This window comes from Leucopleurus acutus (genome assembly GCF_964270905.1).
Source record: "Leucopleurus acutus genome assembly, chromosome: 20".
In the NCBI taxonomy this organism is placed as follows: Eukaryota; Metazoa; Chordata; class Mammalia; order Artiodactyla; family Delphinidae; genus Leucopleurus; species Leucopleurus acutus.
This window is the reverse complement of record NC_139162.1, coordinates 38,925,909-38,997,014: the sequence shown is the minus strand read 5'-3', so window position 1 is coordinate 38,997,014 and position 71,106 is coordinate 38,925,909. Positions and strand designations below refer to the sequence as shown.

General features: G+C 49.5%; 2 protein-coding genes across 5 annotated transcripts; one reads left to right on the top strand and one right to left on the bottom strand.

Annotated features, from left to right (window-relative positions):
• Nucleotides 1-25,340: 25,340 nt before the first annotated feature.
• On the top strand, nt 25,341-35,918 carry LOC309976536 (protein C19orf12 homolog; the record flags this gene model as incomplete). 4 transcript variants are annotated; one of them, XM_082862169.1, is made up of 3 exons in its annotated part: nt 25,341-25,411; nt 29,508-29,677; nt 34,546-35,918. In XM_082862169.1, 2 exons carry the CDS (start codon nt 29,518-29,520, stop codon nt 34,809-34,811), a joined length of 426 nt encoding a protein of 141 aa, XP_082718295.1. In that variant the 3' UTR covers nt 34,812-35,918. The 4 variants fall into 4 exon arrangements, with proteins under 4 accessions (XP_082718295.1, XP_082718296.1, XP_082718294.1 ...); XM_082862170.1 differs by lacking the exon at nt 25,341-25,411 and adding an exon at nt 25,571-25,638; XM_082862168.1 differs by lacking the exon at nt 25,341-25,411 and adding an exon at nt 29,269-29,394.
• A 19,099-nt stretch (nt 35,919-55,017) lies between these two features.
• Nucleotides 55,018-63,020, bottom strand: PLEKHF1 (pleckstrin homology and FYVE domain containing 1). The gene is made up of 2 exons (XM_082862405.1): nt 62,917-63,020; nt 55,018-56,626 (listed from the first exon to the last, which is right to left on the bottom strand). The coding sequence occupies exon 2, from the start codon at nt 56,610-56,612 to the stop codon at nt 55,773-55,775; it is 840 nt and encodes a 279-aa protein (XP_082718531.1). The 5' UTR covers nt 56,613-56,626; nt 62,917-63,020; the 3' UTR covers nt 55,018-55,772.
• Between the last annotated feature and the right edge of the window lie 8,086 nt (nt 63,021-71,106).

Below are 71,106 nucleotides of genomic sequence, written 5' to 3'. Positions count from 1 at the left end.
GGAGGGAGGGAGGGACGGAGGAAGGAAGGAAGGAAGGAAGGAAGGAAGGAAGGAGGGAGGGAAGAAAGGAAGGAAGAGAAAGAGAAAAAGAAAGAGTGAGCATGTCTCAGTAATAAGATCCCCAAAATGTTTTGGCAAATTGAAGATAAAATAGAATCTGCTAATCAGGCCCATGTAAACTTGTTCACTTTTGTAAATCTTGTTTGTAGCTCCTGATGGTGTTGGAGTGAAAGCAGACAGGCCCAGCTGGTGGAGGCGAGGGAGAGAAATGCTGAATTTTTAGTAGTTCAGGTTATTTTTAGGCATTTAAGAGTATCTTTAGCTTCCCAGTAAATGAGTCCATCAGAAGGCTGTACATGAAATAATCAGGATGTAAAAATACAGAACAGAAATCAGAGGGTCCCCGACCAAAGTGTGCAAGGCAGGCCCTTCCGCCCACACAGGCCAGAGGAGCTCACTGCCCCTTCCTGACCCAGGCTGCCCAAACCCGCCAGGAGGAGGCCACAGGGGCAGACACACTCCAGGCACAGGCTCACTGCCTTCACTGCTCTTTCTCTGTCCTTGCTTGAGGGGCAGTGAGCTGGGACTAGAGGCCGGAGATCAGTGACCTTCTAGGAAATGGGAACTCTGTCCATGGGGACGGGGCTAAGAGCTACGTGGATGACTGTGGCCTGGAGCTTACCTGGGAGGGAGTGGGCAAGGCTGGGCCGTCACCATCCAGAACGAGCCTTTCTACATAGGAAAGGGCAGGTGAGTCTTGGAGTATCTTTGGACTCCAGAAAGACCTGTGAGGTCCTGAGGTCCTCTTCTCCCGAGGCCCTGCTCAGCAGAGGCCCGAGGCCCTCCCGAGGCCCTGCACCAGCAGAGGCTGGTGACCAGAGATGACCTATTGGCTGGGCCCACATTTTGACCCAGCCCATCTGTTTATGAAGAACTGAGGGGCACATCAGAGCCTCAGTTTCTTCCTGAACCCCTGAGTCTCCCCTAGGAATGCAGGCCCTGCGCCTGCTCCTGACTCAGTCACATTCCAGAAACACTGACACATCCTTTATAAAAGAAAGAAATATTTAAGCATGTGATAGGCCCTGTGCTGGCTTAGAGGTGACACACCTTTTTCAAACTGTGCTCAGTCCCTGCCCCTAAAGTGGGGTCCATGCCCTGGGGGAGATGAACAGACCAACAGTGACAAGGTGGGAACATTGTGTCATAAGCCAGCCGCTATCAACCTCTTTGAAGCATTCATCCACCCATTTCTCCCATGACCTAGAGGCTGGTCATGTGGTAGGTGTTCCTTGTTGAATGTTGAGTGATGGACAGACCCAGTGAGGCAGGCAGGGCGCAGAGTGGCATGCCCGCTTCACAGATGTGCAAGCAAAGGCATGCTAAGAGCTGTGCAGGACCACCTACAAAGCGGCCCTGGCCCAGCTGCCCAGCCCTGCCCTGAGGGCCACAGATGCTGCTGCTTGGGGCCAGCCTCCACATCTCTTCCAGGTGGCCTGGGACAAGGCTCGGCAGCCTGCTGCGTCCCTGTACATCTTCTACCTTTATTGCCGCCATCTCGGCCGATGTTCCAGAGCCTTGGGGTCCTGTGCCTGGTGACTCCTTAGGGCAACAGAACAGCTGGCTTCCTGAGCAGGCGAGCACGCTGGGAGGGCCCTGAGAACACAGCCCAAGGCTTCACTGCAGTAGGAGTCAGGCTTGTCAGTGGGCATGACCTTCAGTGTTAAGACGGTGAGCAGAGGCCTGTAGGTTTTTGTCGGTAGCCTGGACAAGGCTCTGTGACCCCCAGGCCCTTCCCTGTCTGCCTGCCTATGTTTTAAAATCCACCCTCCAGCCTGTACCATCATGGTACCACCTGGTGGAGGCCTGGCCGTTTTCAGAAGACAGCTTCCAATTTCTCTCTCTCTCTCCCTTCCTCTCTCATCTCTCCAGTATTCCTCTCTCTCAGGAATCATGGTTGTTCTGTTCAGCAGCTTTTGTTCTAAGTGTGGGCATCAAAACACCAGGCGGGTTACAGCCACCACCAACAAAAAGGAGACATTGTTATGGTCCCACTCGCCCCCCCACCTGACCCTTGGTCTGACCAGAGGCCACTTTCAAGCCTGTTAGTGAGCCTGGGCTGGTCAGATTCTTTCCTAAAGTCAGAGGATTGACAAGACCCCCAGGGTCCTGCCCTGTCCTGCTGAGGATTTAAAGGGGATGTTCTGGGTAAGAAATGACGAGCTTTGCCAACTTGACAGCTCTGCGGTGGTTTACTGTCTGTCTGCCTTACATGTCTACTTTCTTGTTTGAGGAACAACAACAGAAGGGATTGTGTGTTCTCAGGACAGTACTGGGGGAGCCGGCCTAGCCTCTGTCTCTGGCTCCCCGTGTGTGGGTCCAGGTGCCCCCGTGTGCTCAGGGAGCCACCGTCAGGGACGGTCAGCCGAGGGCCAGAGAGCCCCTCAAGAGAGACCCAGCAGGGGCCTCCCCAGAAGGCCGCACCTTCCAGCCCAGTGCCTCTGTCCTCGGTACCATCGCTCTGACTGTTCCCTCTGCCTGGACGCTCTATCCAGATCCTTGCACAGCTCCTTGCTGTCATTTGGTGCTTAGTACAGGTATCACCTCCTCAGGGAGGCCCTCCTGGACATCTTGCCCCAAAGTGCCTTGCTCTCTCACCTTATTTTCTTTTCTTCCCTGCCTGTATCATCATCTGAATTATTCTTCTCTATTCCCGCCATCTCCTCTCTTGAGCAGAACCTGGGCTCTGTGACAGCAGGGACGTTTCCCTGTCGTTTCTGCTCAGAACATTAGTGAGCACAGGGCCCAGCACCCACAGCAGGAACCTGGTAGCCGTCTGTGGAATGAGCAGGATAAAGGAAACACTCGCTCCAGAGGCCAGCCATGCTGAGCCCACAGCTGAGCCAGGAAACCGGGGCTCCAGGCCGTGGGACCTGGACAGCTACACAGATGACTTCCCTCCCCTGGTCCTCCCCCCAAGAGATGCTTTTCCAAATTACACTGATAATTCCTCCCTGAAAAGAATCTAGTTAACTGAAGGATAAGGTTTCGGTGGAGGGTAGTTTTTAAGACTTGTTTTCATCGTGGTTGCCTTACTTCTCCAGTCCTCTGGTCTCTGAGCGCTCAGGCCTCTCTTACTCCATGTCTTTCTCCACGTGGCCGCCTGCGCCCGTCCTCTGACAGGTCGGCCAGCCCTGGTCTCCCAGCTGGTTGAACCGGCCGAAGCAGCCAGCCTTCTCTTCCTTCTCTTTCTTCTCCTCCCCTAACTGAACACAGTTCCTGCCCAGCCTCTGTTCCTCTCTTTCTGGTGAGCGCTCCCCAGCTTTCCTGGGGAAGGAAGCCCTCTTTCCACTCCCAAACCATGCCCTGGGGATCAGTTGTCATATTCCACACCCCGTCCCAGGCCACAGTGAAGGTTTTGAGGTGCCACAAACTGGGCCCATGAGAGGGAGGACCCCAGGATTTGAGCTGAAGCCACAGGAAGGGGCTCTGGCCTTGGCCGTCCTGGGTGTTGGCGGCAGAGTGGGGCTGTGGCACAGGGAGGAGGGTGCCCAGCAGAAGGCACGAGGCCCTCAGGCAGCCCAGCCTTGGGCTTCAGCTGCGACGGGCAGCGAGCTTCCTTCCACGCTCGAGCCGGCTCGAGTTTCACGTTCTGCCACGTGCTGCCAAAAGCCCCAGGTGGACATGTACCTCCCCTTGTCCCATGCCCTGTGCAGACGTGTCCTGTAGACACAGAGCTCCGTGGTCCTTCAGCCATTCCCCAGAGGGGAGAGACCTCCCCCCACCTCCACAGATGTGCGGAGTGATTGTACCCAAGAACTTCGGTGACCTCGGCCGCCCATTTTAGGCAGCAGCCATGATCTCACACACACAGAGCCTTGCCAGACCCTGGACATGGCTGTGAGGATGTCCTGAACCCTATAGGTGCCCAAGGGAAAACAGTCCAGAGACCTCAGGACAGAGAAAAGGATGCGTGTGGGCATGAGGAGGAGTTGGGGGGCTAGAAATCACCCCACACCCGGGCCCACCAAGCCCTCTGGCCTATGAACCTTCCCCTACCTGCATCCTACTGTCTTCGTCAGCCAGGTTATCAACGTGGCCCCGGGGGAGGCAGTGTGACTGAGACACCACCAATCAGGCCCGCAGGTTCCCCACATCAAACTGCGCTGATGGCAGCGCGCACATCTTTGTCTGGGTAGAGGCTCATCTTCACACTCTGGAGTGTGGAGGTTAAGCATTTTAAGCTGCAAGTATTGTTATCCATAATAGTTGGCAAATATTTTCAGATTAAGCTAAGTGCCAAACTCTGGAATTATGTTAGTGAATCCTTCAGCTTTCCATGATCATTATTCTTGCTTTGTTCTTATGCTGGGAGGTCCCCAGAGCGGGGAGGCCTGTGCAGTCTGACCTCCCCCCATTGCAGGAATCTCCTCACTCCTTTCCCAGCCCTGGACAGTGTCCATGCATCCTCTGCTTGGACACCTCCAGGGATGGGCTGCTCACTACAGAAGGGCAGAAAGCATTGCACCGTGGGGCTGTTCTGACTGGCAAGTGATGTTTCGGGTGACTTAGCCCAGGCTGCCAATCTCGTGTGCTGATGGCATGCACTCACATAGTCATTCAGCAAACTTTCCTCACTCGTTTACCAGGTGCCTGACCCTTTGCTCAGAAGCAAAACCCTCTGTTCAGAGCATGGACCCTTGTTTGTGAGAAGCTCATGGCCTGGGGACACAGACAAGAACACGCTCAACTCTTGTGCCAGACAGAAGAGGGGCACGGAGGGGCTGGGGAGTGCAGAGTAAAGAACTGGGGACACTGAGGAAAGCCTCAAGGAGGCAGCATGGATCTGTGGAGTCGGGAGTGATGGTTCGAAACTAGGGAACCCTCCTCACAGATGGGGACAGCCAAGAGGGTCCCTTGGCCCAGAGCTTAGGCTGCTTGAGCAGCAACGTGGGTCGGGGGGAAGGTAGGGGGGTGAATGCACTGAACAAACAGGCTGAGAGGTAAGGCCTTACCATGGTGATTGACTGCTGCCTTCTCCTGGAGATCCTCTGCGTGCCAGCCTCAGTGACTCCCCACCCTCCCAACGGCCCCCCACCTCTCAGGTCCCTCCTTGCTCTAGAGCCAAACCCTACACGACAGATCCCACAGCCCCTGCTGTCCTCCCCAGAACGCAGCATGTCCACCTCCCCTACGGCTCCAGCCCAGACCCAGGAGTCACTCCTGATGCCCCTTTCCTCCCAGCCCCTCGTCCAAACCATCACCAGGTGGGTGCACCCTATAGCATGTGTCTTGTGCCGTGTCGGCTCTCCTCCCCACCCTGCGGCCACTGTGCCCTAAGCCTCCCTCATCTCTCACTCGACCAGACCCCTAGCCAGTCTCCTGTCTCTGTCAGCTCAGGCTACCACAACATACCACAGGCCAGGCAGCTTAAACAATAGAAGTGTATTTCTCACAGTTTCTGGAGGCTGGAAGTCTGAGATCAGGGTGCCAGCATGATTCATCAGCGTGTGCCTCAGCAGGATTCTGGCGAGGACTCTCTTCCTGACTTGCAGATGCCACCTACTTGCTGTGTCTTCACATGGCAAAGAAAGAAAGAAAGAAAGAAGGAAGGAAGGAAGGAAGGAAGGAAGGAAGGAAGGAAGGAAGGAAGGAAGAAAGAAAGAAAGAAAGAAAGAAAGAAAGAAAGAAAGAAAGAAGAAAGAAAGGAAGAAAGAAAGAAAGAAAGAAAGAAAGGAAGGAAGGAAGAAAGAAGAAAGAAAGAAAGAAAGAAGGAAGAAAGAAAGAAAGAAAGAAAGAAAGAAGAAAGGAAGAAAGGAAGAAGAAAGAAAGAAGAAAGAAAGAAAGGAAGAAAGAAAGAAGAAAGAAAGAAAGGAAGAAAGAAAGAAGGAAGAAAGAAAGAAAGAAAGAAGAAAGGAAGAAAGAAAGAAAGAAAGAAAGAAGAAAGAAAGAAAGGAAGGAAGGAAGGGAGGAAGGGGAGATCAGGGTGCCGGCAGGAAAAGGGGGCTGGCACCTCATTCCCACCGAGGTGTTTGCTGAGTTCAGGACCTGCAGGCCCAGCAGAGGAAGTGAGCTGAAGATGTGTTCCTGGGAGCCAGGAGCTTCTGTGGACCCAGAGATGGAGTACAATCTTTGTCTAAAGGTGGAAGACGCTGGAGTGTCCTGAGAAGTGGAGCAAGTCTGCGAAGAAAGATGCGGGCACACGCCCACCTTAGTTCCCTGAAGCCCTCTGAGAATGGGGACCTCAGCAGGTCCTCAGGCACCAGGGAAAGGGACATGGAGGACGAGGAGAGTCAGGGGGGCGTGCGATGCATGCGTAGGTAGAAGACAGCCCTTGTGGGGCAGAAGGGATCCCAGATTGCCCCTCAGAGGGAGGCTTTAGGTATAGAAGGGGCCAAGGTGATGTTGATATATTGTCCACTATAGAGACGCCCCAAGGGATTGAAAGGAGAAACTCAACATCAAATGGCTGAAGGCAGTACTTGGTAAAATAAAGTAATTTTACTTTGTACATTCATGAGATGAGATGCCATAGAGAAGTAATCACAGACACAAAGCTGCCAGCCCAGAGCTGGCAACACACAGTAAGTGGTGGCTCTCTTGATCATCTCCAATTTCAAGTACTGACATAACTTTTAAAAAATTCTTCCATTTTTATAGACAATTCTTTTAGAGCAGTTTTAGGCTCACAACAAAATTGATTGACGGTAGAGCTGTCTCCTTTACCCCCTGCCCCTGCATGTGCATAGCCTCCTCATCAGCAGCACTGAGGCCAGCGTGGCCCATTCGTTACAACTGATGAACCTACACTGACATCCTTATCACCCAAAGTCCATAGTTTACGTTAGGGTTCACTCTTGCTGTTGTACATTCTATGGGTTTTGATAAATGTATAGTGACATGTATCTACCATTAGAGTATCATACAGAGTATTTTCACTGTCCTCAAAATCCTCTGTGCTCTGCCTAGTCATCCCTCCCCTGCCCCCCTTTTAAAAACCACTTTTTAAAAAGCCCCAACCTTCATTTAACACTCCTTGTTTTGAGTGTTAAGAATTGAGGAACTCCCAGGAACCAAGTAGGAGGATTTTGACTACATAATTTGAACCGTTAGATGAGAGAAGCCACTTGCCTTTTATGAAAGTCTCCGCTTCTCTCTCCTATCACGCTCCAGCAGAAAACAGAGGCCATCAGACCTAAGGGTCCCTGATTCCAGTTAGAATTACAAGGAAACTGGGTGAATGCTAAACTTCCTACCAACTCCTCAGGAGAAAAGTCTCCTCCACTGTTCCACATCCCTGAGGCTCAATCTGCTTAGAGAGAGGAGCCCTCCTGACCAGAGAGGTCTGCAGCTACACAAGGGAACAGCACACACACACACACACCCACCACCAAAACAACTTTTTTTTCTTAACACCAGAGCCTCTCCCGGCCACATGCCAGCATCTTGGTCTAAATGTACACCAATAAAATGAACATGGAATGCAAATAATTTATGAGGGAAGGTTGAAAATCTTGACAATGATGAAGGATTTCATGAAGTTCATGAAAATGATGGTGGAGAGTTTCTGGAATCATACGAAAGCCTTTGAGCATATGACTAAGTTAGACCAGATAAGTACCAAAAGAAAGAAAATCGACAAGGACGTTGATGTGATAGGAATTCAAAAGAGAATTATTTGAATGTCAAATAGTCGAAGCCTCACATATTTTTAGAAAAATGATCTTTTTGCGATTGTCCTGTGGAAGTCAAAAGTAAAGGATGCGATATCATGTCATCATATACTTTTGCCAGAAAAGCATTCTACCCCTAAAAGTAAAACAGTTATAAATATAAAAGTTGTAAATAAAATGTAATAAAATAAATATATAATAAGATAAAACATAAAAGTTATAAATAAAAATAGTTGATTCATTCTTTGCCCTAAAATTTAGAGAGCATAGTGGAGGTATAATCTAGATCTTAGTTTAAGTAAAATATTGAAAATAAACTTATTTTCAATAGTTGATAGGTTCAATTTTGAAGATAATAACCAAATCATGTTTTGTATTTATTTTAAGTGGACTCTTTTTGGGCTTTTTGTCCACTTCTAGTTCCCAGCGAACAAAGATGTTCCATATCCGCTATATGGAAGAGATATCTATCTATATCCAAGAGATATCCATATCCAACTTATGGATATGGATGTCCAAGAGATATCCATATCCAAAAGAGAACATATTCTTCTCAAGGATATGTTGTTTGTTTTTTGCTTTTTACTATAATGAAACTAATTTATAAATGATTTGCTAATTAAAATTATTAATGCATTCATTACTAACTTTTATTTTGAAATTATCTCAAACTTACACAAAAGTTGAAAAGATAAAACAAAGAATTCCTATATATCCTTCACTCAGATTCTCCAAATGTTTTCATACTACCGCATTTGTTTTATCATTCTCTCTTGATAGATAGATAATTTCCTTCCTGAAACACTTGAGAATAAGTTGCAGATATAATTCCCTTTCTTCTTAAAAATTTCTGTGTGTATTTCCTAAAAACAAGGACATTATTTTATACAACCACAGTTCAATTATCAAAATCAGGAAATAACCACTGATTTGGTACTGTAATCCAATCTATGGATCTTATTCAAATTTCACCATAAGTCGCTGTATTTACCCTGTGGGAACCTACTTTACATGGGCAACTTGACTGGTGTTTTGGGAGAAGTTCCAAGGAGATGGAAAAAAATCCATTCCTATATTCATCTATCCATCCAACCAACATTTACTGACCCCTTGCCATGTGCCAGGGACTCTGTGTATGTGTGTGTGTGTGGCGGGGGTGGTGGCCAGAAAGGATTCCTACATAGACACTGTCCTTAAAATGACTTTTTAAACTAAGAATCAAAATATGAGTAAAATAATACCTCAGGGTTCTCCATCACAATGTAGCCTGAACAGCACAGGGGTACCCCATTATGACATTCTGCCAAGACGACCTGTCAAGCAGAGCAGCAAACACTGATGTCCTAGTGAGAAGTGACTTACATGCCAACGGTAGGAGGTAAACTTAGAAGTATTCAGGGCGCTGCCACATTGGCAAGGTTTTCAGAGGTCCCACTGGTCTGGGACGGGCCAGACATACCTTCTAAGGTAAAGCACACGTAGCAGAAATGTCGAGTCATCTACTACCAAGAAAGAAACACAGTGCTAGGTGCACCCACCTCCTGGGACTTTAGGAGCTGCCCACTTGGTAATATTTCTCCAACCCACTTATCAGAGTTCTGAGGGAGCCCAGAGCCAGAGAAGGCTCAATAACAATCTGCTTTTCCACTCAGGTTTACCATCTGGCAGAACTGATGGCAACAGACTCCGTACCCACTACGATGGATAAGGATGCCTCATCGCGGCTCTGGCAGGCCCCATGAGGAGAGTCACAGTGTAGACCTTTAGCATTCTGGAGTAAGGCCATTCCTTCTACTGCAGAGAACTACTCACAGCTTGAAAACCTGCTTGTGGTGTGCGTGCGACTGGGTCCTGGTAGAGACTTAGTGCCTACCCCTAGGAGAGTAATGACTGATATTGGAACTGACCATAGTGAGCTGGGCATTGTCAGGCCCATCGAGTCACAGACCAAGAAGGCACAACTGCAATCCATCATGCAAGATGATGCATTTGGGATCAGGCCCAAGGAAGTCCAAGGGGAACATACATACAAGTTACGTGAACAGGGGGCCTAGACCCCCCATAATCATTTATCTCTGATGCAGTGACACTTCCCCCTCAGCTCACGCTGTGGCCTGCTATGATCTGAATGTTTGTGTTCCCCCCAAATTCATACATTGAAATCCTACCCCCTAAAGGTGATGGTAATTTGCAGGTGGGGCCTTAGGCAGGTGATTAAATCATGAGGGTGGAGCCCTCTACCACGGGATTAGTGCTCTTTTTATAAAAGAGACACCCCTCCCAGCCCTTTCCACCATGTGACAACACAGGGAGAAGTTGGCAGTCTGCAACCCTGAAGAGGGCTGTCACCAGACACTGAATCCACTGGTGTCATGATCCTGGATGTCCCAACCTCCAGAACCATGAGAAATAAATGTTTGTTGTTTATAAGCCACGCAGTTCAGTTCAGCAGCCTGAAAGGACTAAAATATGGCCTTAAGGGCATATGACAGGGGAGCGGGAGAGGTGTCCCCATGCCCAGCGGAACTAAGAGTAACTGCTGCCCTCAGGGCTGGAACAAGGGTGGCACTCATCTTGGGTGAAAAATTCATCAGTAGTCAAGATAAATAATATGTTAATATAATATTTAAAAAGTCAAAAATAATGCAAAAAAATCCATGACGAGCAAAATATCAAAGTTTTAAGTAAAGACAGGATCAGTGACAGTGCTCTGCTGAGCCACACTGGAGCCTGAGGCAAAAGGAAAATCAGTGATACTGATCTGTGGAAATGGGCACGAGTGCACCAGTCTTTGGACTTATGCAAAGGCCCCCTAGAAAGCATCTTCTGCAGAGGAGGCATTCAGCAACTAGGTAGACAAGATAATGCGTCCTATGGATTCAGCATCAGCAACCTCATGCTTGGGCAATAAATAGTTCCATGAATGGTGTGGCCATGGTGGCAAAGATCGGGCTATGCATGGGCCTAACGTCATGAATTCTCTCTTATTAAGGATGATCTGGCTACTGCCACTGCTGAATGCCTTACCTGCCATCAACATAGACCAATATTGAGTCCTCAATATGACACCATTTCTTAAGGAGACCAGGCAGCCACTGGTGAGAAGTTAATGACATCAGATCCCTCTACCATAGAGGAGACAGTGATTAGTTCTCACCACCTACTCTAGATAAGGATTTCCTTCCCTACCATAGTGCATCCACCAGCATAACCACCCAAGGACTTACACACGCCTGGTTTATTGGCATGGGATTCAAGCAACATTGCCTCAAGCCAAGGGATCTGTTTTGTTTCACAGCAAAGGAAGTAGACAATGGGTTCATGACAAGTTTCATCCAGAAGCAGCTGGCCTAATAGAACATCAGAATGACCTATTTCAGGGCTGTGTGAAGGTGAAACCTTAGGAACAGTACCCTGTATAGTTGGGGTGCTATCCTCTAGACTGTAGCATGTATGCTCTACCACACATTGGTCCTATGTTTCCAACAGCTGAAACATATGGGTCTGGGAACCAAGGGATGGGAGTTAGATTGGTTCCCCTCCCCATCGCTCTCAGTGACCCACTGGAGAAATGTGTGCTTCATGTCCCCACCCTGGTTTGGGCCCTGGCAAATGAGCAGTCTTGGTTCTCGATGGGAGTGGAGGAGTGGAAGGTAGGTGGACTCTTCCACTAGGGGACATCACAAATTCCACTGAACTTAAAAACATAACTACTGCCTGGTCACCTTGAGCTTCTCATGTGAGTCAGAGCCGGGGAAAAATAGGAGTGATTCAGACAACTGGATTTCCACATGCAGAAGAGTGAGGACAGATCCTGTACCTTGCACAATATACAAAATTTGACTCAAAATGGATCAATGGCTTGAACATAAGGGTTAAAACCATAAAACTCTTAGAAGAAAACGTAAGGGTAAATCTTTATGACCTTGGATTTGGCAGTGAATTCTTAGATATAATGCCAAAAGCATGAGCAACAAAGGAAAAGATAAACTGGACTTCATCAAAATTTTAAAATTTGAGCATTAAAGGACATTATCAAGAACTTAAAAATATAACCTATGGAAGGAAGAAAAAATTTGCAACTCATACAGTTAATAAGAGTTTAATATCCAGAATATATAAGAACTCTTACAAATCAACAACAAAGACAAACAATTCAACTGAAAAATAGGCAAAGGACTTGAATGGACATGTCTTCGAATAAGATAAACAAATGTCCAAAGCACATGAAAAGATGCTCAACATCACTAATCATGAGGGAAATGCAAATCAAACCATAATGAGATACCACTTCTCACTTGTTAGAATGGCTACCATTAAAAAAAAAAAGAAGAACAAGTGTTGGCAAGGATATGGAGACACTGGAACCCTTGTGCACTGTTGGTGGTGATGCACAACTGTGGAACTGCTATTGGAAACGAAGTACAGTGGCTCCTCAGAAAGTTAAAAATAGAATTACAATCCAGCAGTTCCATTCCCAGGTATATACCCCAAAGGATTGAAAGCAGGGACTCAAACAGATACTCGTATGCCAATGTTCTTTGCAGAATTATTCACAATAGCCAAAAGGTGGGAAAAACCCAGTATCCATCAACAGACGAATGGATAAACAAAATGTAGTATAGACACACAGTGGACTATTCAGCCATAAAAGGAATGAAGTTCTAATACCCGCTACAATATGGGTGAACCTCACAAACATTACGCTGAGTAAAATAAGCCAGTCACAAAAGGACATATATTTTCTGATTATATTTATATGAAATATCTAGAATAGGCAAATTCATAGAGACAGGACATAGGTTAGCAGTTACCAGGGATTGTGGGGAAGGGGGAATGGGGAATTGTTGCTTAATGGGTACAGAGTTTCTGTTTGGGGTGATTAAAATCTTTTAGAAATAGTGATGATTGCACAACACTGTAAATGTAATTAATGCCCCTGAATTGTACACTTTAAAATGGCAAATTTTTTTGCGGTATATATTTTACCACAATAAAAATAAAGGCTGTGATTACAGTGTGATCCTGCTTATCATAAAGAGATAGAGTTGTTGCTCTACAGGGAGCGCAGACCGGGTACATCTGGTCTCAGGGGATCCACTGGGTGTCTCGGTGAGTCTGTGTCCTGCAATAAAGGTAAATGGGCAATCACAGCAGCCATGGGCCCCAAGACAGATCAGCTGAGGACTTAGAACTCTCAGTGGTGGAGGTGTGGTCACCTCACCAGGCACACAGTTTAGACAAGCTGAAGGCTGGCCAAGAGGGAGGGAAGTCTAGGATGTCTGCTATGGAGAGGAGATAATGACTATCTGTAACAGCTCTGGGACCATCCATTTACAGTAGAGATTTTGGTTGGCCCTCGCCTTGAAGACTTGGTGACAGATTGGATTTAATGCAGGGCATGAATGGATCTGACTGGTACAAGGGATGGACTGTATTAGACATATCTTGTGCTCTGCTCCACATCCTCATGGCTTCAACTCTGCTCCAGCTACGGCTGTGGTGGATGGTCTTGGGCAAGCTTCAGCTTACCTGGTCCTGACTGCACCTTGCCCCAATTGTGTTTTTGCTTTTGGCCCCGGGGTTTCCTTAATGCTGTGGCATGCAATGGCGGAAAGACCCCATTCAGCCTGTACCCCACATGTGCAGCCTGGAAGTACAGGAAATTAACATTCCCTGGGAGTTGTCAACCAATGTGGGGCAGGCAGAGATTTCTGAGAGGTCTTTTATATGTCCCCACAGGATCCAGTCCTGGTTGCCGACAGCAGTGACCAACTAGCCTTAATAATGCATCTCCCCCTTCCCTGTCATTTCCTCTGGTTCCTCATCCCTGTTCCTGGGATCCCCTCTCAAATAAGCTACCTTCCTCCAAGTCTTTTTTTTTTTCAGGTTCTGCTTTTGGGAAGGACCCAGGTAAAGACAGTGTCTCCAAATCTGACTTCCCCTGGAAAATAACTGAAGTCCATGAGTGGGATTTCTGTCTGTGTCAGGCTTAAAAGGATAAAAACATAAAGTACTTAAAATACTTGGTGTTTATCATAGAGACCAGGGTTCTGTAACTTTCAGCCAGTCTTGAAATTCCATGTGATCACCGGGTACACAAATTTATCAAATTGAGAACATATAGAAAAATTTCATCATAACATAAATAGTGAAGACATAGGTCATTTTCAATGTACAGTTCTAAGTGAAATGCTTAGTTTGTTAGATTAAAAGCGGCTGTGTTTGAGCTCTCCCAAGTGCCAATGGTTCCTGGATTGCCTGACCTCTAGCACCCCCTAGTGGTATCTTCAATTCATGTCCTGAGCTCAGCACCGAAGTTTGACTTCGGCAAAAGCTGTTAGTGGAAATTTGTTACAGGAGAGGCTACTTTTCATTGTTTTTCTCTAAGGAGAGATCATCAGGTGTTTGAATCTTTGGAGAATAAATGTGTTCCACCTCTTTGTTTAAAATAAAATTTCAGGCTTCCCTGGGGGCACAGTGGTTAAGAATCCTCCTGCCAATGCAGCAGACACGGGTTTGATCCCTGGCCCGGGAAGATCCCACGTGCCGCGGAGCAACTAAACCCGGGCGCCAAAACTACTGAGCCTGCGCTCTAGAGCCCGCGAACCACAACTGCTGAAGCCCGTGTGCCTAGAGCCCGTGCTCTGCTGCAACAAGAGAAGCCACCGCAATGAGAAGCCCGCGCACCGCAACGAAGAGTAGCCCCCGCTCACCGCAACTAGAGAAAGCCCCCGCACCGCAACGAAGACCCAACGCAGCCAAAAAAGAAAAAAAAGTCATGTTTTATGCTTTGTTTCTCCGGCAATTAATTGCTGAGTGTCCCTGTGGGCTGTAGAAGACACCATGCCAGATCATGAGGTTTCAAGTGAAAATGCAACACCTTCCCAGGATGAACATGAGGAAGGGTGTCAGACCAGTGTCCAAACAGGTGTTTGCAAGGAGACAGATGCCGCTGTCTGCCTTAATCCCTCATCAGAATTCAGCATCCTACCTGGCTCAGGAACAGATACAGGGAGCATATGCTCTCTTTATAGTTCCCCCCACAATCGATTTCAGTGCATCTGTACACGGTGATGTGAACTATCCTAAATGTCTTATAAAATAAAAAGACACCTTTGCCTTAATCAGGGCTTAGCAGCTTTCAAGGCAGTTGAGTTAAGGCTTTAGCACACTCCAGTGGGGTTGATTCTCATACACTTCGGGTAATTCATATGCATGAGAAGACATCATCATTTTGGGTGCAGTTCTGAAAGGAAGTATGAAGGGCGAGAATTTGATTTTAAGTGATGGGAAGGAAAAAAAAGGTGTGAATTTCACTCCAGACTCTGCAGAGGATGAAAGAAGATGTTATATTTCTGTTTGAGGAGTTGCAAATCACTCCAGAATGCCCTCTGAACTTCTTCCTCAGTCCTCCTGTCTACAGAATGGCTGGGATTTACTCAGTTGTGCCACCTCTCTGATAAATAGTCTTTGAGAACAGACAATCTTAGAAAGCCCCTAAAGTCACTGCATGGACAACAAATTGTTTTGCAAAGTGACAGTACACCAGAAGATCTCGAAAAAATGTAATCAGCAGTCTTGTGGGTATGTATGTATATCTAAGTATAACCAGAATGAAAAACTGCTATTAAAAAACCCAGAAATTTTGTGCCTTCTAAAGAGAAGGGGGAGTGTAATTCATTACGGGAACAGAGTAAACCTTTATACCCGTGGCTTCCCTCCATCTAGAAGAATGCTGGGTATGAAGCCTCAAATTTTGACGATGCTAAAGGTAAGGCCTTAGTTCAGAGCTTTGGACCCCTAACTACTGAGGCCTGGATGAGCATGTTACTGACATTGGCTATGGGAACGGGAGTCTAGGAAGAGTGTGGAAATGAGTTGAGGCTGGTCCATTGGGAAGAGAGTAGTAAGAGACCCAATAAGCTGAGGAGAGCCTGGCTGGGCCCCAGTAACTTTAAAGAATCCGGATGACTCAGTATTCCCTCTCAGGCCACTTGATGGACCATGCTGTTTCATGTAACTCTCTCTGGAGGCTGCAAGTCAAAGTCTGCAGCACAGAGCAACTTGCATTAGAGATGCTTTGGGGAAGTTGGTGGGAAGCTCTGGAATTCCCTGTTCATTCAGTCCAGGGAAGCTAAGCAGGAAGAGGGCTGCTGACGCAGGAGCTGGGAAGGGAGGCTAGGAGAGGGGCCAGGAAGAGCCAGGCCCCAGGGACTTCTGCTCAGGAGAAATGGAGTTTGTTTTCACCACACCTATCAGCAGTCTCTAGGATTCAGTGCTGCTGTTCTACTGTCCGTGGATTGAGAGTCACTTTTATTTATTAATGGGTAACTTCCATTAAGACTGAAAGACTTGGGGAACCAACAGGCTGATAACTATTAAATAATTATTACTAACAGTAGTCATTAGTGAATACCAATTACATACTAGTCATTCTTTAGGCACTAAAGACCCAGGAGTAAATAAAACATAGTTCCTCTCCTGTGGGTCTCACATTCTGGAAGGGAGAGTGTTGTATACATGAGGGGTGGTCCATGAGGGCTGTGATGATATCAAAAGTCCATTTTATCTAGGCTGTTATTCTACTAAAGGTTTGGCTTGCAGCCACCTTAATGCAATGCCTGCGTCATTGGAGATTTCCAATTTGGGGAGGACCAAGGTATACAGACCGCCAACCATGGCATTCAGGGCTTAGTGTCCTTCCTGAATCCCCCAGGTGACAGCACTGCCTATAGCATTATAGCCCTAATTGCCATGTGTTTGTCTCCTTATGTCTCCTCTCTCCAGAACGTCAGGGAGCCAAGAGCGGGATCTTGTCTCCCTTGACTACTGCTCTATTCCCCAATCTGGAGGTGAGGCCAGCACTGAGAGGACCCTGAGTCCATGTTTATTGCACAGATAAACTGGCTGTGCAATAAACACAATAAACTGGCTGGGCTGACATGGAAGACCATCAAAGGTGATGGACCATTTAAGTTTGCATTGACAAGAAAGACAAATAAGAAATGTTGGCTTTAGGCATATAGTATTCTCCTCCAGACCCTCAAAAAACCCCTGCCGAACAATATCAGTGATAATCACTTGTGGTAACCAGTCTCTAAGATGGTCCTCAATGATCCTCCAGTGCTTGTATGTGTACCTTTGTGTAATCCCCTCCCATATTGACAAATGCTGGACTGCTTAACCAATAGGATGTTGAGAAAGTGATGGTGTGTAACTTTCAAAGCTAGATCCTAAAGATATTGTGGCTTCTGCTTTGTTTCTTGGATCATTGGCTCTGAAGGAAGCCCACTGCTTAGTTATGAGAATGCTCAAGCTGCCCTGTGGATAGGCCCAGGTGTCAAGGAACTGAGGCCTTGGAAATGGACTCTCCTGCCCCAATCAAGCCTTCAAATGACTGCACCCTCATGAGAGACCGCAAGCTAGAACTGCCCAGATAAAGCACTCCAGAATTTTGTGAGAGATATTAGATGTTTATTGTTGTCTTAAGCCACTACGTTTTGAAGTAATTTGTTATGCAGCAATAATAACAAATACAGTGATGTTATGCTGCTCCTGAATCCAACTATTGACACTTCCTCAGTCTTATGAAAATTTTAGAAAAGGAATTTTAGAAAATATTCTCCTTTTTAAAAGTTGCAACATAAACCCTAGTAAACAGTGTGCTTAGTTTGCAAATACCACTTTAAGAGAAGCCCTTTAACCGTCCAGCTCTTTCTGACTACATTGCCTCTGAGCCCCTCCTACATGGAGATTCTGGAGCTTCCACCGCACGAAAGGGAGGCTTAAGAAAGGAGAGGGCTGATGTTCTAGTTTATTCCCACTGCTACGCGGGACAGCCAGAACAAACGAAGGGCGTCCTGGGAGTTTACTATCCGGCTCAGCAGACAGGAAGCTGGGATCTGGCCAGCGGGAGAGCTTCCCTTTGCCCACTGTGCACCCTGCTCAGGAAGAACTATCTCAATAATAAAGGAAAGGAAGCCATTATTTAATATAAATAAAACAAAAACTCGGCCATAATTCATTTGTTTTTTTTAAAATGGAATGCAAATTACTTGATGAAACTGAGCAAAAATCAGCCCGGTGAAAACAACGGGCATTGTTGGGAGCGCTTCCCATTGGTCTCAAATCCACACACGATATTCCAACCGAGCTGCACTGCTTCCCCACCGCGCACACCCGCGGGCCATGCCCTTTGTCTGCTTGCTCTGTTTGTTGCTCAAGCGGAGCCAGCACGGCCCTTCCCCCCGCTGCCCCGCAAAGACTGGGCCCGGGCCTTTGTTTTCGGGGAGGAGCAAGGCACTGGGTGAGCCGGCGTGCCGCCGACCTGGGCCCGCGCGAGTGCGGGCGCCGATCATCCCCGCGCGCTGAGCATCCCTGCCGCGACCCCGCGCCCCGCTGTCTGCCGCATTATCGGAAGCCGCTTTGCGCGCATTGTGTGGGCGGTGTAATCTCTGAGGGCTCAGGAGATACTTTGAGGAGCTTACTTGGGTGGAATCTCTTGTCTCGCTCTGATCACTCTCCACTAGCTGCTGGCACCGGCAGGGCCTTCACCAAGGCGTGGGCCTGTGATCCCAGCCAACGTGGCTGTCTCCCGCCTTGGGCCGCGACAGCAAAGCGTGATGGCAACTGAGGAAGGCAATCCTACGGCGGGGATTTCGACCAAGGAGAGGCGAGGGCCTAGGACCTGGCACCTGCCTGAGCCTCGGGCAGGGGAGGGGATCCCTGGTAGAAACGACTACTGGGTGCCCTCTCCGCATGCTTGAAATCCTAACTTACAGAAACTGCCAGAGATAATATATGTTTATCTCCCCAAACCATCGCCCCAAAGTCTGCCTTATCAGGGCCTGAACACTGAGGTGAATGAAGCATCATTTACCTGAGGTCCACAAGCGGATAAGCATTGATGGGAACACAGGACAAGTCTCTGCTTGCTTAACAGAAATGTGGCCCAGCAAAGGGGCCAAATGTGTGCAAAGCAGTTCCCTTTCCTCACCGGTTTCCATCCTGAAGTCAGGATTTTATTCCCACAAGGCAGTTGACATTTTGCAGTGGACAGCCACACTGTGGGATGGGAGTGGGGGGAGGAGAGGAGGTAAGACCCCAGAAACCCCATCTCCCAGTGCCTCTGAGCCTCAAAAGAATGCTTTGAATTCCAAAGTCCCTCTCTTCTGGGAGCTCCAAACTACCTGATTGTTTTCTACCTTGGAAGATTCCCTAACAGTCTCCTCCCTGATTTTCTCCACGTTTACTCTGTGTGTGTGTGTGTGTGTGTGTGTGTGTGTGTGTGTGTGTGTGTGTGTGTTTACCCACCTCCCAGGCTTCAAAGGCATTCAGCACCCAATGCTCAGCACCCCCACCCCCAGTACCCTCCAGGGTCTCCTCCCTTCCCTGTTGGAGCGTGTGCTGTGGGAAGAACAGAGGCTGGGAAACCAAGAGGTTTAGACCTTTGTTATGATTCTGTTACTAATGCCATAACCATGGCAAATCCCTTCCTCTCTCTTTCTTGGGGAGCCTAAAGAATCATCTAGAAACCCAGGAGCATGGATGAATTAAGGTCTTTCTAGTTAAAGACCATGACTGGAGATCCTCTGTTTTCCCCAGGGCCCAGGACTTGTCCCTCCATCAATAGTTCTGGACTCTAAGCCGGGGAGTGTGCTCTACCAGGGGCACGTGGAAATGATGGCTAAACTCAGAGGCAGGTCCTGATGGTGCTGGACCTGTGCACAGATATTTTGGGACTTTTCATAGTTCTTAAATCCTACAATGTGGACAGGTCCACTGGGTCTAGAGCTTGACCTGACGTCTGAGATTTCAGAATCACCTTGCACCTGAGGTGGAATCTTCCTATGGGCCAAAACCATCACGCTGGAGCCAACAAACATGCTTCCAGACCCCAGCTGGGGGTCTGAGGCCAGTAAATTTATCAAGAAAAACTCCAGCCCCCATTCTTCTCCCCCAGTGGGGCCACCATCTGAAATAGGCTATTACCAACTCTGTGCTTGAAGTCTCAACTTCTCTGTTGTCATTCTCACTAATATTATTTATTCCTTCTCAAATATAGTTTATTAACTTTATTTAATACAAGGGCTCTGGGAATTTCTTCTGCAATAATAATAAAAGTTATGCAGTGCTGTGGACTGAACTGTGTGTCCCCAGATTCATGTGTTGAAGTCCTAACCTCCAATGTGACTGTGTTTGGAGATGGGGCCCGTAAGGAGGTAATTAAGGTTAAATGAGGTCATAAGGGTGGGGCCCTGATCTGATAGGATTAGTGTCCTCATAAGAGGAGATAGTAGAGAGCTTGTTCTCTCTCCCTGAATGTACATAGAAGAGGTCATATGAGCACACAACAAGATGGCAGCTGCCTGCAAGCCAAGAAAAGAGGCCTCAGAATGAAACCTATCTTTGCCAGCACCTTGCTCTTGGACTTCTAGCCTCCAGACTGTGAGAAATAAATTTCTGTTGTTTGAGCCACTCAGTCTGTGGTATTTGCTACGGCAGCCTGAGCAGGCTAATGTATGCAGATATATATAGAACAATCTAGATGGCATTTAAAAAAAAATTTCCGTGCACCACACGCTAAGAACAAACAAACAAACACCAGGGGTAACTTTTCATCCACAGTATGTACTGGAGCAAAAGAACACATTCTGCCATTGAACAAAATCCCCAAAAAAGTTTAAAAAGCTCAAAGCACCATTAAAGTAAAAACTACTTGGGAGAAAGAATTTCCATCCTATGAACAATTTGAAATAAAAACTTCAGAATCATAATAGTGACTCTACCATAATTTTCTGTAATAAAACATCTATTATAACAGATATGGCAATACAATAAAAGTCCTATTGTTCCAGAAACTGTATTATAACTGAAACAGGGTAATTATAGAAATACTTGCATGAGAATTGCATGTTCAACAGAACCATTGAAAATCATTCTTCTCAGACTGAAAATAAGTCTTCTGGGTACAGAAGAACTCTTCAGTGAGATCTGAAATGGAAGACAAGGTGGATTAAAAAAAAAAAATCTTTTATAGCAGCATAACCTTCCAAAGCCTCCTCAGGGCCATCTGTAACATGTCTCCAAGGGCCCATCCAGCTCTGAGTTCCACACATTTTTTTGGAATACTAAAATCTAATAGTAGATTTTGAAGTAGGGCATCTCTATATTCTTTCAACAAACAGATTTTAGGGTGAATCTCAGTTCTATCAAGTTCATTTTGTAAATTCTAACTTAGAATTTGTAGCTTTTTAGAACAGCTGACCCCTGGAACTTTCTGCAGAAATCTAATCGTATGTTGAAGGCATTGCTGGTACTGCCACTCCCCCTGCTTTGTGGTTTACAAAGCACTTTTCCACACTCTTCCTCATGTAGTCTTCACAGTAATCCCAGGTTGCTGAGAGCGGGAATTCTTATCCTTATTTTATAGTTGAAGAAATTGAGATTATCCGGATGAAACCAGGGACAGGGAGATTTGTCTGGAAACAGTATTTGCACTGTAAGCACATTGTTTTTACTTAGCTTGTCTATTTATTTGATGTGGCTTTGGGGAAACCGACAAAAATGACAGAGGAGTAGGGGGCCAGAGGGCCTGCAAGCATCCCTTGTCACCACTACTGACTTCTAATGTTCCATGCCAAGGAACTTGTTACTTGAAAGTCTGGGGACCTGAAGGAGAGTCACACAGTGGTGATGGTGGCTGAGGGACCCAGGGAGTGGGCCAGGAGGAAATAATAATACTAATCATGATGATGAGGAGAGCACACACTCAACACCATGGCAAATATGTAGAGTGGTGCTAAGTAATGACTAAAGGGACAGGATAACCATCTACAAATATGTGAAGGATGTAAACAGCAAGGAAGAAGATGAATTACTTATTTAGAAGAACAATGATGAAACCCAGGAGGAGCTCATTACCAGTCCCAAAGCCACCTTGTCCCTCAACAACCCTTTTGGAATTAAGCTCTCCCAAGACTAAAGGCAGGCGGCTAGATGGTCACCTGTATACAACAGGCTCGACACAAGGCATGGCTGAGAGTGGTATTTTTAGCATGCTTGCAGGTACCATGTGCATGCTGTGCATGCTTGGATAACAATCATCATAGCTGGCATTTTCTGAATAACTGGTGTTATGGATTGAATTGTGTCACCCCCAAACATATGTTCAAGTCCTAACCCCCGGTACTTATGAATACGTCCTTATCTGGAAATAGGGTCTTTGCAGATGTAGTCAAGTTAAGATGAGGTCAGTAGGGTGGGCCCTTACTCCAATATGACTGCTGTCCTATAATAAGAGGGAAATTTGGACACTCACACAGACACACAGGGAGAACATCATGTGACAGAAAAGGCAGAGATGCAGCTGCAAGCCATGGAACACCAAGGATTGGTGGCCACAACCAGAGGCTAGAACAGTCAAGGAAGGATCCTCCCCTACAGGTTTCGGAGGGAGCATGCCCTGCCAACTCCTTGGACTTCTTTTTTATTTTTTTAACACATTAAAAACCGTTCACTTTTATTAATTAACAATGGATTAATTGTGGATCTTCAATGATCCTCAATCAAAATTCAGATTATAAGAATTCAGAAACATTCTTGTTCCTCTGATATAATGATCTGAGAATCGTGATTTTTATGGTTTACGTAACAGAGCTAATTATTTAGTAAACAAAGATGTATATTATTGTTAGACAATAAATTTCCCTTTTGAGCCACCCAGTTTGTGGTACTTTGTTATGGGGGCCCAGCAAACTAATACACCTGGTATGTGCCAAAAAGTGTGTTGAACACTTCACAGGTGAAAGGAATGGAATGCATCCTGGGGGAAGGACTGGGAGGTGAGGAGACCTCCTTTGCCTCCAGGGCTAAGGACTCAGAAGTCCTTTCAGCCCCACATGTGCTGGACCCAGCATGTGGGGCTGAAACCTCTCCTGACCCAAAACCTTGGCTCTGTGAGTGCCTTGGGACAAATGACTGTCTGCGAGGCTAGATCAAGATCCCCAGGAATCCTTAAGCACCAGACAGACTATGGTGCTTCCTTAGAGGTCATTTCAAATAAAAAGAACATGTTTTAGTTTTGAAAATGACATCTGGTTTACTCGTATGCTCTTATTAAGAGATTGCAGGGGTTTATGTGTGTGTCCTGTGCTTGGATCATCCAGCCCTGGGTCCGGGCAGGCTTATCCTGAAAGAGCTGCGAAAGTGGGGAGCTGCCTCACTCATCCTCTGGAAAAGGGGAGGATGAGGGCGCTGGCCTCAGGGGACCCCACCTGAGTTCTGGCTCCATCTGGCTCTTTGAACAAAACCTAGCACCCTGGGAGATTGTTGGGCCTATCAGGAAGAGGGTGCATTATGAAGGCTGGGGTGGAATTGAATTTCCTGCCACTCTGGGCATATGAGGCTCACATTTGGGAATTTGGAGGTTCATTTTCATAACCTATGATGTAAACAAGAATGATCTAGATTCCTACACATTACCTCCTTTAACCTTCAGAACAATCCTATGAGACAGGTACTATTATTACTGTCATTTCCCAAATGAGGAAACTGAGGCACAGAGAAGTTTCCCAAGGTCATCCAGCCAGACCTTAAGACTATAAGCATTATGAAGGCACTAGCTGGATGCTGGGTCAGTACACAGTCACCACACCAGGATGGAGACCCCACTGTGCACCTCATTCATGGGACCTCCTCCACTTCGCAGGAGGTCCAGCTGCCATTATGAGAATGTGGTACCATGTGTTATATTTATGGGCTTTGGTGTGTGCATTTTATGACTTTATTCATATCAGAATGAAGTTCCCAAGTTGCTGATGGGTTGTATGTTTGCATGACTTCTTATAGTTAACCTTCTCTAGAGGGTCCCCACCTTGAAGTTCCTTTCCCTTCCAGCATCTTTCCTTCCCCACTATCCTCTCCTCCCCATCTCTGGGGAAGTGAGCAGGCCCAGTTCCTTAATGTGCCGCCAGAGCGAGCTGCCTGCAGAGGAACAGGAGAATCCCACCCAGGCCCATGCCTGGAGACACCCCAGGGAGTTGGGCTATTCTTAACTTTGGTTAATTTTCACTCTTGAAAGTTACCCAAACTCATACAAAAGCTCCTATTCAGGAACGGATGGGGTTATTTCACTGTGGCCAGGGGAACTCTGGTTAATGCTTTAGGCCCTTTCTCACAATGGGGACAGAGGGGAAACAGAAGTGACAAAATGATGATAAAGAATACAAAGTTTCAGTTAACTAAGATAAATAAGTTCTAGAGATCTAATACAGAATAGTATCTATAGCTAACAATACCATACTGTACACTAAAGTTTGCTAAGAGGGTAGATCTTATGTTAAGTATTCTTACCACATCCCCAAACACAAATCATAATAATAATAAAGGGGGCTGGACGAAATGTCCAGAGGCGATGTCTGTATTTATGGCCTTGATGGTGGTGATGGTTTCACGGGTATAAACTCATCCCTAAACTCATCAGGTTTTGTATACATTGAATACGTATAGCTTTTTGTATGTCAGTCATACCTCAGTAAAGTGAGATATGTATCTATATATCTATAGTTCACAAACAAACATACCCATAGTACTTACCCATTAAAAAAAAAAAGAAAAGTAACAAAATTGTTCTGGTAGTGTGAAAGAGCCTCACCCTCTGGATGCCCACAGCACCCGGGAAAGCAAGGCAGAGTGCTGGTTACAAGCAGGGGCTTTGAGGCAGGTGGACCCAAGATGGAGTCTGGACCTTGACACTCACTATCTTGGCGGCCTTGGGTAGATCAATCTCTCTGCGCCTTGCTGCCTCCCTTCTCCTATCTGTAATATGGCAGTGGCAACCATGCCTATGTTGCAGGATTGCTGTCAGGATTGAGTGAGACAGTGCAGTGTAAGCCCCCAGAAGTCTTTTTCAGATTTGGGATGGTTCCAGGCCAGATCTTGTCTGGGGGGCTTGGAGGAGATGGGGGGAAGCCTTCTCCATATGCCCCCTAAAGTAGTCCCTGGCCCTTCTGTTACCCACCACCCTCAGCTTTTGCACCCTCCCAAGAGCCTCCCCAACCTCAGCTTTGCCCCGAAACTGCACTTCCTCTTCCCTTGGAACCCCAGGAGCAAAGGTGGCGCTAGGCCTTTGCAAAGCCCCAGACCCAGATGCCGCCGGTACCCACGCTGCGGCCAGCTGGTGTTTGACTCTGCCCCGAATATTCACCGAATATTAATTCAGCGCCTTTACTTGTCAAGGCTGCCGTGCTCTCTCCCGCGCCGGAAATGGGGGGAAGGGAGGGGGTCCTTAGGTCCTGAGCGAAGGGCCAAAGAGTCTCCCAGGAGGGCCCCGGGCTTGAGCAAGGTCCAAGGGAACCTGGACCTAAAACGGATGTGGGCGGGGTGGAAGGCAGGGGTGCGCGCGGCCACGGGGCCCCAGCGACCCCACTCCAGGTGCCGCATCCGGGAGGGCCGCTCCCGGAGCCGGGCCTGGGCCGAGAGCGCGGCGGCGGCGGCGGCGGCGGCGGCGGCGGCGGCGGCGGCGGCGGCGGCGGCGGCGGCGGCGGCGGCGGCGGCCGCTGCCGCTGCCGCTGCCGCTGCCGCTGCTGCTGCTGCTGCGCGACCAGGTGGGTGGCGCCCCGGAAGGCCCAGCGCTGAAAAGCCGGAAGGCGGGAGGGTGGGGCCTGCGCGCCGGGAGGGGCGGCCTGGTGTCCCTGCGCCTGCCGGCCTGTGACCTCGCGGCGCCGCCTCCGCAGGTAAAGGGCTCCGAGCTGCTGGAGCCGGGAGGGGGAGGGGCGCCCGGAGCGGCTGGCATGCCAGCTGGTCGCGGGCCTGGCTCTCCCGTGCTGGGCGCACGCTCTTCGTGCATTCATTTTCCATATGGAGAATCGGGGTACACGGAGGGCTGTGTGTGCGTGTCACCTCCTGCAGGAACTCCTGTGTGTGCGTGTGCCCGCGCGTGTGACTTCCCGCAGGAACCGCGGTGCGTGTGGCTGGTGTTATATCCGCAGGGCGGAGCACCCTTGGCCTTGCCCTCTGGGAAGAGAATCTGGACGCTAGTTTAGAGGTGATCAGGAAGGGATGTTACTGATTTAGGGGGTGGGGGAGATTAACTTTGTGGGGACTGGTAGCTTCTTTAGCCTTTAAAACAAACAAACAAAAGAAATAGGAATATTTTGAGAGGGTGTGAAGCGACTTGCTCATGGGCCAGGTAGGTAGGTAACGTGTGCTCTGCTAGGGTCCTGCTCGGCTCTGGCCTGCGTTGCTGCAGATGGCGGCCCCAGTGTGGCTTGTGCTTTTGATTTTTCAGGAGAAATCACAAGTCTGAGGTGTATGTGAAATCTCTTGATTTTAAAATTCTGGCAACTAATTCGTTTTTGAAAAGTCTGTGGGCTAATCTGACAATGTTTGCTGATGGGATCCAGTCTTTGCCCTGGGGCATAGAGAGGTGGAAAGACACGGTTTATAGGAGCCAGTGGGCACACTGGAGCTTTGTAAATTTCACCAGCAAAGTAGAAAGTACTGAGGATTGCAGGTGGGCAACATCACTCTGATTCTTAAGTGGCCCTGCTTTTCTAATTTTTAAAAAGAGCTGTGTGCATGGAGGTCTGTGTTAGCTCTGCAGCCTTCCTCTCCTCATCTCTCACAATCTGGTCCACCTCAGAAAGCCAGGCTATAGTCTCAGGGACGGGCTCATCTCCCTCTCCCCCAGATCCCTGCTGTAATCGGCAGACCAGCCTGGGTGCTTACACGAAACCAGGGCTTCACGTTGGCACTTGCCTTCCCTGTGGCTGGCAGATGGGCTTCCTGTGACCGGAGCCTGTTTCGTGGACAAATCTGATTCTGAAATAGGTGTGATATGGGGGGAGGCACACTCCCGCCCCATTGAGGTCTGTCCCCATCAGAGTGCTCCTGTCTCCTCCCTCCTCACCCACTTCTCTACTGCTTACAGACAAAGGCAGCTGGAGTGGGAGAAGGAGAAGCAGGACCGGCTTCCTTCCTCAATCTGGCAGCCCTGGAGAAGTTGGGAGGCTGAACTTTTTAGCAAGGGCTCAGGAGATGGGGCTGCAAACCTTTCTTCCACAACAAGAGTCTATTGATGCTCTAACTTCTAAAATGATTCTTACAAGGAAATTAAACCAGCATTCCCTTGGATGGAGGCAGCCACAATGCCACCTCTCTACCCATGGTGTGGAACCATTGAACCCAGCTGGAATCAGGCCACTTCCTTGCCTCCCCTCCCACACACCATGACACCTGCTGGCTCTCCAATCCTACAGAGCTCTGGGCTTGTGCCTTGTGCTGGCCCAGCTGGGCTAAGTGGAGGTTGGAAGTGGCATTTGCACAGTGATGTCTCATTAGCCCCTGTGGGTTTCGACCTAAAGTCATTCAGAGCAGGTTGGAAACTGTTTTTTTGGTTTTTGTTTTGTGGGTTTTTTTAATAGACAGTAGAGGGTGAAATGGGTATATATCTATTTCCTTCCTCTTTTACATACCTTTTCTTGCTGTGCAGAAACCGTTTCAAGAATACAGATCCATAATTCTGCAGAAAACCTGTTTTAGGAGTGGCATCCGGGCAGAATACACTGGCCTAGAAGCCAGACTTGCAGATCAAGCATGGCAAGGCTCAAGGTCTTCATGCCTCTGGGAATGGGAGGCTCATTGCAGCCTCCAGAGGGTGCTTCATCTCCCTTTTTTCAGCATAAGTGACAGATAAAAAGCTGGATATAAACCAGAGCTAAGCTAGAAGGTGACTAGATATTTTACAGGAGGATTTTTAGCTTTTTGAAAGGTTTTACCATGAAATTAATTCCTTTGGTTATCTTAATATGTACTTGAAATTAAACATTTTGTTTGCATAGTTTTACAGGACCATGGCTTTTGGGTAAATCAGGTTACTCTCTCTCCCCCCATTTCTGAGTGCAGTTCCTTCTCTGTTATTAATGCTATAATGTTATCTTGACAGTTGTGCCTGGAAAATTCTTGACCTCTGGAAGGGTGGAAGGGGGCTCTCTTGCAGGGAGGAGGAGGGGGCATGTGCTCTGTCTACACGTGGTCACCGCTGGTGAGCAGAGGGGCCTGGAAGCTAGCAGGCATTTTAGCAGATCCAGGACACCTGGGAGCCAGAGCAAGGACAAACACACTTGAATTCTCCTCTAGTCCCTTGGGCAACCCTGCAGGACTGCCCCTCCACTGCCTCTCACACCCCTGGTGAACAGACACATCTGGCGGATGCCTCTTTGCATTTCTGAACTCAAGGACTGAGTAACAGATGTCAGACATCTTGAGTCATGCTCTCATAGACTCTTGCTGTCCAAAGTGAGGGCAGAAGATCACCTGAGGGTGCTTGTTAATACAGAATCTCACCCTGCCCATAGGGGCTGTGTTTAACAAGATCTTCAGTGACTCCTATGCACTAGTGGAGAATCACTGATGTCAAGAATATAAAAGGAAAAGAGGGGAAATTTACAGGGGCTGGAGCACAGGATCCCTCTTACCTCTCCTGGGACTACAAAGACGTTCTGACTGGTGATACAGGAGATCCACAGGTTTGTTCTAAGGGCTGAGAATTCTCTCTCGGGATTGGGAGGGTAATTTTACATTAGAGACTAATTCTGGATTATCCTTGGGTTTAAAAAAAAAACCTCATCTATCCAAAGGATATTGAATAATAGAGTCTGCTCCAAACTTCCACAGTCGAGTTCCTTTAGTGAACGTTTGCATGTCTCAGCCTTAAATGAAAAGGGGAGTGTTGGTGAGAAAGGAAAGTGCCCACCGAGCCTTGGGTCTAGCCGAAGCTGGAAGGAGAATCACCTGCTCATTGCTGCTTTGATTTTACTTCCTATCCTGCCAGGTGGCCCATCAGTGCCAAAGCTCTCCATTCCCACCAACCTTGGGGCGGAGCCTGACCTGCCCTCACCCTGGCCCCTGCCTGTCCTTTTCCTGCTAGTGTGGCAAACAGTTTCCTGACCCCAGAGAATTGTTCTAAAGGTCATTGTTCCAAAGTACACCCATCCATCTGTCATCTGTCCATCCATATGCAAACCCCTGGAATTCTTTGATTTCTTTTATTCTCTGGTTGTTTCATCTTACTACATCATCTTGTCCTTGCCTTTGATGTCTCATGAGTAGAACTGGATTGACTCTATGAGTGGTTGCTTATAGAAGCCAGTGGTGTATGTTAGGAACCAAACGTTCATTTAGAGCCATCATGTCTGAGAGTCTGCAGTGTTCCAGACTCGCTCCAGGCACTTTGCTTCCATTCTACTTACACTTTGCAAGAATCCAGACTATAGGTGGTTTATCTCCATCTTACAGGTGAAGAATCTGCCATTCTGCTCAGGGTGATCCAGTGGGTGAAGGCTGTGTGGTTGCAGAGTCCTGTGCTTTCCCCTTCTCTGGCTTGGCGTGGGCAGAGATGCCCTGTCACACAGGAGACGACCAGGGGCTGGGACTTCGTGCACTCGGCCAAGGTTTGTGCTCGGGGATTGCCTGAGCCAGCTGAAAGGCCCTGATGCAAGAGAGCTCAGACTTGCCTCACTCGTGATGAACTGGTGGAACACGTGGCCAGCGTTGCTCCTTAACCTGTTGTAAATCAGAAGTTAATCAGAGGGCAGAGAAGACCTTTCACCCACCCTGCTGATTCAGTCTGCTTATTAACTGAAAGCTGCCCTGCTTTCTCTTTGGCAAAGGACTTGGCACATGACTGGGGAGTGCTGTCATCGTGCATACAGCAGAGGTACTGTTCTGTACCAAAAATGGGGAACCTTCCTTAAAACTTTAGGAAGAGCAACATTTGGGTAGAAATATGCTTCACTCATTAAAACTCTCCTTTGGAATGCTTCCTTCAAGGTCTGCTGCGATGCCCGTCGCGGTGGAGGACATCATGAGGCTGCTGTGCTCCGTCTCTGAGGAGAGGAAAATGAGGGCGGCCGTCAGGCACTCCGGGAGGGGCGCCCTGGTCACAGGGGCCGTGGCCTTCGTTGGTGGTTTGGTGGGCGGCCCACCAGGACTAGCTGTTGGTAAGTGCAAGTGCCTCACAGGGACAGTGCAGTTGTTGGGAAAAAAGGACCTTTGAAACCTCAGAGACCTCATAAAAGCCTCTGTCCTGTGTGAGAAGTTTGTTGAGTTGAGGTTGCTTCTGTGAAATGATCTTTGGGTACATAAGTCGTCCTGTTAAAAACACAAGCTTCTGTGTGAATGTCTCAGAAGTGCAGGGCTCTCTCAGATGGCATCTGTCATGCAGACCTGGAGGACACCTTTCCCCCCAGGGATGTGTCCTAGAGTCTGAAGATTTCAGGGTGTCCTGGGTCCCTTGGACAGTCTCCCTCCCCCCATCACCATTACACATCCAGAGAGGAAGCTGAGATTTGCCAGGCACCTACTGGGGGCTGATGCTGTAGCACTTTACATAAGCTCGTTCCCAGAGCGCTTCCCCATTCTGAAAGCAAGCAGTCCAACGCAGGAAAAGCAATAAGCTAACTCGTGGAGTGATCACCCCTGTCCCCTTGTTTTACCACCTGCTTCTGTTTGGGAACCCGTTTCTGGCAATAAATGAAACTTTGGCTGATTTTCCCATCATTCATTGTTGCTAGAATGAAGTTGCTTCCTTTGGATTGTGAACCGGAAGAATTCCTCTGTGGCCCAAACCATGGGCTAGGGGTGGTGTCAGAGAGCTGGCTGCTGTCCAGGTCTGACTTGAGGAGGGGCCATATAAGGCCTCCCTCGAGGTATCTCAGATGGACCCTGTAACACAGGGCCATCGGCTCAAGGCATGGTCTGCTGCATTGGGCTCAGTAAATATTTACTGAATGCCTCCTCTGTGCCAGGCAGCCTGTGGTGGGATACAGGGCCTGGGAAAGCTCACAGTCTGGTGGAAGTCCTTTCTGTATGGCTTGCAGTCTTCACATGAATACAGGCTGGAGAGGTGACTGCTTTTCTGCTGAGGTTGGTTTCTGTGTCCCAGCTCACCAGTAAGGCTTCCTGCTCTGTTCTTCCCTCTGGTAGCAGGATTGACATTCAAGGACACTGTATTAAGCTGAGCCCACACCGGGGAGAAAAATCAGCCTGTGGGTGGCCCCAGACCTTCCATCTATGCATTTCCATTTCCAGACTCTGTGAATTAGTGAGTCTTGACTTCAGCTTCTTGCCATCCAGGAAGTAGCCCGTGAGGGAGGAGACAAGGCCATTTCCTTCTTCCTCAGTGACATCCTATATCTTTGTCCCACCCCATCTAATGTGCTCAGGGAAGGCTAGCTGGGATCATTTATCATATAGCTGTGCCCAAATGCCATTTTGGGAGGACATATTTTATTCAGATTGAGTAAAAGCTGGTAGAGAACAGGATGTCTGCAAAGAGAACCCCAGGGATTCGCTACTTGCAGCCCCTGGTCATGGGCAGGAGCATCATTTTACCCAGAAAACAAAGGAATTTTTTCTTCTCCAAAGACTTGGTAATTTTCTGGTCGATATTTCCTGGCGACTTTTTGCATTAAGTGCTGGTCTAAATCAAATATTGATGTTCTCACAAAGGTTTAGTGCAGATGAGTGCAACTCTTATCAGCTCTTAAGTGTTTCACTGGTGTAATGGGGAAAAGTTCAGTAAAACTTGTAAATGACTGGCCCTCCCTCCCTAGAATGCTCCTTATTTTCAGACTGGGAGGAAGCTGTCTAAGGGCAGTGTTCAGCCTCTAGGACATGAGGCTGGCTGGTCCCCAGAGAAGGTGTGTGCTACCAGGTGCCTCCATACTTGGTTTCCTGAGACGGTGCAAGATTTACTTACTGTTGGCTGAGTCCAGCTTGCAAATGGGTTCTCTGTGGCCTGGGCTGCATTCTTTTAGATAAACTTTTTATTTTGGAATAATATTAGATTTACAGAGAAGTCGCAAAGATAATGCCGAGAATTCCCATATATCTCTCACCCAGTTTCAGTTCCTATATTACCAAGGCACACTTGTCAAAACTAAGAAACCAACACTAACATTACTATTAACTATTCTTCAGACTATATTTGGATTTTATCAGTTTCTGCATCCATGATCTTTTTCTGTCCCAGACCCAGCACAAGACAGCACATTGCACTTAATTGTCATGTCTCTTCAGTCTCCCCAGTCTTGTTTTTTTTACCCCACTTTTTTTGATTCGTTTCCCATATAGTCCATTACAGAGTATTGAGTAGAGTTCCCTGTGCTATACATTAGGTCCTTATTAGTTTTCTGTTTTATATATACTAGTGTGTATATGTCAATCCCAGTCTTCCAGTTTATCCCTCCCCCTTACCCCCTGGTAACCATAAGTTTGTTTTCTACATCTGTAACTCTTTCTGTTTCGTAGATAAGTTCATTTGTACCTTTTTTTAGATTCCACATATAAGTGATATCATATGATATTTGTCTTTGTTTGACTTACTTTACTCAGTATGACAATCTCCAGGTCCATCCATGTTGCTGCAAATGGCATTATTTCATTCTTTTTTATGGCTGAGTAATATTCCATTGTATATATGTACCACATCTTTTTTATCCATTCCTCCGTCGATGGACATTTAGGTTGTTTCCATGTCCTGGCTATTGTAAATAGTACTGCAATGAACATTGGGGTGCATGTATCTTTTTGAATTATGGTTTTCTCCGGATATATGCCCAGGAGTGGGATTGCTGGATCATATGGTAGCTCTATTTTTAGTTTTTTAAGGAACCTCCATACTCTTCTCCATACTGGCTGTACCAGTTTACGTTCCCACCAACAGTGCATGAGGGTTCCCTTTTCTCTACACCCTGTCCAGCTATTATTGTTTGTAGATTTCTTTTTTTTTTTTTTTTTTTTTAGAAGATGTTGGGGATAGGAGTTTATTAATTAATTGATTGATTTTTGCTGTGTTGAGTCTTCGTTTCTGTGCGAGGGCTTTCTCTAGTTGTGGCAAGCGGGGGCCACTCTTCATCGCGGTGTGCGGGCCTCTCACTATCGCAGCCTCTCCCGTTGCGGAGCACAAGCTCCAGACGCGCAGGCTCAGTAGTTGTGGCTCACGGGCCTAGTTGCTCCGTGGCATGTGGGATCCTCCCAGACCAGGGCTCGAACCTGTGTCCCCTGCATTAGCAGGCAGATTCTCAACCACTGTGCCACCAGGGAAGCCCGTTTGTAGATTTCTTGATGATGGCCATTCTGACTGGTATGAGGTGGTACCTCACTGTAGTTTTGATTTGCATTTCTCTAATGATTAGTGATGTTGAGCATCTTTTAATGTGCTTTTTAGCCATCTGTATATCTTCTTTGGAGAAATGTCTCTTTAGATCTTCCACCCATTTTTGAATTGGGTTGTTGTTCAGCTGCATGAACGGTTTGTATATTTTGGAGATTAATCTCGTGTCGGTTGCTTCATTTGCAAATATTTTCTCCCATTCTGAGGGTTTCTCTGGTCTTGTTTTTTACCACTTTGATACTTTTGAGGAGTACTGGTCAGGTATTTTGGAGAGCTCCTCTCAGTTTGGGTTTGCCTGATGTCTTTCTCACGAGTAGACTGTGGTTATGGATCTTTGGAAAGAATACCATGGAGGTGCAGTATTGTCACACATTTCAGGGACATATGACACCCACAGGACCTCCCTTGTGATGCTCACCTTGATCACCTGGCTAAGGTCATGTCCGCCAGGTTTCTCCACTGCAAAGTTACTGTTTCCCCTTTCCATACTCTACTCTTTTAAAGAAAGTCACCAAGTCCAGCTGGGCTGCATCTTTTCAATATCTGATTGCCGATATTTAAAAATCAGGGCTTCCATGGTGGCGCAGTGGTTGAGAGTCCGCCTGCCAATGCAGGGGACACAGGTTCGTGCCGACCCCACATGCCGCAGAGCGGCTGGGCCCGTGAGCCATGGCCGCTGAGCCTGTGCATCCGGAGCCTGTGCTCTGCAACGGGAGAGGCCACAACAGTGAGAGGCCCGCGTACCACAATAAATAAATAAATAAATAAATAAAAATCATAAGATTTTTAAAAGATACATACTTGGTATTCCATGTGGCAGCAATTGGCTGGCGTAGGGTAGCCATGTCTCCTTTAGACAGCGACCTGTCTCTCCAGGTCACCACAGTCCCACTCAGCTCGCTTCACTCCTTTCAGCTACCTGCCTGACCCCTGTAGGCACTTGAGTTTGAGACCCCTGCTCTAGGACATCTTCCTGTAGCAGACTGCACCTGACCTGGTTAAATAGAACTTTCCATTGATACAAGGTCTTCAAATTCCATAATAGTGTGCTTTAACTTTGATAATAATAAATTGACATTTAAAAATAATGTTTGTGCCCTTTTGGGGTAGCAGAAAGAGAAGTAGTTGAATACATTAAATTTTTATTTATCATCATACAACTTTGGAGGGGTTGTATGAAAAACATTGTTTCAAGAGAAAATACCTCCTCATCTGTCTGCAGGGTCCTTTATAACCACGTGGTTCCACTGGAAATTTCAAAGTTCAGAGCTAAGACTCATATTAGCCATCCAGCCTCACCACTGAGATGGTTCTCCCTGAAAATGCATTTGCTTCTCAGCCCTGTTCTTTGAGATGAGAGAGATTTTTATGAGAAGCATGGAAACCTTCCGCCCACGAAGAGGATTTTAGTTAGCACAGCTCTCAGGAGGGGAGATGCTTTGTGTTGCACTGTGAGCGCAGAGCTTAGGGGAGGGCATGTTTGGGTGTCAATTATCTGAGCCAAATCGACCAAAGGCCACGTCAACCTTTGCCCTCTACGCTCCTGGCGGAGCAGGCGTGAAGCCAAGCCCATTCTGACCTGCTCATGAATGTGCCCACTCGTCACAACGGTAGATGTGAACTCAGCGAGAACCTGTGACTATCGTTTATGAATATAAATGACCGACTAATTGAGTCCTTCCTGTTTTCTAGGGGGGGCCGTCGGGGGTTTGTTAGGCGCGTGGATGACAAGTGGACAGTTTAAGCCAGTTCCTCAGATCATAATGGAGCTGCCACCTGCCGAGCAGCAGAAGCTCTTTAACGAAGCCACTGCCATCGTCAGGCACCTGCAATGGACGGACGCCGTGCAGCTGACCATGCTGGTCATGGGCAGTGAGGCCTTGCAGCAGCAGCTGCTGGCGATGCTGGCCAACTACGTCACCAAGGAGCTCCGGGCGGAAGTGCAGTACGACGACTAGGCCTCTACTCCAGGAAGCGGGGTCCATTTAGATGATTCCCCCCGACTCATGGAAGGTGACTGGGGAGCTGCAGGAAGCCCCACATCATCAGAATATTACCCTAAACTGTAGCGAAATCTCCTGCTGGAGAGGCTGGGGCTGTGCCGTTCTGGAATTATTTGAGAAGATGCCGTGTTTTGTGGCTGTGTGCACCTGTGTGCCCTGACAACCCTTCAGCTGGGAAGCTGGTGAACAGTAAAGCCGTGACTGCTGCCACGTAGTGGCAGTTTTCTGAATCTACTCTCACTCACACAGGAGCTGGAAGAAGGTCTTCACGTTCAGCCTTCTCATCTCATCATGTGAAGATGACGCCTGTCCAGGCAGCCGTTGCAGGACCAGCCCTCCCTTGGGACCTTGGGGCTGTCCCCTGCTGGAATCATGTTTACCTCTTGAATGCCCCTTCCCCACCCAATGACTTGTGAGTGGTCTCAGGGAGGGGGCAGTCGGCCTGCTGAGTGAAGCCACAAACGTCAGTGGCACCCAGCCCCTCCCCCAGTAGCTGCCCGACTGGGCTCTCACCCTCCCAGGGGCTTGCTTTCCCCATCTGAAAAGTCATAGTAATTCCTGAGTTCTGTTTTTTAAATTAAATATTTTCAGTAAATTATTGCTCTTTCTGAAGTGGTAGAATCATAAACTTTCTCTAAGAAATGAGTCCACCCTAAGTTTCCCCTAATATTGTTTTTGCTTTGCTTTCAGAACCACAGTTTGACAAGTGTCATCAAACTACAATAAATGTTTTCTGAACAGTCCTTTTCTCCACCCATTTGTGTAAAGTATCTCTGACATTTGAAGTTGTACACATGGAGCACAAGGGAAGGGAAGGTGTCAGATTTGTGACTTTAAAGAAGGAATGAAAGCCCCGGATTCCAGGGCCTGCGACCTGACTTTCCAGGCTGCTGTGGTGCCCTGTGCTGCCTGTGAGCACACACTGCCCCGAGCCTCCCTGGCAGCCACAGGATGTCCCTTGGGTCCCAGGGGCCTGGAAGGAAGCTGCACTGTCCTCCCTGCTGAGCAGAGTCAGTATCCCGCACCTCTGTGTGTGTAAAGAAAACTTCAGGGCAAATTAGAACCCAGGGTGAATAAGGAAGGATCAAGCTTTTATCTCAGAAAAGTTGCTCTTTTTTTTTAAATAAATTTATTTATTTATTTTTGGCTGTGTTGGGTCTTCGTTGCTGCGCGCGGGCTTCTCACTGCAGTGGCTTCTCTTATTGCGGAGCACAGGCTCTAAGCACGCGGGCTTCAGTAGTTGTGGCTCGCTGGCTTCAGTAGTTGTGGCTCGCGGGCTCTAGAGCGCAGGCTCGGTAGCTGTGGTGCACGGGCTTAGTTGCTGCACGGCATGTGGGATCTTCCCGGACCAGGGATCAAACTCATGTCCTCTGCACTGGCAGGCGGGTTCTTAACCACTGGGCCACCAGGGAAGCTCAGAAAAGCTGCTCTTTATCTGGCTTTATCTAGCACACATCAGGTGCCCTTTACAGGCCACACTCCTGGGGTTGATGAAGCCACTTTGGACATTTGCACTGTTTGGGTTGATGGGGGGCAGGGTGGGGTCCTTTTAGATGATTATCCTGACTCATAGAAGGTGACTGGGTTGTTATGGGGGGCCCCACCAATTCAACTCGTGTGTTGGGTCCTACTCTGCCAGGCCCAGGGGACACAGGTGGTCCCAGCTCGGAGGTCCTGCACCAGTGTCCCCTGGAGTCCCTTCCCTGGCCTGCCTACCTTTACCCTTGGGAAAACCACTCTCGGGAGGAGATGGCCTGACTCCTGACCAATTTGGGGTCAGATGAAGCAGGCCTTACAGAATAAAGTCACTGGCCTAGCCAGGTCCTGGGTGACTTGCGGTAGACTTTGGGCCCAAGAGGAGTCCAGGCCTTGAGTCTCATCTCCCTCAGGAGCTGAAAGCACTTTCCTTGCTTTCCCCTCACACTCTACTCCCAGCAACTGTGGCTTTAGTATTTCTGCATCTTCTTTGAAATTTTTTCATTTATTTATTTTTGAATAGGTAATACAAGCCTGGTACAAAACTTAGAAGACATCAGAAGATACAAATGGAAAAGGAAGGCATCCTCCTATACTGACCCCTGCTCCAGCCCCCTTTCCAGATACAGCCACTATACCAATTTCTTGTATATTCCTTTAACTCTGTTTTTAGATAGTCATTGAATGAATAGTATTCTTTTCTTTTATTTGTCAGTGTTCATTGCTGAAAACAGAAAAATCCAGAAAAGTATAATGAAATAAGAACCATTAAAAGTATCACCACCCATGGGACTTCCCTGGTGGTCCAGTGGTAAAGAATCCACCTTCCAATGCAGGAGATGAGGGTTTGATCCCTGGTCGGGGAACTAAGATCCCACATGCCTCCAGGCAACTAAACCCATGTGCCATAACTACTGAGCCCGCGCATCTCAACTAGAGAGCCCACGCGCCCTGGAGTCTGCACGCCACAACTAGAAAGAGAGAAAACCCACACGCCACAACTAGAGAGAAGCCCGCCTGCCACAACGAAGAGCCCACGCACTGCAATGAAAGATCCCGCGTGGCACAACTAAGACCCAGCACAGCCAAAAAAAAAAAAAGCGTCACCACCTAGAAAGCCACTGTTAACAAATTTGGCATATTTTGTGCAAACCTTTTAATGCTATGTATGTGTATTTCTAACATATTTGCATCTTTACTGTTTAGACCTTTTTGAACACTCTTACCAATTAACATTAAATAACATTTGTGATGTATTTTGAAATCTCTTGTAAACATGTGTAATGGCTTTATAATATTCCACTGCACTAAACCATATATACATACCTGCTGTAGTGTCCTTTCTAGGTTTTTACTATTATAGTGCTGCATTTTTGTGAACATTTTTGTGTGCATATGTTATGCACACAGAATATGTTCATATTTTCAATTATGATAGTCTGTAAGATAGATTCCTCAACGTGAAATTGCTGGATTAAAAAGTATGTAATATTTTTTAAGGCTGTCGTTCTATTCGGTCAAAATTCTTTCCAGAGGGGCAGTATCAATCATTTGCTCTCCCAGCAACAGGTTTTGGGGGTGCACATCTCATCACATCCTCACCAAGAAATAGAATGAGAGTGTCTTAAAGCTCTATTAATTTAATGGGTGATTACTGACATCTTGGTTCGAGTCATTTATCTTTGGATTATGAGTGGGGTTGACAAGGCCAGGGTGACCACCTGGCGGCCACCTACCCAGGCGGTGCTGAGAGCCCCTGGGTCCCCATGGCCCAGGCCTAGCAGAGAGTGAGGGGGCCCTGGCCTGAGCAGAGGGCTGGCGGGGCGGTGGCGGCTTGTGGCCAGGAAGCAGCAGGGGAGTGCCAGCAGCGGGAGCCTAAGGAGGCAGCTGAGGAGGAAGCCTTGGTGGGGGACCCAGTAATTATACAAAGAAACCTTCTGCTCTGGACCAGTTATTAACCTGCTTCGGTGTTGACGCGACAGTGCCGAGTGAGATTTTTCCAGGCAGATGGTGTATTTTTAGCTAGAACGAACTTTTCTATTTTTCTGGTTTTTGGAAGCAGGCACCGGGGTGTGTTGCAATGCGGGAGGACTGGGGCTCAGGGTGTGGAGGAAGGGTCCTCTCCCCGTTACTTATTGAGAGGTGCCATCTAGTGGGGAAGCAGGTGCATCCTTTCTCTTCTTCCCTCTGGGCTGGGCCTGTCGAGCCTTCTCTGTCTCCAGCCAGGCCAGGATGTGGCTCCACAAGGATGATGTTTTGTGAGTTCCCCTTGGGAGGGGGCTGGGGCCTTCCTGAGATTTTTTCTTTTTTTTTTTTTTGCAGTACGCGGGCCTCTCACCGTTGTGGCCTCTCCCGTCGCGGAGCACAGGCTCTGGACGCACAGGCTCAGCGGCCATGGCTCACGGGCCCAGCCGCTCTGCGGCATGTGGGATCTTCCCGGACCAGGGCATGAACCCGTGTCCCCTGCATTGGCAGGCGGACTCCCAACCACTGCGCCACCAGGGAAGCCCTTTCCTGAGGTTTTAATAAGCTATGAACAGAACATCAGCCATGTCTGCTGCAACCTTTTTGTATATAAACCAGAATGTCTCTCAGTCCTGAACAATCAACATATGGCAGTTAAGCAATGCCAGGATTCATCTAAACCACACAGGGAAGAAGGACTGTCTGATATATTTTCAGTTTGTTGGGAGGAGATAAATGGCTTTATTCGCTGGAGGTGGCATCTTGGACCATTATGATGACAGCGGGTCAGGAGGCAAAGCTTGGGCCTGGCCGGCTGCATCGCAGCCTCGGGGCTGCTAAGGTACCCCAAATGCTGGCAAATGGAGGAAGTTAAAAAATGTTTTTCTAAATTATTGAGCTGGAGGCTATTTAATTTTTGTGGGTTTTAAGGGGAGGATTTTACTCGTTCTCATTTGCAGTTGAACAAATGAAAGGATAATATCTAGGAGTTATCTGTTATACACCAATTAATTAGTATTAATGAATACACATGATCAAACGCAAAGCTGGCAGGGCTGTGGGAAACCAACGTATACACATACAGACACTCCACTGGAGAAAATACATAGTGATACAGTCTTTTGGGAGAGTGATTTAAAGGAAAAAAGTCACAGGAACCATAAAATTGTATATACTTTCCAGCCAACCAATGTCACTTCAGGGAAAATATTACAATAAAATAATTCAAACAGAAAAAAGATAAAGATATTCATAGCACTGCTGTTTATGACGGCAGGAAAAAAAGGGAAACAATTCTGATGTTGAACAACAGGGAAATAGTTAAACTGTGTATGTGGGCAATGTAATGGAATACTAACAGCCAATTTTAATAAGTAGTAAATGGGGGTGGGTGGATGAAAGTCACTGGAATTGCTCCATGCGCATGATTTGCCTTACAGCAACTTCATACTTATGTGCTTGGGGGGAATAAAGAAAAAGACAAGCTGTAACTAGTGCTGGTGACCCCAAGGGCTTCCAATGCCCCAAGGGTGTGGCTCAGGGGAAGCGGCACAGGTGGATGAGAATCTCAGAGTGTGGGCATCTTGTGCCTGAGGGGATTCTAGTGTTTTAAAATGTGAATTACTTACCTATCCGCAAACCAGGCAAGAACCAGCCTGGTCCCCAGCTCCCTGGGGCTGCTCCTCCCAGGAACTGTTCAAGGCCACGTCACGAGCAGCGTCCTCACAAGCTTGCCCCTACAGAGGCGAGGTCCCACTGCAGCGCAGGGTTCCAAAGCACAACTCTTAGGGGCGTTACATGTGCCGCCTGACCAAGGCAGGAGGGCCAGCCATGCTGGGAGCTGTTTGGATACAGGGTCTTCTCTCTAAGGTCTGTCCAATAGAAATATAATACAAGCCACAAACACAATTTTAGATTTTCTAGTAACCTCATTTTTTAAAAGTAAAAAATAAATTTAATAGTATACTTTAACCCAATATAGCCAACATATATTATCATTTCAACATGTAATCAATAGAAAAGAGTATTGAGATATTTTCCAAATTTTTATATTATCTCTTCGAAACTCAGTGTATATGTCACAATTACAGCACATCTCAAATCTGACTAGCCACGTGTTAAGCCATGTGTGGCCAGTGGCTACCACGTCAGGCATCACCACTCTGTAAGATACATAACAGAAAACATAAAGATGAAAGATTTTTCTTTTCCCCTTAGGTTGCCAGTGATATAGACATGTCCCTCTAAGGACCAGGAACCTCTTTCTGTTACTTCTCTGTTCTGAAGTTCAGCATCTGGGCTTGTTTGTGGTCCTTGTTAGAGGTCAAGATCAGGTTGGATGGTGCCATGGACTGAATTGTTTCTCCCCCAAATTCATATGCAGAAGCCCTAACCCCCAATGTGACAGCATTTGGAGATGGAGCCTTTGGAAGGTAATTAGAGTTAGGTGAGGCCATGGTGTGGGGACCCCCATCCCCACAATGGGATTAGTGCCCTTGCGAGAAGAAACACCAGAGAGCTCTCTCTCTCTCTCTCTCTCTCTCTCTCTCTCTGTCTCTGTCTCTCTCTCTGCCATGTGAAGACAGGGAGGAGAAGGCCGTTTGCAAGCCAAGAGCCCTCACCAGAACCCAGCCATGCCAGCACCCTGATCTTGGACTTCCAGCCTCCACAACTGCGAGCGATACATGTCCATGGTTAGGCTGCCAGTCTGCAGTGCTTTGTTATGGCAGCCTGAGCAGACTGCGGCGGGTGGGAAGCTGGGAGGGGGAGGCTTACCGGGGACCTCCCAGATCCCTGTTCTCTAACCTGATTTAGGGGCAACAGCATTTTCTCCCTGCCTTAAGATGACAACTTGACCTGGTGCGTGGGTGAAGACCCTCCTGGATGAACATCCTCAGCACTAAGAACCAGCCTTGTCCTTCTGTCCAGGCACAGGTGGCCCTCAGAGGCCTTGGAGGATGGCACCCCTTAATCTCTACCCCCTTTCTGCCTGCACCTGCCAAGCTGAGTGTGGCTAAAGAAAACACCTGTCCACAATGACTGGTCTCACTCAGCACCGCTGTGTTTTCCTAGTTCACTTCCTCTCCCACTGCCTCTCCTCTCCTCAGCTCCCAACCCTTCCTCCTCTGTCTTCCCTCAGGTCATGACCTTCGTTCCCTGAGAAAAGGAATTAACTGGAAGAGAATGTTCACTCCCTATATCTGTGCCCATCTTTCCTCCTGGTATTATGAACCGCCCTTGCTCTTGACTCAGGCCAGCCCCTCCACTGGACACCAGATCCCACCCCCTCCCTCCTGAGGACACTGCTCCAGTCATTTTCCTCCTTCCCCCTCATCGCCACGTCCTCCGCTGCACAGACCTGTCCCATCAGCGTGCACATGTGCATGATTTCTCCCATATTAAAAAAACAAAAATTTCAGCAAGGGTACCAGGAAAATTCAGTGGGGAAGAATTGTCCTTTCAACAAATGGTTCTGGAACAACACGTAAAAAAAATGAAGTTGGATGACCCCCTACCTTATAACATATAAAACGTTTTAACTCAAAATGGATCATACACCTAAATGTAGGAGCTAAAACTATGAAACTCTAAGATGAAAACATAGGAATAACTCTTTATGACCTTGGATCAGGCAATGGATTCTTAGATAAGACACAAAATCATAAGTGACAAAAGAAAAAATAGATAAATAGGACTTCATTAAGATTAAAAACTTTCGTGCTTCAAAGGACACCATCAAGAAAGTGAAAAAACAAGCCACAGAATGGGAGAAAATAATTGCAAATCATGTATCTGATAAGGGACTACTATCTAGAATATATAAAGAACTCTCACAACTCAACAATAAAAAGACAAATAACCCAATTTAAAAATGGGTAAAGGATTTGAACAGATATTTCTCCAAAAAATATATTCATGGCCAATAAGCATGTGAGAAGATGCTCAACATCATTAGTCATCAAAACCCCAATGAGATACCACTTCTCCCCTATTCAGATGGCAAAAATAAAAAAGACAGTAACAAATGTTGATGAGATTGGGAAGAAATTGGAACATTTATATGTTGCTGTTGGGAATGTGAAATGGTGCAGTCACTTTGGAAAACAGTTCGACAGTTCCTCAAAATAGTAAACAGAATTATCATATGATCCAGCAATTCCACTCCTAGGTATATACCCAAGAGAATTGAAAACATATGGCCACACAAAAACTTGTATACGAATGTTTATTAGCAGCATTTTTTACAAGAGCCATAAAGTGTTAACAACCCAAATGTTCATCACTTGGTGAATGGATGAACAAAACGTGGCATATACATTGTATATAACATACAATGGAATATTATTCTGGAATAAAGAAGAATTATATTATGTGTATACTGATATATGCTACCACATGGATGAACTTTGAAAATATGCTAAGGGAAAGAGCCAGTCACAAAATACCACACATTCTATGATTCCATTTATATGAAATGTCCAGAATAGGCAAATCCGTAGAGACAGAAAGCAGATCAGTGACTGCAGGGGCTTGGGGAGAGGAGGAATGGCTGCTCATGGACATGGGGCTTCTCTTCGGGGTGACAAAAATGTTCTGACACTAGATAACAGAGACGGTTGCACAATCTGGTGAATATACTAAAAACCACTGAACTGTATACTTTAAAGAGGGAGGGTGGATTTTATGCAATGTGAATTATATCTCAATAAAGCTGTTTAAAAAACCTCTCTTTGGCACTGCTGCCCCCTCTAGCCACCACCCCATTTCTCTCTTTCTCTTTGCAGTGGAATTCCTCACAGGAGTTTTCCACACTCACTGTCACCAGTTTGTCTCTTCCCCTTCTGGCAGGCATCTGCTCCTACTACCCCACTAAATGATCTCCTGTCAAGGTCACTGTCCTCCACGTTACTAAACCCAGTGGTCATTCTCAGTCCTCATGTTACCCGACCCGTGGGCAGCATTTGGCCCAGTTGACCACGCCTCTCCACTTGGCCTCCCCGACCCTGTGCTCTCCTGGTTTCCTCTGGCCTCCCCGGCTGCTCTTTCTTGATCTTTGCTGCTTCCACCTCCAGTCCTGACTTGTAAACACTGAAATGTCCAAGGTTCGTTGCTTGACCCCTCCTCTCTCTCTCCCTCCCTCTCTCTTTTTATTGAGGTAAAATTGGTACATAACATTGTATAAGTTTCAGGTATACAACATTATAATTCAACATCTGTGTTCATTACAAAGTCTAGTTACCATCCATCACCTTACATTTGACCCCCTTCACCCATTTTGCCCATCCTCCCAACTCCCTTCCCCTCTGGTAATCACCAGTCTGTTCTCTGTGTCTATGAGTTTGTTTTGTTTTTTTGTTTGTTCATTTGTTTTGGGGGTCTTGTGGGGTTTCTTGGGTTTTGTTTTTAGATTCCATATACGAGTGAGATCATACCATATGATTTTTTTCTTTCACCTTCCAACTTTTTTCACTTATATTATCCTCATGGTCCATCTATGTTGTTGCAAATGGCAAGATTTCACTGTTTCTTGTGGCTGAGTAGTATTTCATTGTATATGTACACCACAGCTTTATCCATTCGTCCATCGATGGACACTTACATTGCTGCCACGTCTGGGCTCACCCCTTCTCTTTTTTTTTTTTTTTTTTTTTTTCAGTACGTGGGCCTCTCACTGTTGTGGCCTCTCCTGTTGCAGAGCACAGGCTCCGGACGCGCAGGCTCAGCGGCCATGGCTCACGGGCCTAGCCGCTCAGTGGCATGTGGGATCTTCCCGGACTGGGGCACGAATCCGTGTCCCCTGCATCGGCAGGCGGATTCTCAACCACTGCGCCACCAGGGAAGCCCCTGCGCCACCAGGGAAGCCCCCCTTCTCTCTTCTATCTACAGCACCCCCCTGGGGCTCTCATCCTGTGCACAGCCTGCTCACTCACTGAAGATTCCCAAGCGTGTTTGTCAGCTCAGACTTTCTTCCTGAACTCCAGTCCCTTAAATACAACTGCTCGCTCAATCTTCCCAACTTTACATTCCAAAACTGAGTTCCTGATACCATACTCCCCACTCCTCAAAAAACCCACAACAAACAAGCAACAACAGCAAAGCAGCTCCTCCTTCAGATTTCTGGATCTCAGAAACAAGGGGCTTTACGCCTCCAGTTGCTTTGACGTCTTTCTTTCTCTACATTCTATATCCATCCCATTAGCAAATTCTGTTGGTTCTTCCTTCAAGTATATCCGTAATTTAATCTCTTCTCAGCACATCCCCTTGGGCCCTGGTCCATGCCACCATCATCTCTCTCTCCTCGGTGATCTCCCAGCTGCCCTCCTGGCCCTCTTAGTCAAGCTCATGGCAGCCCGTGATCCTGCAGAAAGATGAGTCAGCTTGTGCCACCTCTCAGCTGAAAGCCTTCCCATGACTCCCATTGTCTGACTCCAGAGAAAAACCAGAGCCCTCACAGTGCCTCCAGGCCCCTACTTCACCTCCCTCCCCATTACCCCTCATCTCCTTCATCTCTTCATCTCCGGCCACTGGCTCTGCCCCAGCCACACTGGCCTCCTCCATGCTCCTGGACCAGGGCAGCGACCTTCCCACCCCAAGGCATTTGCACTTGTTTCTTCCCTCTCCCGAATATCTGCCTCGTTTCCTTCAGGTCTTAACTTAAATCCACCTTTTCAGTGAAGCCCTGCCTGGCCACTGGATCTGAAACTGTGGCTGCCCAGCCCTCACTGTCCCCTACCCTGCATTGTTATCATCTACAGCACTCAATGCCTACAAATTTACTCCATTACAGACTTTTTTTCCCAGATGATATAGAGACCATCTATATCAAGAAGAGTGTTGAGATAATCTTTTCAGAAAACAAAAATAAAAGCACATCAGCAGAGCTGAACTGACAGGGGACAGGCATGAGCATCTCCAAATAGGGTGGCCCCTCTTGGTTGGAAATCACCCTAGTGCTGGAGAAGACACCAGAGATAGAGTATAACATACCTTAAAAAATTGTATTTGCCTGTCTCTCTTCACTATAGTGTGAGCTCCAGGAGGGGAGGGATTTTTGTCTGATTTGGTCACAGCTATATTCCCAGTGCTTGTAGGTACTCAATCAATACTTGTTGAATGAATAAACAAAAATTTAAAAGCTAGCAGGCAGGTTTTCTCCCATTTCATTTTGCATCCCATACGCAGGCTGACTGCTTCTCGCAGGCCAGGCCTAATTCCCACACCATCTCCATCTCACACATCCACTCCACCCAAGTGCGAGAGAAAAGGCAGCCTCCCATGTGCCTGGTGAGGCTGGCTCCAACGTCAGCGCAGTGTCTGAGGCCTACGTGCCAAGTAACCTTCCAGAATGACAGCAGTGGAAAGACAGACAACACCAACTGCTGGTGAGAATGTGGAACGACTGGAACCCTCATCTACTGCCGGTGGGGTGCCAATTGGTTTGCCTCCTGCCGAGAACTGCTGGGTAGCATCTGCTAAAGCCATGTATACATCTCTCCTATGGCCCAGCAACTTCACTCCTAGTTATGTGCCTAAGAGAAATGAGGGCTTACGTCCACCAACAGACATCTATAAGATTGGTCGTGAACCCTCATTCGTTGATAACCCCAACTGCAAACAACCCAAATGCCTGGCAACAGAATGAATAAACAATTGTGGAGGGTTCCCAGAGTAGAATACTCTACTATGATGAAAAACAACAACCACATCACCCACAATGACAGAGAGGAATCTCACAGACACAACATTGAGCAAAGAAACCTGAACAAAAAGATACACACAGTGTGATTCTATTCATGTTGTCGAAGAAAAGTTAATCAGTCGATCTAAGAAAGAAATAGAAAATTTCATTTGAACCAGACTGAGGATTATAACCCAGGAAAAGCCTCTCAGAAAGCTCCAAGAACTGTTCCACTTGTTAGAGATCAAAGCACAGTTACATAAGTTTTGGAGACAAAGGGCTGTGTATTAAATGACATATTGTTGACAGTTTACACAGTCCAGATCTCTGAGTACAAAGTGAGTAGTGGGTCATGGGTCATCATGGCCCCTTGCAAGATTAAGAAAGAAGGTTATCGCCTAAAGAGTTGTGACCCTTGATGAGATTAAGGAGGAATGTTATCTCCTAAGGAGGTCTGGTTAATGCAGATGCACAGCACACACTAAAGGGAGGAGGTCCAAATGGGCAGAGAAAAATTTTACATTAAAATTTTTCTTGTCTTGCCATAAAGTATGAATTTTATTTCATCAATATGAAGTTAAAAAAAATAGGAAAAAATCTGTGGTGACAGAAAGCAGAACATCAGTTACCTTTGGAGGCAGGTACTGCTTGGGAGGGACTGAGGGAGCCTTCTGGGTGCTGGAGATGCTCTATATCTTGATCTGGGTGGTGCTTATAGGTGTGTGTGAGAGTGTGCAAAGTCTCACTGAGCTGCACGCTTGAAGTTTGTGCACTTTTCTGAATGAAGGTTAGACCTTGATAGAAAGAAAGGAAGGAAGGAAGGAAGGAAGGAAGGAAGAAAGAAAGAAAGAAAGAAAGAAAGAAGGAAAAAAAGAAAGAAATAGAGAAAGAAAGAAGGAGAGAAGGAAAGGAAAGGAAAAGAAAGGAAGGAAGGAAGGAAGAAAAAGAAGGAAGGAAAGAAAGAAAGAGAGAGGAAGGAAGGGAGGAAGGAAGGAAGGAAGGAAGAAAGAGAAAGAAGGAGAGAAAGAAAGAAAGAAAAAGGAAGGAAGGAAGGAAGGGAACGAGGAAGGGAGGAAGGGAGGAAGGAAGGAAGGAAGGAAGAGAAAGAAAGGAAAGAAGGAAGAAAGAAAACAAAAGTCCCAGAGTGGTAACCCAGACAGATGACTGCTCTGTCTTATATCCGACCCTGTGCTAATTTCATCCTTGTAATGCTCTGAAGACCTGTTGATTTTCCTACCTGCTCACTACTTGACCTTTGGAGAGGAGGTCGATGTGCCGAATTACGTAGGACCTAATCCTGGAGGACACGGGTTCTTTCACAAAGTATATCCTTGAAGAACTTGATCTCTCCGCATCATTGCTCTCCTAACTTGAGGAGGGCTGGGCAGGCTTTGTTTCCCCCAATCAGATTTTCATCTGAATTATGTTTGTTCCTCCACTCATGTGATAATCAGTTTGTGAGACAGACTGCCTGAGTGAGATGTCGCATTGTTTTTGACTTGAATAAAGGAAACAATCACTGTGAATGTTCTGTTTACATATCTTGGAGCTGTTCATCATTGGGTGGATTTCTCCCTAACTGAATTGAAATCTGCACAGTGTCTTGGCAACAGCCTCATTCTGGGTGTGAATCTGGGCCCCAAGACCCTCACCTGGTCCCTTTCCCTAGACTCCTTGGTCCTTTGCCCTGAGAGCTGGTCTGAGACCCCCATCACATGACTCGGGACCACTCCTCTCTCTGCGCAGGTGGAGGACCCTCGCAGCTCTCAGTAGGTCTCCTCACTTAGTCCCATGGTTGCACTGATTGTCCAGACTCATGTCCTGTGCCCATTTCTAGAGCCAGGGTGTAGGTGAGTCAGCTGCAGCAAAACATGTGGCTAAAGGTAAGGAAGAGGGCTTCCCCAGGGGCGTGGGAAAAACACTCCGTGATCTCATTTTCTCTCATGTTAGTACCACACTCGCAGCACTTCTGACACCAGATGTGCGGGGGTTCACCCCACCCGCCCCTCCCTGCACCAAGCAATTCTGTGTGACACCGACTGGATGTCCTATAATTCAATTCCATTCTGGCGCTAACTGGTGTTGAGGGCTTAGTCCCATAAGACTGCCCCCGGTTCAGATGCCAATCCCAAGTCCTAGGTTGTCACCTGTACTTCTGACAAACTGGCTATAAATCAGGGTTCCTGTGACCCCCCCCTCCCTGGGTTTGATGATTTGCTAGAACAGCTCACAGAACTCAGAGAAATACTTGTTTACTTGTTTGTTATAAAGGATATGATAAGGAATACAGATGAACAGCCAGATGAAGAGATGAGTGGGAAGGGATGTGGAGCTTGGGTGCCCACTCCGGGTGCACCACCCTCCCAGCGCCTCCACGAGCTGAGCAGCCTAGAAGCTCTCCCAACGCTACGCTTGTGGGATTTTTACGGAGCTTCCATCATGATTGATCATTAACTCAATCTCTCCCCGTCTGCGTGGATGGTGGAGGTGGGGGGAACTACAAGTTCCAAGCTTCTAATCGTGGCTCAGTCTTTCTACTGCCCACTAAGTGTTGCTTCATTAGAAAAAGAGACACCGCTGTCACCCAGGAAGTTCCAGGGGATTTAGGAGCTCTGTGTCAGAAATGCCCCTGTGCTCTTATCACTTGGGAAATTACAAAGGTTTTAGGAGCTCTGTGCCAGGAACTGGGGGCAGAGACGAATATATATTTTTTGTATTATTTCACACCAGGGAATACCAGAGTGTGACCCCCCGAGGGAGGAACACGCACTCAGGTGAGCCACGGGTGCCCACCACCCCGTGAACTCGCTCCAGCAGCAGGGGGTAGGGAGCAGTAAGCAAACTGCTGTTTCCAGGTGAGGACACAGCATGAGTGCAGAACAGAAAGAGCACGGGGATCCTGGCCCTGTCCCGGGGTGATGATCTGCACACCAGCCCCACTCAGTGCTGGGCGCCCGTGAGCCCTGCCTCCGCTGTGGCCCCGCAGGCCCCCTCCCTCTCACTGACTGCCTTTGCTTCAACTGACTTCTACTCCAGCTCAGGTGTTGGGGAAAGAAATTGTCAGTTAGTGGCTGGTCTTAGACCAAGCCTTATGGGTTCTTCCACTTCCTGAGGGGGGGGGGGGGGACCCCAGGAGCCTTGGTTGAGATACAAAGGAAGGCATTTTGGCATTTTAGAATGTTGGTAATTTACAAACTACTTAAAGTTTGTGTGTGTGTGTGTGTGCCAGAATCCTGGGACCCTGATTTCCTCAGCCCTGGGCATTGCTGTGGGCAGCCAGAGGACCCTCTGTACTGAGAAAGAATGGGTGGCAAGGATGGCTGGCCCCAGGCCCCCACTCCCACCCCTCCCTGCTTGGGAGCCACGGTGGGCAGGAACCGGTCTCTGGAAAGCCTGTTCTTTGGGGTCAGAATTTCTGGCAGGATCCCTAAGCTGACGTTCCAAGGACTGAAATTTCCTCTTGTTTTTGCCCAGAAACGTCTGGCTCAGCCTGCCCTCCCTCTGTTCCCCCCACCCCCGCCTGCCTGCCTGCCTTTCTGTCTTTAGTGTTGGAACATTCCAGTCAGAGCTGGGCTCTGTGGTGTGGAGAGCAGCCAGCAGGAGATGGGATCTGGCCACTGCTTCTCGTGCGGCACTGACCCTGACTCGCGTGTCGGGGACATGCCTGCCCTGGGGGCCTGTGAAGGGGGCGGGGAAGAGCCCCAAGAGCCTCCCGTGGGCTTCACTCTCCTCTCCTTCCTGCGTCCTCACTGTCTGTTCCTCCCTTCTAGACTCATCCAAAGCCAGTCTGAGGCGTTGAGATGGGGAGTCCAGGAGGGGAAAAGGAGGAGGCAGGCCGAGAGGGGCTGGAGGTGTCTGTGTTGGGGACGGGGGCGCCCTGCCTGGTCCACGTCCAGCTCCATGGGCTTATGTGAACTGCTCCCTCCAAGGCCCTAAGGAAGCTCCTTCGGTGCTTCAGTGCACCACAGACTCCCTCAGTTTGGACCTGGGTGGCCTGGAAGGGCAAAAGGGTGGGGGGCGGGCAAGGGAAGGGCCAGAAGACGCCCCAGTGTCTGGCTAGAAGGCCTGAGTGCACGCGCCAATGCAGGCCAGACAAGCAGGTTAGGCCAAGCCGATGGGGGCAGTTGTGGCCGCAGGGGTTGTCCTTGTGAACCCAGCATCTTGCCAATGGCCCCCGGGAGCTAGGGGAAGTCACAAGGCTACCTCCCCCTAGAAGAGAAGCATCTGTGGAATGGCCAGGGGCACTGGGCCTGTGCTGGGAGCTGTGGGGCCCGCAGATGAATGACGACTGAGCTGCCCCCTGCCCTTGAGCGGCTCAGACTTGAGGGCCAGCTTTGATGGGCACAGGCCCACTCAGGCACCTCTGCGAGGACAGGGTGGGGAAGCTGGAGCAGGGCTGCAGGTGCTCTGTGAGCATAAATGGGACAGCCATGCTGACCTGGGGCATCCTAGGAAGGCAGCAGAGTGGAGGTGGCAGCTGCACTGGGGTTCACAGGAGGGCTAAGTTCATGGGCAGAGGTGGAATGGCGAGCACAGAGATAGCAAGTAGCCCAGAGAAGCCCAGAGCCTGGGTCGGTTGGTCTTAGTGAGGCAGACCCCTCTCCCCCACCTCTGACCCCCACCCCACATTCTGCCCTCTGAGCACAGGTCCCACTGAGTCTGCTCAGGGCTGAAGCAGGGCGCCTAGGTGGAGGGCAGGATCCCTGTCACAGTTGCGGTCCTGGGCACAGAAAGAGGCAAAGGCCAGGTGGTGAGCACTGAGGAGGGAGGCTTCAGGCAGCCCAGAGCCTGCCAGCCAGGTGCGAAAAGCCCCAGACACAGAGGCGGCCCCTCCCCTGCCCACAGCCCTCAGGAAGGCCACTTCCTGCAGGCCCAGGGCAGAGGAAGCGGCTGCTTTGCTTTGCAAGCGTGGCCTGAGAGACCCTGGGTCCTGGCTAAGAACTGGGTCAGCCTTGCACCCACTCCCACCCTGCCCAGTGGCTGAGCCCGAGAGTGGCCCTGACCCGCCCTGCAGCCTCTTTGTGGCCGTGTCCCAGAGAACAGGCTGGGGCAGGAGAGAGGCCAGGCCACCAGAAATCCTCTGATGCCAACCTGGATGCCATCCCCAAGGGAGCCACTGTATCCCTGCAAACAGGTGTGATGACACCTTTCCAGAAAGCTCTGCCTGGGTGGGTGGGGGTGGATGGGCACTTCCTGCCCTGCCTGAGAAGGCAACAATCAGTGTCTTGGGGGAGGGGCTGGTCTCCAACCCTCCAGAAAGAGGCCAGGGTTCTCATCCAGTGCCTTGACTGGGGGCCCCAGGAATGAAGCCCAATTTCCATTTCCTTGTCATCCCCTCTGCCCCAGTGCCCCCAGCCTATTTCTTACTTGATTCATTTATTCAGTCAACAAATTAATGCCAGGGACAGGAGGGGATGGTTAACAAAAAGACCCAGACTCCCAGGCCTCATGGAGACTACCACCCTCTATGATAAAGTCCTGCCCTCCTCTGAGGCTCAACCAAACACCACCTCCTCCAGGAAGCCCTCCCTGATCAAACAGCTGTCCTGAGGGCCTTAGGATGGCCTGTGTCACCTGGCTCTGCCTCTGTGGGACCAGTGCACAGATGGGTCTCAGTAAGTGGCAGCCACAGACCCTATCAGCACCACTACCCGCCATCATCATCATCCAGGAGGGATAAGATTCCCTGGGTCCTGTGAATCCTTTGCCTGCCTGTGGCAGAAAGCACCCAAATGTTATCAGCACACATGCAGTGGGCCCTATTTAAGAAAACTCAGCATCTAAAAATCCCAACAGACAAAACTGGTGGGAGAGGCCTGAGGAGGCCTTCCCTAATAGCTGAGTCCTGTAGGAACATAGCACCCCTGCCTAGGAGTTGGCTAAACTCTAAAGGGAGGCTTGCCTGTCAGTCAGTCCCCAAATGCCCTGAGGTCGCCGTTGTGAGTTGGCTTTCCACCTCGAGCAACTTCAGACTTCCGTCTGGGCTGATTCCAGCAAGGGTGCCTCAGGCAGTGCAAAGGTGGCAGGGGCTCCACAGTGCCCCTCAAATGCCTGGGCCTGATCCTCAGACCCTCGTCCATCTGCCGCTCTGAGAAGGAGGGGCAAGGCAGGCCCCTCCCAGCGTCCAAAGCCTGTTAGCAGGCTTAGCCTCTGGCAGGGACGCAGAGTCCATGCCCAACTGAGGGGAAAGATTCCTGGGTGATGAACAGGAGTACTTGGCTGGCAGGACAGTTGATTCTCGTGCCCTTACCAGGCCTTGCAAGTGATGCCCCAGGAGGGACTGAGAGGACCTAGACGCAGGTCCAGCAGACTCAGCCCTTCTGCCAGACCTTAAGCATCGTCCTGGGGGAAAGGGAACATCCACAAACAGCCAGGCATTGATTCAGCCTGAGAACTCCTGACCTCCTCCACGTGTGGGGACAGCATGGTGGCCAAGGGCAAGGGCCAGCCACGTGGCCCTGAGGGCAACTCCAGAGTCTTGGACAACATGTGCCACTGGGTAGGTGGGGGAGGAAAGCGCAGACCCGTGTGGCCTGGCTGGGCAGCAGGCTACTGCTAGGAACAGCCGGTGGGGGGAGTGGGCAAGTAAGTTGGGGGGTTGTGCGTGAGGGGGGTGGAGTCAGGACCTGGCCTGACTCTCGGCCCAAGCCAGGCTGACTAGGTTGTCTCTGAAGGGAAACAGACCCGTAAGGAGTCAGAGATGGGGTCTCCCGAGGCAGCGCCTTCCCTTCCTGGGCCCACATCTTCCCTTTCAGGAGGTCGTGACTCCTCCGACACATTCCCCTCTGAGCTTCAGTGGTCAGGGGCCTGATCACTGCTCCACCTCACACGCTGGCCCAGGGCAACATTCCGCCCGGGGCGCTTCTGAGGGCACCATCTGCTGTCATCAGAGCGTCTTGCAAAACAGGGCAGGGGCCAGCCCTTTGGGATAAGCTGAGGGCAGCCAAGGCTCGCCTTCTGCCATCTACCGTGGCAGGCAGATGTGGCCTTAGTAAAGCCTAGGCCACCCCTTGGGGATCCCAGGGGGAGCAGGAGGCTTCACCGCCATCCTCCCGCCTCAGCCAGCTGCACACAGCTGCCGGGGCAAGCTCCTGAAAGCCACCAGCAGACCTGCCGCCCTGCTAAAGGCTCCAGTGGCTCCCGGTGCATCCCACCTGCCCCCACCACCTCTCTGGCCTCAGTCCAGCCAAGCTGCTCCAGAACACATGGGCTCCTCCCCTCCTTGGGGCCTTTGCACTTGCTGTTCCCCCATCTGGAGTCTGGAACGCCATCTCCCCAACTGGCCTCACTCACTCATTCTCACTATTTAAGGAATGCTGCCCTCCTCCCACACCCCGCCATGCCCGAGTCCATGCCCCCATCACAGCCCACGCCAGGCCCGATGCCACCCACTTCTGTGCCTCTTGTGCCAGGCTGTATATTCATTCGTTGAGAGCCGAGAACTTGGGCATCTCACTCAGGCTGTGTCCCCAGTCCATGATGCAGCATACAGCAATGAGTGAGTCTGCGTGAATGAAAGCCCTCCAAGGGTTGTTGGCCACGTGAGCCCTTGGGTCCTTACAGGCCCTTAACGCCTCAGGGCTCAGGGAAGCTGCCGCCCTGTCCCAGCCCTGGTGGCTAGGGTTGTGAAGGAAGCAGGTCTGAGGGTCGAAGGCTGAGGGCCGAGCCGGCACCTGTCCAGCCCGAGTGTGGAGGGCATGGCCTCACCTGCCTGGGGTTCTGTGCCGTGTGCCCCTTTGGCAGGTAGCTGTGGAGGCTGCCGGTGCCTGGAATCAGGTACGGAAATGCTGTCTTCTGTCCAAAGGAACACTGTCCTGGTGCTTCTACTCCCCGTTTACCAGGCAAGGGAGGTTCTAGGGGAGTGGGGCAGTGACCAAGAGGCCAGTGGCTGGAGCTGGGCACTCCGTGCCTGGGCACCAACCCTGGGTGAAGGGATAGGACTGGCTGGCCCGGGCTTTCACGCTGATCTGGCCTCAGTAAGTTGCCCTGCACCCTGTTACCTGCCTGCCCTGAACCCTCTGCCCAGGCAGAACTGCCTGAACCAGTTTGTGTGGTTCAGGGAGGCCAAGGACTCGTCAGTTCTTGGAAGCACCTCTGACCCTCGCCACCCAGTCCCTCTGCCCTGAGGGTTAGGCCACAGGCAGGCCCTGGGTGCCTCACACAGGTGGCTCCTGTCAAGAGTAGGCTGGAGTGTTGCCACCCCTTGGAGCCCACCTGGCCTGCTGAATCAGAGTTAGCATTCAAAGGAGATTCTCAGGGTTCTGTCTGCAAGTGAACGTTTGAGAACTGGGCCGGGAGGACAACTGTTCACCCAGGGACTGGAGCTGATGGTGGGCTTTCAGGCACTGTGCAGTGTGGGCTGGAGGCAGCTTTCCTGGCCCCAAAGTCACCACTTCTGACGGTGATCCCCTCTCTGCCCAGTGGGCTCTGGCCAAGGCCAGCCAGGCGACGGGGGGGTAAGACTGGTACAGGAGACTGTCCTGAAGGACCACAACTCTGTGGCCGGGTGTGGGCCAAGCATCAGGTGGCTGCCATTCAAGCTCCAGCCCCAACGCACACTAGCTGAGCATGGCAGGTTGCTGCACTTGGTACCTCCCCACTCAACTGCACCATCCTCGGGGGGGTGGGGGGGGGTGCAGAGCAGGAGGCCACATGGGAGAGCTTTAAACCTGGAAGGCTCATGGAGAGCTGGACAAGCAGCTCCTTGTTTCCTTTACTTGCTGTCTGGCTGTTTAGATAACTCACACCAAGTGAACAGGGCTGCAGGTGCTGGGTTACAGTTACAGCGCCTGGATGGACGGGGCTCTGTCCCTGGGAATCAACCACGGTGTGGTGCAAACATCTGACCCCACTGGAACTGCCAGCATTCTCAGGAATGCCCAGAGTGGTGGACAGTTGTTGACATTTGCCACCTAGCATGGTTTCAGTCCTCAATTACAGAGGTGTGTCTGAAGCAAGAACACTCCTGGACTTTGCAAACACATGAGTCAATAAACTTTCTTTTTATTATTAAGTCAGTCTGGGTAGGGTTTCTGTCACTTGCAGTTAAGAGTCCTAGCACAAAACACTGCTTTCTCGAGCACAGGGAGGGATGAGGACAGGACTGCGAGGCATCAGACACCTGGAGGGAGGTGAGACTGGGCCAGAGGGCTTGGCAGGCCACTCTGGACCACGGGGAGCTCAGGCTGCAGTTCCTGGGCCTGGCGGGCACCCACAGCATGGCAGTCTCTTGCCTGGCTCTGGGTGAGCCCACATGCCTGCCTTGACAAGGCCCAGCCAGCCAGGCAGGTGGGCATCAGCAAGGCAGGTGGGCAGGCACTGGTTTCCTGGAGGCCTCTCAGGACCCACAGTCTTTCCTGCAGGGGGGCGGGGCCAGGTCTGGGGATTCAAGGCCTCAGAGAGGAGGGGACCTCACTCCAGTGCAACCTTCTCTCTGGCCCCTAAAGCTTCCTGAGTTCGTCTAATTCAAGGGATCATCTGGATCAACAGCTCAAAGGGCCGAGAAACGACATTTGTTCCCAAGAGGCCTAAGTATTTTGGGTTTGCTAAATGAAAAGGTAATTACCTGAAGTGGAACTAGAAGGACGCCAGTATCCAAAAAGAGGCACTGGGGGTTCAGAGAAAAAGAGCCATTTCCACTGTGCCCACCACCCCGTGGGGTAGGGTCCCATGGCGAAGGGCCCTGCAGGGTGCCGGGCAGCTTGGGGAACTCTGCCCTCTCAGGGGCCCGGTCAATGGCATCCGCTTGGATGCCGAAGTGACTAGGGAAGCCCTCCCGCATGTCTGCAGACCCGGGGTCAGCTGTGGAAGGACGACCAGGAGACTCCCGAGGCGTAGAACTCCACGCGGCTGGGCCAGTCACCATCCCCACTGCCTTCCCTGTCCTCGTCTGAGTCATCGTCGTCTCCACTGGACGCTCCGCAGACGGCCCCGGCCAGGTAGGCCGGCTGCCCGGCGGCCCCGGTGCCCAGCTCCTCCGCCTCCTCCTGCCGCTTCTGGGCGGCCAGCTCGCGGAAGCAGAGGCTGCAGACGCGCAGGGGCTTGGGCGAGAGGCGCGGCAGGAGGAAGCGCTCGCGGGAGCACTCGGCACAGACCACAAAGCCGCATTTGCGGCAGTGGTGGCGTCTGGTGAGCGCCGAGAAGCGTGTCTGCGTGCAGCGCATGCAGATGTCCGTGGCTTTGTCGGGGATCCAGGGCGCCGCGTGCTCCGTGCTGGGCTGGAGACCCGTGGCCAGCAGCTGCCGCCGCACACACTCCTCGATATGGCTGATCCACTCCTGGCGCTCGGTGGCGGAGGCGGCTGACACCACGAAGGACTTCTTGGCCGTCTTGATCATCCAGCGGTTCTTGGCCTGCAGGGTCTCGGGCAGCAGCTCCAGCGTCACCTCCTCCAGCGGAATGATATGCTGGCTGCGGTACTTGCGCTTGTTGAGCACGATGCTGCCGTACACCAGAATGTCGTTGAAGAGGAAGAAGATACGCGGTTTGGCCTTCTTGCGGCACTCCTTGGTCAGGACGCCCTCACCCAGCAGCACTCGGCCCGGCAGGGCCAGTGGCTGCCCCGATGCCCCGAAGCAGCTCTCAACAGCCGCGATGCGCTGGCTGTTGATCTCCGTGTTCGCCAGGTAGTCCACCATCTTCGGCCACTCGGCTGTGGGAGGAGCAGCAGAGGACGCGTCAGCTTGCTCAGACATGGAGGGGGGCGGGGGTGGTCAAGACCACCCCCTAACCCCCAGCTCACCAACCCATCCGTCAGACAACGCACTAATTACCCCACTGCAGGCCCAGACGGCCACTCAACCAAGGAAACTCGCTGCCCCAGAAAACGACCCTTAGACAAGGAGTTACTGGGAGGTGAAGGGGGAACCCCCCGCCCCAGTGAGGGGCGTGTGGAAGCCAGCCCGGGATAGGAAGGCAGCAGTAAAGATGTGTGACTGAGAAGTGGGGGCTCGAGCCCCTGGGGAGCCTTGGAAAACAGGGTAGAACAGGCCTCAACACCATCCACCCAAGGGGCAAGGATACTGAGCCCCAACTCCCTTCAGAGGCTTCCAGGAGCACTGACTACCCGGCACTTTGGGCCTGCCCCAGGTGGAAGGGTGCAGGTGCATGCACGAGGATGGGGAGTGCCAGGCAACGGGGTGTCTGCAACCCCAACCTGTCAGTGACCCCCCCCACCCCACCCCCCATCTACCAAGACAAAGCATCGTAGACCCTGCAACCCACTCACTCAGCCCATGAGCCCAGTGGTCACCACCATCATCATCACAGGTACCACTGCTGAGTGCTTCTTCCATGTCAAGCATGACTATCTCATTTAGTCCTCACACCAACCGTAGCAGGTAGGTCCCCCCTTGACAGGAGGAAACTGAGGCTCTGTTAGTAACTAGGCAGCCTGGAGCTTGCACCCCTGGAGACGGTGCTGCTCAGAGCCTTCCCCCATGGGGCAGGAGGCCTCTATCCTCCTCTGCCAAGCGCTCCACGTGGTAGCCCCAGATCTCACCTGGGCCCCCTCTGCTCTGTCCATACCCATTCCCTTTGACCCACCAGACTCACAGCTTTGAGGACACCCAAACACCGCCGACCCCAGGGCAAGCCTGCAGTCCCAGCTCTCCCCTGAGCTGCCCCCGTGACCTCCCACCAGCTCCTCTTCTTTTCCAGAAACAAACCACCATTCACCTAGTTGTTGAAGCCCCACATCTAGGACTCCGCCTTGAATCTCCTCTTTCCTGTACCCCCATCCAACCCATGAGCAAGCTCTATCATTTTTCTGTCTCACGCTTGGCCCCAGTCTGCTCACTTCTCACCACACAACTCCACCAGTGAACTGACAGCAAGGCTACCTCCCTTTCAGAAAGCATCTCTCTGACAACCCCAGCTCAGGCAGCTTCTCCCCCTACCCAGGACAGGGTCAGCAAACCATGGCCTGAGGGTCAAATCTGGTTTCATGTATAAGGTTTTATTGGAACACAGCCACATCATTCATTTACAATTGTCTGTGCTGCTCTCCTGCTGCAATAACAGAGCTGAGAGCTGTGACAGAGACCACATGGTTACAGAACCTAAAATTTACTCTTTACAGAAAAAGTTTGCTAACGTTTTCTGTAGGATGTTATCCTGTTTTGCTTTTTCTTCACAGGACTTACCAGGACCTGATATTTTCTCGTCTATCCATCATTTGCTTGCGTGTTTTCTATTTCCCTCACCCACTTCTAAGCTCCATCACAGCAGGAGCCTTTTCTTGTTCACTGCTGTATCCCCAATGCCTGGAACAGTGCCAAGCACATAGTAGGTGCTTCGTGAGTGGCTAGTGAATGAACCAAAGCTCCCTAGGGCCCACCACAGGAGGAAGGAGCCAGCACCTCCTATCTCTGAAGAGGAAGCAGATGAGAGCTGACCCCACAGCCGCTGCTGCCGCCACCACCATGTGCGCACAAGTGTACAGGCACACACAGCACACCCCTGACCAAACTGATCACACACGCAGAGTTTCTGGGTCACCACACTGCAGTTCCGTAAGTCAGGCTACCTGTGGGAAGCTGAAGTGTGGCCAGCGCAGGGGCTGGATGCATTACACAACAGGGGTGCTCGGCCCCGACTCACGCACCCATTGCCCCTTTCAGACCACAAGCCATCCTGAGAAGTGCTGTCCACACCACCTTATGTAAGAACCACTATTTTTAGGCTGCTGATCTCGGCTGCATGTTGCAAACCTAGCTGATTATGGGTGACAGCCCTGGGCTATCCTGCTAGGACCAGTCACTGCATCCCCGCTGTGGACAGTCTGGTAACATTCCAGAGGCCACCCCCAGGACCCCTGGGCTGGGTGCTGGGCCCCGGGATGGGCTGAATGAGGGCTCCACTGGAGGAGCTCAGAGTGTAGCAAAGGAGGGAGAGGCACCAAGAGCAGTGACTTTGGGACCTACAGCAGCGACAATGGAGATGCCTGGCAGAGTGGAAAGGGCAGAACAAAGGGTGAGCTGGGTGCACTCACACAATGGGCTACTGTTGGCATTTACAGTGACTCCACCCGATTCACGTGGGTCATCGTGGAGCGACAACAGACACCAAATGCTGAGTGGAAAAAGCAACCTGCAGAATGGTCTGTATGACACCATGTATGCAGAAATTATGCAACATTTAAAAAGTGTTCAAGAACTATATCTGCGAATAAAAATGGGTAGGATGGAACCTCGCACCCATGAGGATAGCTGCTATCAAAAAAACAGGAAATAAGTGTTGGTAGGGAAATGGAAAAGTTGGAACCCTCCTGCACTGTTAGTGGGAATGTAAACTGGTGCAGCCACTATGGAAAACAGTATGGAGGTCCCTCTAAACATTAAAAATAGAACTGCCATATGATTCAGCAATCCACTTCTGCTTATTTATTCAGGAGAATTGAAAGCAGGATCTCCAAGTGGTATTTGCACACCCATGTTCATAGCAGCATTATTCACAACAGCCAAGAAATGGAAGCATCCCAAGTGTCCATTGATGGATGAGTGGATAAACAAAAGGTGGTGTAGACATACAATGGAATATTATTCAGCCTTAAAAAGAAATCCTGTCACTTGCTACAACACGGATGGACACTGAAGACATTATGCCAACTGAAATAAGCAAGTCCCAAAAAGACAAATACTGCATGATTCCACTAATATGATGTATCTATAGTAGTCAAATTCATAGAAACAGAAAGTAGCAAGGTGGTTACCAGGGCTGGGGGTGGAGGAGGAGGAAGAACGGGGTCTGGGCAGGGGCTGTGGTGGTGGAGGAGAGCTGTTATTTAATGGGTACAGAGTTTTGGTTTTGTAAGATGAAGAGAATTCTGGAGATATTTCAAAACAATAGGAATATACTTAACACTACTGAACTGTAAGCTTAAAAACAGTTAAGATGGTTTTCAAAAAAGATAGATACAAACCAAAATCAGAAGAAAATTTTATTTCTTTCATTTGAAAGAAGGCAGCAGCAAATGTGATAAAATCCCAATACCAGTCAGCTCTGGGAAGTGGGAACATGAGCTTTTTCTTTCTCTTTCTAAATTTAAGGTCCTCAAAAAGAAAAGAATTACCTTACAATGTCTGGGTCAAGAGCTCTGGGCTCTGCTGGCCTCGCAGCGGGTCACCAGGCTGGGCCTCCCCTGACCTCACAGCAGCAGGGCCCAGGCTGCAGGACATGCCAGGATGAACATCTGAGGACGGAATGCCACTTGCTCCCTCCAATACACCTGGCAGCCACCTGGCAGAACTGGGTGAAAACCCAATCTTGCAGCCACACGCCGAGGCCTAACACATTCAGCACTGAGCAGACAGACTTTATGTGGAGAGAAGAGCAGATGCCCCCCACAGTGGGTGAGCTCTGGAGGCAGACTTGCCCAGGTCCACCTCTGACTAGATGCTACCCAGGTGGGCACCATGGAGGAAGTGAGGAACAGTGCCCAGGGAGGGGAGAGCTTTGGGCAAGGGAGGGCCTACAACACTGTCTCCCCGTCCCTTGTAGGAGGCCCCAGGATGCCCCACACTGCTCTGTCCCTAGTCAGTGGTTTACAGACCCCCTCCAGGCCCTGTTGGCGGCAAAACATGGCGCAGGAAGGGTGGGGAGTACCTGGTGACAATGAAAGGGGTCTGGGCTCCGAGCTGACTCCACACACTGACTGGGGTAGTGGGAAGCCTCTTGTGCCCCCTCCTCTGTGGGCCTGCAGCGAGTACCAGCTGGGGTGAGGGGCCGGGCAGACAGCATCCTCCTGGGGGGCTCCCCCACATCTGCCTACCAGATCTGCCACGACCAGAACTTCACACCTGCTATAACATGGCCTGGAGATTTTCTTTTTCTTTTTTTTTGACCGCCCCCCTCACTTCTTTCCCTCACCAGGGATCGAACCCACACCCCGTGCAGTGGAAGCGTGCAGTTTTAACCACTGGACCGCCAGGGAAGTCCCTTGGAGATTTTCTTGGTAGATGAGGCAGCATCCCCACCTCCCCATCCCCCACCCCTCCCAGCAGATGGGGAATCCTGTTCTTATTGTTCTCACTAGGGAAGTGAACCATCCTCCCTTAGAACAGGGGAGGAGAGAGCTGAGCCTGTGCCCACTCCTTTTGGGGCTGCCTGCCCCAGGACAGCCTGTGCTGAGCCCCATGTGGTACCCCAGATGCTGACAGAAGGTGGACACTCTCGAAGGGCCAGTGTCTGGGAACAGGGAAGTAAACAGACCTGCTCTTTCTTGCAGGTTTTGGAAGGAGGGCAGGCTCCTGGGCTGGCCTTCCTGAACACAAGGGATCCCACCACCTGAGCTGGGCCGAAGGTGCTCTCAGTGAGTGAGCCATGCCCTAAGTGTCACTGGGTGGCCAGGGTTCTGTGCTTGACAGTTGAGGTGTCACACATGATCTACACCAGGAGTAGCAAATCTATATCAAGTCTGAACAACTGCCAGTTTTTCTAAATACAATTTATTGGAAAACAGCCGCATGCGATGGGGACTGGCTTGCAAAGCCTAAAATATTTACTATTTGGCGCTTCACATAAAAAGTTTGCAGACCCCTGATCTATACCACCACATGCTGTCAAATGCATAATTCAGGGACTTCCCTGGTGGCGCAATGGTTAAGAATCCGCCTGCTGGCTTCCCTGGTGGTGCAGTGGCTGAGAGTCTGCCTGCCGATGCAGGGGACACGGGTTCGTGCCCCGGTCCGGGAAGATCCCACCATGCCGCGGAGCGGCTGGTCCCGTGAGCCACGGCCGCTGAGCCTGCGCGTCCGGAGCCTGTGCTCCGCAACGGGCGAGGCCACAACAGTGAGAAGCCCGCGTACCACAAAAAAAAAAAAAAAAAAAAAGAATCCGCCTGCCGATGCAAGGGATACGGGTTCGAGCCCTGGTCTGGGAAGATTCCACATGCTGCGGAGCAACTAAGCCCGTGCGCCACAACTACTGAAGCCTGCACTCTAGAGCCAGCGAGCCACAACTACTGAAGCCTGCGCGCCTAGAGCCCGTGCTCTGCAACAACAGAAGCCACCACAATGAGAAGCCAGCTTGCCACAACTACAGAAAGCCCGCGTGCAGCAATGAAGACCCAATGCAGACAAAAATAAATAAATAAATAAAATTTATAAAAAACAAACAAAACAGTTTCAGTGTGACTCAAAGCGTCCATTTTCCCACCTGCAAAAGGGGCTGATGACAACTCTCCCCCTGCACAGCTCTTCAGGTGTTCAGGGAGAGAGAAAGGGAAGGAGATTCCAGGTGACTGCAGGCTGGGAAGGAACTGCCACCTCTCTCTGGGCCTGCCTCAGTTACTTCCTCTGTGAAATGGGAGATTAAGCCCGGCCCTGTTTCCTTTGACAGCTCCCACCAAAAGTCACAAACTCACACGCTTCAGAGGCCAGGCGGTTCCTAAATGAGAGAGGCCAGCGAGCACCTAGGTCACGGGGAAGGCGCTTCCACCCTCCCTCTCTTCCCTCCTTTGCTGGGGCAACTATCTCAGCCCACTTCTCCACACCCCGCAGACTGGGACCGACGACGGCGTGAGTCAGGAAACCCTGAACCATCTCCGAACAGCGGGAGCGCTGAGATCCCTCTGCCCCAGGGCTCAACGCCCACGGGCGCCTCCTGACCTTTTCCGCTCTCACGTCGCGCACACCCCGGGGGCTCTGCCTCGACCCCGGAGACCCCTAACCTGTTTTCACCCCGGAGACCCCTTACCTGTTGTCACCCCGCTATCCCTGGAGCCCCTGCAGACCCCGCCCCGCCTCCAGCCCGACTAGCCAGTAATAAGCGCCCTGCTCCGCGCCTCTGCTCGAGGCCAGAGTCCGAGACGGTCCTGGCTGTGCGCCCGCCCCGCCCCAGCTCCGGGGCCATATAGTCGAGGCGTCCCGGGGAATTTGGAGGCGGCCGGCCGGCCGGAAGCCCGCCTGCTCTGCTCGTCGCAGCCCGGCCGGGGATCCTTACCTCCTCGGCCTGGGCCCCGCGCGCCCCGCCCAGCAGCCTTCGTGTCAGACCGCACTCGGCCGCGCCGCTCCTCTCGCCCTCTGGGGATAACCCCAACCGCCCAAGCCAACGCGTTCCAACTCTCCCCGACACGCCCCTCGCGGCAGCTCCGCCAATTGGAGCCCTGGCGCGCGGCGGGGGCGGAGCCTGGACTCCAACTCCAGAACCACAAGTTCCCGGGAAAAGTGCGCAAGCGGAGCGGCCAGAGTTGGAGTGCGTTGTGGTGCGCCCCTGCTGCAAGCCAGGGCTGGGCGGGGCTCGTTTGTAGCTCTCTCCCGGGGTTGGGTACCCCGTCTCAAGCCCCCCGGTTTCCCTTTCCGACGCCGCGCTCTGCCCGCTGGCTGTTCTCGCCAGGCAGCAGACTTTGAACTCGCCGGACTGGGGCCTGTGAGCCAGGAAAGGGGGAGGGAGGCTTTGGCGTTATTGTGCCTTCTGCTGCCTCTGGCGGGATTCCCTGCTGCTGGCTGGCATAGTCCTCTCTCAGAAATAGAGAGATTGATAATCATAATATGAAAAATCAGTGTTTTATCTGTTTTATGTTTTAAACTTTTTTTAGTGAAAACTTTCAAACATACATTGAAAGAAAGAGACTAATTTAATGGACTCCATGTACCCATTACCCAGCTCCAACATTACCAGCAGGTTTTGTCCCCCTTCTCCCCGCGCCCAACATACCACCCCCCACTGCTGCTCCCTGGCCAGCAACACTGAAATGAAATGAAAGTCCAAGCCTCGCCATCACCACTCCTCGAGGGCTGTCTCAACCTCCCTCTGGCCTCCTTTCATACTAGCTTCTTCCTGTTCCTCAAAACCCCAAGGTTGTTCTCACCTCTGGACCTTTGCACTTCCTTTTTGCCTCCAGATCTTCCCATGGCTGCATTTTTGGCATTTAGATCCAACTCAAACTGTCCCCTCCTCAGAGGCTTCCTGCACCCTATCACCCTCGTCTACCTCACTCCGTTTTATTATTTTGCAAAGCACTTCTCTCAACCTGAAGTCATCTGATTAGGTCGCTTGTTTACATGTTCATGGACTATCTTCCCCACCTAGGTAGGCTGTGAGGCCCGTGGGCTGGACAGTATGCAGCTTGTTCATTCCTCTCTCTCTCCAGTGCTGAGAACTGAGTTCAGCATTTAGTAAATGTCTGTAGCAAGGATGAGTTTGTCTTGCCAAATAGGGGAGACCTGGGCACTGTGAAGAGGGGCTGGCTCAGTCCAGGGCAGTGCCTGCTGGGCCAGGACCAAGGCAAGAGACAACAGCGGGAGAAAGAGCTGACCCAGCTCCAGGTGCCTGGGTCCAGACCTCTGACTCTGCCCAGGGCTGGGGCCTGAAGGGCTGGTGCTGGGAGGCATGAGCTGAACAGGGGTGACCCGCTTTCCTGGGTGGTGTGGGCAGAGGCTGTGAGGTGGGGCCCAGTAGTGGGGATCTGCCTATCTCAGCCCGAGTGGAGCGGGGCTGGGACATGGGCGCATTGCCACAGGGCAAGGGGCTGGGGCAAGGGAGGAGAGAGCAGGGAGAGGCTAAGAGAAAGAGGAGGGGTGGCTAGGCAAGTGAGAGGGCCACCAGCTGTGACCTTGGAGAGTCCACATCCCCCCACCATGGCATCCCCACCTCCACCACCTTCATGGTTTTTACCCTCACCCAACATAAGCCACAGCCTCACAAATGTATTTAAATGTTTATAAAATGCATTGCCAATATTTCATCTTGAGAGATTACAAAAAAATTTCAGGATTTTCAGCTTCTCTTAAATCAGAGGATTTGAAAGATCTGGTCCCCCATCTCCGCACAGAACTGTCCCCTTTAGATGGAGCACGTGTTCTCCCACTAACCACAGTCCCCACCATTCTCCGTGGTTTCCCTCTCACCCCCCGTTTACGCATTTATGTACCTGCAGTTGAATAAGCATTTGAGCTTATGAGTTCTGATGGTATACACCAGACAGAGGGTGGGGGAGACAAGACCCCAAGATCCCAGAGGCTGAGTTATAACCAAGGAGGTCAGTTGGGACACTGAGACACTGGGAAATGCCATCCCAAGTGTACACATGCTTGTTGCCCGCGGTGGGGGAGATGGAGAGGGACTTTGAGCTTAGCCTTGTAGGCCATGTTTTGTGACTGCCTCAGTGCCAGATCCCCTACCTCCCTAGCAAAAGGGACCTTCTCCAGGAAGGCAGGCCCTGCCTGGGGTGAGGTGGCTGTAGGAAGGGAGCTGGAAAGCCCTGTAAACAGCTCTCTGGCATCTGACTCTGTGCTTGGCACAGAGTAGGTGTCCAGGAAAAGGAGGCCTTTTCATGATTCTGGAAAACCATAGAGAAGATACACAACTGTTGGTCCTGGAGTCAGGAGACCCCCAACTAGCCTTTTCTCACTGCTGGTCCAGGGTCCACTGGGGCCTCAGTCACCTCATCTGTCCTTCCTTCCAGTGCTGATATTCTATGGAAGTGGGTGGAGCTCCAGGAAACCCCCTGGAGGCAGCACAAGCTCTGATCCTCTAGCTGTCCACCCCTTCCCACCAGAGACCAGCCGTGGGTGGAGGGCTGAGCTCCTCCAAATAAGAGGAAAAACTCGTGACTCAGGGAAAGGCAGAGGTTGAGTCAGCCAAGCCACAAGCTGTGGAAAAAATGAAGTGTCCCTGAGGCTTTTTCAGCTCCTCGGGTAAGGAGCCCTTTCTGAGGGAAAGCTGGCTTCTAGGCTTTCAGGAAAGCGCCAGTCTCAGGGTTTTCAGGTTAGGGGTCCCGGCAATCATCTCTGTGGAAAATGCTAGGAATTTTTATTGGATCAGTTCTTTTTTTTTAATTTATTTTTGTCTGCATTGGGTCTTCGTTGCTGTGTGCATGCTTTCTCTAGTTGCTGCGAGCGGGGGCTACTCTTTGTTGCGGTGCGCAGGCTTCTCATTGCGGTGGCTTCTTTTGTTGTGGAGCACAGGCTCTAGGCGTGTGGACTTCAGTAGTTGTGGCACGTGGGCTCAGTAGCTGTGGCACGCAGGCTCTAGAGCGCAGGCTCAGTAGTTGTGGCACACAGGCTTAGTTGCTCTGCACCATGTGGGATCTTCCCGGACCAGGGTTCAAACTATGTCACCTGTCAAACTATGTCACATTGGCAGGTGGATTCTTAACCACCGTGCCACCAGGGAAGTCCTGGATCAGTTCTTAAGTTCGTCTAAGTGCCAAGCAGTGTGTGCTACACACTTCACATCATCTTATCTTTCCCCAGGCTAGACCTGTGATTCCCAGCTTTGGGCTAGAGAAAGTGAGACAGATGCCAAAGCATCTAAGGGTGAAGTATTGAGACTAATGCAATACTTTCTCTCACTCTTGTCTCAGCAAGAGTGAGAGAAAACAGAGTGGGCAAAATAGTATCAATTGATGACCTTAGGTCAGGGGTCAGAGAAGGATCACATGGTACATATTCTGGGCTTTGGGAGCCAGGATCCCTGTGGCAACTACTCAACTCAGCCATTGTTGTGCGAACAGGGCATAGATAGCGTGCAAGCACGCGGCAAACGTCACTGAGGGACACGCGTCTGACTGTCCTGTCATTTTCATGTGTTGTGACAGCTTCTTCTGAATTTTTACAACCACTTAAAAATATAAAATCCCTTCTTAGTTCACGGGTTGTACCAAAACAAGCTGCAGGCTGGAGTTTGCTGAGCCCTGACTTACAGCTGTTCATCATACTTTTCCTGCAACTCTTCTGTCTGTTTGAAGATATTCAAAACAGAAAGTAGGGAAAACAAATAAAGAAAAAAAGGAAACAGAGGCCACCCTGCTTATAACAGGCAGACTTTGAACTAGTCAAGTTTCCAGGATTCTCCATGCTGCCTTCTTTATCAATTACACACCTGAGGCTGAGTCTCAAAGCCATGGAAACGTGGGACATTGGGGAAAGATTTCTGTTCAAACGGTTACAAAGATTTGTTTTAAAGGAGGACACCTGGAATGTTCAGAAACTATGATTTCAAAAGAATATCTCTCAAAATTTTTGGATTTGGGATTGCTGAAGTATTGGATTTGAAACCACGACCACATCTACCCTCTGCTAAATCATGGAACTGGAACTGCAGTGGCTTCCCGTCGCCCCCTCTGCAGTGTCAATATTTATGCTGTTCTTTGTCTAAGTTTGCCCTGTGTTTGTCATTCCAAGTCTGCACATCCTTTTCGTGTTTGTGGACATTATTGTGCCTGTTTCTCATCATGGTGTCTCCATGAGGCTCTGACTAGGCCAAAGGGGGAAAACAAGAAAGACGAAAAGAAACGCTGCCCTTTGAGAAATGCTTCAGGTGGAGGAAATAAATGCTTTCATCTCAATATAATCTTCACAGTGATTTAGACACACCTACCTTCTCAAATAAAGCAAAGCTAAGAGGCCTCTGACAACACTGGTTTGACAAGGTTCCATCTGCGTCATTCATTCATTCAACAAACAGTTCCTAGATGCTCGTTTTGCCACCTCGAGCAGCGGATGCCGTGATGAATGAGGCACTGTTTCTGCCCCTGAGGAGCTCACAGTCAAGCAGGAGGCAGACCTGCAAACACAGGCTTACTCCTGAGGAGCGAGAACTGCTTACCCAGAGCAGAGAGCAGAGAGCAGAGGTCATCTCTGGTGAGAACCATCTTGTTGGAGCACCATTTTGGCATTAAAAAGTCAGCGTTTGGGGCCTGGCTGGCAAAGAACTCTTCACCTGCTGCATGTAAGTCAAGAACAAGAATTTTAGGGGCCAGGAGCAAGCAAGCTGGAGAGAGAAAAATGCCTAGCTCATGGTGTGGGAGAGGGCCAGGGGAAACTCTCTGGCTGAGGAGTGTGACTGGGAAAAGTTTCAAAAGGCAAAGATGGGTGATATTCCATTTTTAATTACTTGCTGAGCTGCCCAAGATGCCCCACATTTTTGGCCATTACCCCTCAATGCTTCATAAAATCCACACCCTCGCTGGTGGGAAAGTCAATTGCTCTATCCAGCCTCCATGATGGGCAATGCAGCAACATCTGCCACAGTGAAAGATGCCCAGACCCTCTGTTCAGCTAGTCCACTTCTAGACATTTATTCTAGTGCAAAAGGGTATATGCTCACATTTATCCATTGCAGCTTTGCTTTCAGTAGGGAAACAGTGAGGACAACCCAGACAACTATCAATAGGGGACTGGTTAAATAAATTATGCATGCAGTGAAATGTTTCATCACACTTAAAGGGAAGAAGGCAGGTCTTTATGTCCTGATGTGGAAGGATTTCCAAGATATATTGAGTGAAAAAAGTAAGGCACAAAAGTAAGTGTGGGGCTTCCCTGGTGGCACAGTCGTTGAGAGTCCGCCTGCCGATGCAGGGGACGTGGGTTCGTGCCCCGGTCTGGGAGGATCCCACATGCCACGGAGCGGCTGGGCCCGTGAGCCATGGCCGCTGAGCCTGCACGCCCAGAGCCCGTGCTCCACAACAGGAGAGGCCACAACAGTGAGAGACCTGTGCAAAAAAAAAAAAAAAAAAGTAAGTGTGATTTCCTGTGTAAGTGTATGAAAAACATTGCTGGCAGAATTCACAAGAAACTGGTGACAGTGGTTGCCTGTTGAAGAGAAAATGAGTGGCCTGAACACATGAGAGGGAGACTCACATTTTATACCCTTGTGGTATTCACACCCTTATCTAGTTCCCTCCCACATTGGATAGAATGAACCTGTGTAACCAATAGGATATCGTGGGAATGACAGTGTGTGACTTTCCAAAGTATGTCATAAAAGACACTGTGGCTTCTGCCATGCTCTCTTGGATCACTGGCTCTGGGGGAAGGCAGCTGCTTAGTCGTGAGGATGGTTGAGCAGCCCTGTGGAGAGGCTCATGTGGTGAGAAACTGAGGCCTCCTGCTGACAGCTTGCCAGGGTGTGAAGGAGCCAGCCTGGAAGGAGATCGTCCAGCCGCAGAGAAGCCCTGAGGTGGCTGCAGCCCAGGCCCTCATCTTAACTGCAACCTCCTGGGAGACCTTGAGGCAAGACCATCCAGCTAAGCCACGCCCCAGTTCCTGACCCACAGAAATCATGTGGTTTAATAAATGCTTATTGTTTCAAGCCAATGAATTTTGAGATAATTTGTTAGGTAGTACCAGATAACTAATGGGTCTTTTTAACTTTGTACCTTTTGCATTTGTGCATGTCCAAATAATGGTGGTGATGATGATAATAATCATAATTATAGTAATAACCTAATATACACTGTGGACTTTGTGTGCAATAATTCAGGGATATTACCATTGGGTAGATACGGGGTGGAGAGATGGGAACCACTGCATGGACAGTGAACCCTGGACTAAGAAGGGACTCTACTGGAGTGCTCAGAGAACCTGGCTTCCAGGTGTGTGTGTAAGGGGTGGGGGCACTTGTGCAGGCAGTGGAAAGCCCTTAGGTGCAGAGGTTTCATACTAGCTGCCTGCAGGCCCACAGACCCTTTTTGCTTGGCTAGCACTTTGGATTTTAAAATCTGAACTTGACACCCACCAGAATTGCTAAAATTATAAATATTGATAATATGAATAGGTGATGATATAGAGCAACTGTACTCTCATGTTGCTGGGGGGAATATAAATTGGTACAACTACTTTGGAAAACCATTTGATAGTGTCTACTAAAGCTCAACATATGCTATCCTACAGCCCAGAAATTCTACCTCTAAGTACATATCCAGGAGGATTGAGGGCACATGTTCACCAAAATAAATGTTCAGGAATGTTATAAGAACGTTATTCATAGTAGCTCCATAATGAATACAACCCAAATGTCCACCAACAGTCAATGGGTAATAGACAATGTTGTATTCATATAATTGGGTACTCCTCAGCAAGAAGAAGAATACCGCTACACAAATGAAGATGTGTCTCATAGCAATGAATCTCCCAGACCCAACATTGAGTGAGGGAAGCCAGACAGAGAAGGCTACATACTGTATTATTTGAATTTCAAAAAAGGCAAAACTAATCTACAGTGGTAGAAATCAGGGTAGTGGCGATCTAGGAAAGGGCTGGTATTGATTGGGAAAGGGTAGGAAGGAGCCCTGTAGGGCTGTTTTATAGAATTTTATTTATCTTGATCTTAGTGATGATTCCAAATGTGTATATGTATATAAACAGTTCACTTAAGTGTGAACATAAATCTTAAGATTTATGCTCTGTATTGTATGTATGTTACACCTCAATAAAATAAAATAGAAGTAACTTTAAAGAAATCTGCGCTGAGTGCTATTAGAGGGCATGCACATCCTGGTTCCCCACAGGCTCTCTCCTTCCCAGCATCTGGACTCTGAAGACTGAGGGCAGTTCCTGCAAGACGTGCCCTCTACTGGTGCCTCTCCCAGAGGAGTAGCACTGGAGTCTGGGTGGGGCGGGCAGCTAGGGACAGAGGAGAGCAATCTTACTGGGATTTTCTTCCCTACACTGTGCCCAGTCCCCTTACAGTGGAGGCTGCATGACCACCTAGAGGGGTGGGATAGGGAGGGTGGGAGGGAGGGAGACGCAAGAGGGAAGAGATATGGGAACATATGTATATGTATAACTGATTCACTTTGTTATAAAGCAGAAACTAACACACCATTGTAAAGCAATTATACTCCAATAAAGATGTAAAAAAAAGAAAATGCACGTGATATTGTGATTTATAATAAATATATATTTGGTCGGACCCCTGTTTCTGGCACAGGGCTCCTAAAACACTTAGCATTTCCTAAGTGTTGGGAGCTATAAAGGTGTCTCTTGTTATGTTAATGAGGTGACCTTTGGGACGCACCTAAGTGTGCAGGCAGGTTGCCAAGAGAACAAACCGCTGGGAATAGAGGGTTGGAACTTTCAGTGCCCTGCCACCCCCCCACCATCCCATATCAGGAGAGGAGAGGGACTGACGATTAAATGTCTCCAGCAGCCAATGATTTAATCAAGCATGCTTGTGTAATGAAGCCTCCACAAAAACTCAAAAGGACTGAAATGGGAGCGCTTCCAGGTTGTTGAACACGTACAGATTTGGGGAGAGTGGTGCCCCTGGAGAGGGCATGGAAGGTCCCTGCCCTTTCCCTATACCTTGCCCTGTGCATCTCTTCCATCTGTCTGCTCCTGAGATATATCTTTTATAATAAACCAGTAATCTAGTAAGTAAAACATTTCTCTGAGTTCTGTGAGCTGC

What these genes read in the sequence shown, in the direction of transcription:
- PLEKHF1 (XM_082862405.1), bottom strand. Translation starts at nt 56,612, where the DNA reads ATGGTGGACTACCTGGCGAACACGGAGATCAACAGCCAGCGCATCGCG.